At 44.5% G+C, this 67254-nt stretch overlaps 1 protein-coding gene across 1 annotated transcript; it reads left to right on the plus strand.

Annotated features, from left to right (window-relative positions):
* The first annotated feature begins 20322 nt into the window (after positions 1-20322).
* Positions 20323-60728, plus strand: LOC120846795 (snake venom 5'-nucleotidase-like). Its single transcript, XM_040218672.1, has 9 exons — positions 20323-20553; positions 35469-35606; positions 40539-40764; positions 48939-49124; positions 49198-49398; positions 50746-51006; positions 59381-59533; positions 59682-59873; positions 60613-60728. The coding sequence occupies exons 1-9, from the start codon at positions 20332-20334 to the stop codon at positions 60726-60728; spliced, it is 1695 nt and encodes a 564-aa protein (XP_040074606.1). The 5' UTR covers positions 20323-20331.
* Positions 60729-67254: the final 6526 nt, after the last annotated feature.

The following is a 67254-nucleotide window of genomic DNA, read 5'->3' on the forward strand; positions in this document are numbered from 1 at the left end:
ACCATAGCCACCGACGAAAGAAAAAAATGCAGGGCCTAGCGACCCCCGAGCACAATTTCAGGGACGACAAGATGGTCAATGTTTGGGCGAGCTAGTGCGTATTCAGACGCTGTCTGTCACATTTCTTCTGTTCCCTGTGATTTAATTTCAAGTTTCATCCAAGTCTCGGTGTTCGCAGATCGTGGTCTTATTAGGGAGCTTTAAGAAAGCGTGCGCAAAAGCTTTGCGTGTTCAAAGAATAGCATCGTCGTCACTGGGCACGCGTCGTAGGCTAACCGTGTTTTGCGCCTTGCGTGCGCCATTTTAATGTACGCTCTTTTCGGGAAATTCCGTGCGCACGAAAATAGTTTTCGCGTTTCTCCAAAAAGAATCCGTGATGCGGGAGAAGTTGGCCACAGCCGAGAGAAGCACGTTTCAAAAATGGCGGTTTCCGGAACCACGATTGCTGCCGGTTTGGCGGTCGATGTGAGCGAGACATCGGTGGCATCATCGCGCCTGTGATTTTTAATACAGGACGACATTGCACGCCTGCGGAAGGGACACGCCACAAACGGTTCGTAAGACCCAATAAGTTGGACGAAAATAACCCGCAACTTCCTGCTTGCGATGCGCGAAGGTGTCTCGGCGCGAAGGAAGGGAGCTTGAAGGTCACCCAATACACGAGTCCACTCTTGCCCAGGGCTACGCCAGCCAACACAGCCGGTTGACCTGCCGCGACGCATTCTCGTATTTGCAAAAATGTAAAATGCTGCACTGGACCAAAATTGTTTTTCCTCCTCAAGTTACAGCGTTTCGTGCGTGAAATAATATTTGTTGCTGTATCTTGGTGGCTTGGCAAACGCGAGATGCTTGGATTTTTTTCTCGCGGGGCATAAAGGGTATTTTGAAATTCTGTTGCGTAACCTGCTCTGACGCCAGCGTTAAATTTAAAGCTAGCATGTGCTGAAATTGCGTACGTTTTTCTCAAACGCTTTATTATTGCTCCCCAGCGAATGAAACAGCGGCCTTAGCCAACACAAGCGCTAAGAAACAAAGCAAGAAGCGTGGTCATCAAGTACCATGGCCTGCCTTTAAGCTTGCAATCACTATACGTGTATGTAAGAGATCCTGTTCAGGCAACGTCGACCGCGAGGCTCTATATCATCTATATCATATATTTTAACGTAATAGCGTTTAGGAGCTCGTGTCGGAGAAAATCTGTCGTCGGCGTTGGCTTCGGTTGGACAGGAAAATTCTGTTTGGTCGATAGGGTTACAACGTCCCACCGCCACGTGACCTCACGCGGGAATTTCAAGGAACCCACAGCGCACACGAGAAACGTGACGTCACGCGTGGATTGAAAGGTGATCAAAACATGATACGTAACACGAACTAAAGGTCTCCGCATGTCTCAAATTGTTTTCACTTTCTAAAGTCATTCATCTGCCTGGAAGACAAAAATTTTGAAAACGTTTAGGTAAAAGCGGGATTCGAACACGCTACCGACCAGGCCACACAGACACGCTTGCCAAGGCATGGGAACGAGCGCCGGCATATATACTTAGCTATCGCGATCCACTCTTAAGAGGATGGTGAACCGAACATTTCAGTATCGGTAATAGGCGGTGCACTATCTTTTCATCAGTCAGCAGCCCCTGCAGTGCGCGAGCGCACGCAACGAAAATAACGTCATCATATCTCCCATTCACCCTTAATAAGCGTGAATGGGGAATAAGATGACGTCCATATCGTTGCGTGTGCTCGCGCACACCGGTGGCTGCTGACTCATGGAAAGATAGTGCGCCGCTTATTGTAGACACTGAAATGTTCATTTCATTTAAAGGCGAAGCTTAAGCGTTCTCCTTCAATTCTAATCACGTGATGGCAATTAAGGTGTCGCAAAATCTAGCAAAACACGACGCAGATAACATACATGTACCAAAAACTAAATTGTAGCGGAATAAAAATTACCTACGTCGCATCACGAACTAACAAAGTACGAAGAGAAAACAAATCTACATATCAACGCCTACAAAAACTCAAAGGCACCTGTCCGAATGTATTTGACCCTCATATTTTGTGACCGGTGCTTTCTCTTTTTTTATGCTAACGCACGGGATGAGATCCGCTTATTCTAGGAGTACTGTTAAGGCGGTTGATGAGTTGCGGCTCATAACTCCAGAATGACGTAGTGTCGGCGCAGATGCGGAGTGTCGCTTGCGATGTGTCCCCGGTAGCAACAATGGGCCAATCGAAGCCCACTCGCAGACGGTGTCGCGCAGGGGGGAGAAGGAGGGAAAGGGAACGCGGCGCAAAGCGGAGGCTGCCATATTAAAACCGCTTACGTTGCCAGCATACACTGTAAAAAATTTCCGTAATTTTACAAACAATTTGTCGTAATTCTGACGGACAGTGTGTCCGTTTCTTACTTAACGGACATAAAACCCGTTTTTCGTTAGGTTGAATAAAATAGTACAGTTGTGTGCCAAAGAGTACCATAGTAGAGGATAAAAGCGTTAGAAGTGCTTTTATCGTCTAATCCTGCTAAGAGCAATTCCTTATAGTAAAGAGGCCAAAGACTATACCAAGAAACCCGTAGTACCCTGCAAAAGGAACAAATAAAAGTGGGGGAAACACAAAATAGAAATCAAGTAAAAGTCTGCAATTCACGTTAAAGCACATAGGCACTGCTCTACCTCAGTGGGAGTGAAGGTAGCGAGTTTCCTGTCTACAGATGTTTTCGAGTTTGTGATGATTGTTAGGGGGGTTCTGCGTGAGTGCAAATAAAGGGATTGCCAGAACAGTGAAGACCACACCAAGAAGGAAGGCTGTTGCTCTACAGTACGAAAACGTTCAAAGGCACCAGCACAATTCTTGCAAACAACTCCCTTCAGTGCTGTCTCGTGAACTTGCAGTTCCACAACGCTGTTTAGGAGGCATAATAAGACAACCCACTGGAAGGCCACACTTGAGATCAACTCTGGTCGTCCAGTGAAGGGCCAGAATTCTAGCCAGTGTCAAAGCAGTGAGTGATCCGGAGTGAGCTTGGCTGCCAAAGAATAGTGTATAGTTGCCCTTCGATGAACACTTTCACCTGATCTTACAAGATCAACCTCACAGGAGTCTCATATGGAGCTGCGATACTCTAGGTGTGGCAGGACCAGGGCCGTGAAAGGCATGGGCGTACCAACCGGGGGGTCAAGGGGGGCGCTTGTCCCCCAGTTCCTAGAGTGGGGGGGGGGGGGGGGGGGGGGGGGGGGGCAAGTCATGTGTTTGCCCCCTCCCCCTAAAACAGTCACCACTGGGCAGGGCAAACACTGGCTGGCAGCGCCCAAGGGATACCAAGGGCACCGCTCCTCGGTCCCGGGGGGGGGAGGAGGGAAGGGGAAGGGGGTTTAGATTGCCCCCCCCCCCCCCCCCCCCCACTCAAAACCAAGTTGGTACGCCACTGGTGAAAGGCACGTAAGTCTGCTATGGCCTGGTCTACTGGACACGCTAAGTACAAAACCCAGTGTTCCGCACGTTTTGAACAAAACTGTCGTCAGGCTGTGCGAAGAAGCATAACTGGCTGTTTATAGTAGACCTTGTCGATGTTGTTCTGCAAACCCTGGTGGTTTCTTGGGCCACCTGATAAGCGGCACCAGTATCAGGTCGTCCGTAACAGCAGTGGAGTTGATTGCAGGGATCATGATTAATAAACATGTTGAGAACAAGTGGACTGAGCACACTGTACCGTCGAACTGTCGAGTATTTGGGGCCACTGGAAATGGTTCCATGGTATACACTGCACTCCGAGCGACTCAACTTGAAGACGTCTAGTATGCACACATTTAATTAAATCGTGTTAATGAGCACCAGTGGCTCGCTGGGCAGGTCATAGGACTCAGCTTTCACGGAAGCCAGGTAGCATGCACAGTATAGCAGCCCCTTGCCATGCTTGTGAGAGGTTCCAGCTCCAGGTCGTGGCGTCGCCAAAAGGGTAGTAGAAAAGGTACCACGACCAGCACACCCCTACAGTTCTTAGCACGATCCTTTCTGTAAGCAGTGTGCTCCACTGTAGCAATTGTCAAGGTGACTGCCATAAACCGAATCCTGCATCCACGCTTTACATGCCGCTAGAACTGTTCAGGGATGCGTCTCATGGAGTGAGTAAAGGTGCAGCAGCTTATTCGGGACCAAGTGCCCTGCTTGAGAACCACACTTCGAGTTGAGGCAACGCAAACCAGGGAGTACAGGGATGGGGTTCGTCTGGGCGGGCCAGGGTGGTGGAACACGGGGGGCAGCGTCGCTGGTTGCCCGGGCAGGCCAGAGTGCGGTGTCCGTACTCGACACAGCTGTTGCAATGATGGGCTCGAGGTTTGTGGGGACGGCAGCGAAATTCAAGGCGGCGGTAGTACACTGTGTAAGGGACATGGGTTCCGATGAAGGTGATGATGGCTGAACCTGTTGTGCCTACTCGCCTTGCTTGAAGGATGTCACCTTGATAAGACTCCAGATCATTGATGATCTCGTCGGGGGTAGGTAGGAGTGGACGGGAGGGGAAATGTTCTGTAAGGTGATATTGGTGATGCGAAGTAGCCAGTTGACGATCGCTTCGTGATGGGTGCGGAGGACGGTTATTTTGCCAGAGGTGGAGCGACACGTCGGTACATGTATGAGCAAGGAGCTGTGCGGCTTGCAAGAACGCCGGCAAACTGTCAAGAGGCAGCGCAGCTGCGCCAGCAGGACGGACTGGGAGATGCACTATAACTACGTGAAGTTCGGGGTCAAAGTCGGCCGGAAGACGAGATTTGTGGGGCTTTCCAGGGGTGATCCATTTCCCACCTTGGTCGTCTCGCTCTAGAGAGATTTTCATGTCCTGTCTCAGGATGGACGCAGAGATATTGGTGAGCTGCGAAGCGGCGATGTCGGCTGTAGCCATATTCGAAGCAGAAACGGGCGTGCCGCTCGCAGAACGAGACTCGAGCGAACCGATCTCTCGGCGGACGTGCTGCGGCGGGCCGACGGAGCGCGGCGATGTTTATACCAGGATCACGTACAGTCGCGTACAGTTCTCTGGGCTTTGCGGAGCCCGGAGAAGACGTCCGCTCTCGTCGGAGGTTTGCAGCAGTCTCCGGACACTGAAGGTAAGGGCGTTCACATCGCAGAGTTCACTATTGAAGGGGGGCTACTGAGGTTTTAAGAGCCACTGATCGTAGCAATCGCATTCCAAGGACACCGCGTTGTCGTAGATTGTTTTTCACCGGCTACGTCCTGTAGGGCTGAGGCCAGGGCTGGGGGATCCATCGCCGGAAACGCGGAGGAACCAAGCAACGACGTGAGGCTTGCCGAGTCGGTTCGTGGGTGCCGACGACATTGGAGCAACGCTTCCAAGAAGACTGGATATTCTTTCCGGCGAGGACACAATACTTAGACAGCATGCTTGGGGCTGATGAGGATCGCAAGTGGTGGATAACAGGACAACCAATGCACAGCAAATAAGTCGAGCACGGTACACGGCACAATAGTGGTCGCCGCCATGTCAAATTGAAACGAAGCTGACAAAGCCAAGCTCCAGTTTAGTACACATTGCGCTTCGACATGTTTTATTACAAATAATTTTATAAATCTTAAAACAATTTTTTTATATCTTAAAGTTTTAATTTAAGTCGAATAAAACAAGCAAATTCACGTTGCGTCAAATAAACTTGGTCGGAACTCGGAACCAACGAGCATCGCCGCATCTCCATCGCCATCGTAACAAAACGCAAAAACTTTCAAAAACGAAGCGAGTTTCAAAACTTTCGCAACTTTCGGGCGCTTTCAGACTTCAGGAACAAACATCGAAGAACGTTCTTGGAAAAAGGAAGTGTCCTAGGTGCCGGCGTGCCCATAAAACCAGCTGTGGATATGAGTCTAATTGGTGAGTGCTCGCTCACTCGTTTTACTTTTTGAGTCCTTTCTGTTCGGAGCGTTTATAACGTGATCCTTTTGTGTGCAGTCGGCGTGAAAGCGAACGTGTGCGGTTCCTTGTCGCACAGGTGCTTTCCGCATTGGATGACCCTCGAGCTTTTGCCAAGGAAGCCACGGAACCGACCAGTCACTGCACGGGCACTCAGATTGCGGGAACGCAACCAAAGGCAAAGGTCCCACCGGAGGCAAGGGGGGCCAAGCGAGACACTTGGTGAGTGTATCAGGGAGCTTGATTTCTGCAAATCGGGTGGCGGCTTGGTACCAGACAGCTAGGCGGTGTGTTTTGCGGAACCCATGACTGCTAAAGGTACCCGTTAGTGTGATGGCGCTTGTATTCGCTTCCACTGTGCGAGGTTAGATTCAAGTTCGATTTTCGTCTTCGGAAACTACTCGAAACATTGCGTGACGTGCGCCTTTAGAAGTAAGGTCTGTATTGATGATGTTGCTTGCGAAGAGTATAAACGAGTTCTCTCTCGACTGGGGCACTGACTTCTTATAAAAAATATTCTGTGTATGGTGCACTTATTTACTAACCCTCTGGCAGTACTTCACTGTAAAGGTTAGGAGAGGAAAAAAAAAAAAAAAACGCGCATTGACTAGTGTCAAAAGAAACAGAAAAAAAAAGTGTTTTAAACTACTTCCTCCTCAGCTCATAAGCAAAGGGAGAAATCACGTGGTCGTATTTCACTGGAACCCAAAGTTATCCCAGCAGTCTGAGAGTCAGCAAGGGCAAAGCCTTGAATAAAATGCATGCTTCACATTTTGGCAAGTGCCAACAACTATAAAGTATAAAACGCATGTAAGCAATTTAGCGAGCAACAAGAAAAGTGATGGCGACTCTTTTTGCTATCGCTCGATCAGCTGCACGACGAGGCAAGCCACATGAAAGCGACGGGAGCAAGCGACCGAGGCGATGAGCAAAGCTTTCTAGAGATCCAAAAACCGAGCAATGAGAGCCCTCCGTCGCTCATTGCCGTCGCTCGCTAAATCGCGTACATACGGTTCAGCTTGAATTGTATGAACGCGAGAGACACATGCAACTCACTTCCAAATGCCTTTCATTTCAGGGCTACGCTGCCATTTGCGTCCAAGTGCTGCACGGGCCTCGTGCACTGGCACTTTGACACCACTTAAGAAACTAACACAAACATATCCAGGGGTTTTAGGTTGGGTTAGCCATCCTACAGAAAGGTGCTGCTCAGTTAATAGACGATTCGCTATTTTCCCGAGCGCCCCGGCCCGCCCGCGAGGAATTGTGGGAGAGATTGTCCTCGCCTGGCCGCTCTGCCTTGAGATCGCATTGCCTTGTCGCTTGCCTTCTCTTAATCCTGTTTTTCGATTCCATTACATATTTTTATCTATTCCAGTGTATTTTTTATCGCTTCTAAGGGTTTCTATTCTCTTCTGTGCACAATATTTCTTGTATATATATAGTATTTGTGTCTTTATTTTGCCTTTTTCGATGGGAGTGCCGACGGACAACACGCCGCTTCGCGCGTCGTTTCCCGGTATGAGTACTACCATTGCTACAGATTCCTATCGCACTGTTAGCTGTTTGTGTTGGTTCAATTAGACCCGCGTACAGTCGAGAGGAGCCGTTTATGAACAGCCGCGCACATGTCATAGGGATAGGCACAGCTCTGAATCAACTATCGTGATGCGAGAGCCGAGCGCGCTGTGATTTGGCCACCTACGCTCGCTCCATTTACTCGCACTGTAGCGTATGCCTTTCGACTGCCGCTTACTTAACTAAGATACAGCGCACCGCCGTATCTTAGGGGGGCAGGGCAGAGCCCGAGGGTAAGGCCCTGCCCTGCCCCCCTCTCCCCCCCGCGGATCTCACCAGGGGGGCACGAGCCTCGATACCCCCCCGAAGTCTACGCCTATGCTTAGAAGCAATAAAATATACATTGGAATAGATAAGGACAGGTAATGGAATCGAAAAACAGAGGATTAAGAGGAGGCAAGCGACAAGGCAATGCAATCTCAAGGCAGAGCGGCTAGGCGAGGGACAGTCTCGCACAAATCTTCGTGCTTGGGGGATTTTCCAAAAGGGCTATTTATAACAAGTTCAAAATGAACAGCACTCTTCATTGATGGCTGATTCACACGACGAACTGATCCACAGACGGATTGATCATGTCCGCGGTTCGTCCGTCTCCCAAGCGCATCCACACGAAGGAGCAGACACGCAAATGACAGCCAGGACAAGCCGAACATGTTTGTGACCACACTGTGGCACTGTTGTCCAAGATCGAAATCGACATTTGCTGCTTTGAACAAGAACTGTGCGCCACTGTTACGTGCGGAGTGAGACATAACACCATGATAGGCTTAGTGCGAATTGCCACTAGCCTTACTAAACCAAACCATGGCAGAGACACAAGCATGGTCCTGCTCGAGGAGACTTTGGCGTGGAGGCGGTGAAGTCCTGGGCCCGCTAAGTGGCATTTGGAGATGCCTCCACTCACTTTGCACTTGTGCCTTCAGTACACCACAGCCACAAGAAAGGTCTTGCTGGGTGAAAGATTGATTGGAGATTCAAAGTGATTGCGGCGTGGTAGACGCGTCTTTACAGAAGCTTTTCGACACAGATGAGTACCAGATTCTGCGTCGTGTCAGTTGGGCAAAGTTCCTCATGCCAACCTTTTTGGTATGAGAAATGAAATGAAAGAATATTTTGTTGCAATAGTTTGGGTCATTTTTCTTTAAAAGTCTTACTTGCAACTTTCAGGAAAGCACAAGCATTACAGACCAGCTGCCCTCACAATCAAGACCCCCCCCTCCCTCTTCCTGGTAGTTGCTGTCGGTGAGTAACCTGATAGCCTTGGGCTTTTCCGCTTTTCTAATAGAAATTAGCGGTTCTTGTACATGTGCAAAAGTGAAAAGTATGCTACTGCCATGTTTGTCAGTTTTGTAACTCTTTATTCCCTCAGACCGCAAATTTGCCTTCAGCTTGGTTCACATGCACAGCACATTCATGGCATCTTGTATCCAAAAATATCTTTTGTGGGTTGGATGTGTGTTGGGGGGGGGGGGGGCATTACTTTGCTGGTTGAGTTGGTAGGCAGGAGATTGCGAGAAACAAAAGGGTAGATAAAATACAACCGTCACTTTTACTATGAAAACCTTTTAATACAGGACTGGTGAAAAAATGAGAACATGAAAAGGTATGACGTCCCGTCCTCCCCTTACTCTTTACTTTCTGTAACCTAGTCTGGTAATTTAGGATCATATACTACTACATAAGATTCAACAACGTGGAAGGTGTTGGTGCACCTTAACCCATTTTGGACGAGCCTCGTTCGTTTACCTAGGGTTGTTCTTAAACCGTTTAGGATGGGTGTAACTCATCCGCGCACTATACCTTGCCCCTTGGCTCTTTTTGGACATCCCAGGCTTGTTCCGAGCATAGTTTGCGGTGCTGCTCAGAGATGGCAGCATGTATTTTTTTTATTGTACACATTTTTAAGGATGGCAACTGATTGTGGAGACATGTGCAGCTTGGGCTGTACGTGCAATAAATATAGAAAAAACAACTTAGGATCAAAAACTGAAGAAAAAAGAAACGATTAAGGTAAACAGTGTGCGACATTATTATGCAGTTTCCTCGTTCCTTCGACAATGTCTAATTGGATACGAGACACACTTTTATGACGTGCAGGCAACGTCAACAAAAATGTTTGGCGTGAAATGACACGCCAAAAATACAATATAAGATAGCTATACTGCTAGGACCCATTGTATGTTCCTGTAACCCTGCTAGATTTGTTTTGAGAATGGCGCAATAGTTTCGTGGATAAATCCACTTAAATGTGAATCCCTCGGAGGGGCAGATCCAAGCAGAACTGGAGGCTGGCTTTGTAGCCAGCCTCCAGCGCGATGTCTCCTTGCACGCACTGACAGATTTGGCTATTTTGGCGTCTCGAGCTTCAGTTTTCTCGTTTACCTTCCACGTTTCGAGCATGCGGTTTGTGATGATTACGTCTACGACATCGCTCGCCTTGTCAGAGTGTTCGACATTGATTGCAGCAGCGATGAGTATGATTGCTATCAAGAGATGTTGAAAGCTGTTCATTTTGACTGCGACCCGCTGGCGACAAACTCCAGTGACGGCGAGTTACGGACGAACTCGTTGTGGTCACTGTCGCCCGGGAATATCTCGCAGGCGCATGCAGGGTGGAAGGTCAACGGGCCGGCGGCGAGAGCGAGAAAAGCATTTGGGTTACCGAGTTGCGCGAGCGGTTTTGATTGTACCGCGGCGAGGAGAGCTTGGGCGATCGTGGGGGCCCCTAGAATGAAAGAGCGTTCATCGTCACATGCTTTATGGGCACCATGATGTGACTAACTTGGGCAGTGTTGCCTGGTCGCCAGATGAAAATTATACAAATTCGTAAATTGAATAGTGCAATTACCAGAGCTCTAAAATTGCGTAACTTGGTGTATATACTACGTAGTCTATGAGCAATCCATTTCAAGAATAATAGATCCGTTTAATTTTCGTGTTATAACCCCTTTAAGTCACCGCAGACTCCGCTGTCCACTTATTGCCGATTCACATGAACTTATCCGCAGATAAATTGATCAAGTGACAAGACGTCCACGGAACATCAGTCCTCCAAGCACATCCATACGGAGGAGACGAGCAGATGACAGCGAGGACAAACTGAACCTATTCCCGGCCCTGCATTTCCGCAAAATGCCAACATCGCACTGTGGCACAGTTTTCCAAGGTCAGAAGTGATGTTTGCGACTACGATCACTGTGCTATTATGAAAAAGTATTGTGTGCTGCTGTTATATACCGAGCAAGACAAAGCATCATGACAGGCTTAGCGTGAAGCGCTACTAGCTTTACTAACCAAATGACACAAGTATCGTCCCGCTCTAGGAGGCTTCAGCGTCTAAGTGATGAAGTCCTGGTGTTGCGGAGGGGCATTTGGAAATACCTTCACGCACTGCTTGCTTGTGCACCACTCTTCAGCACACTACAGCCGTAAGAAAGGTCTTGGCTGGGTTGAAAACTGGGTGAACATGCAGGGAAGCTTGCAGCTTGCTAGGCAAGTTTTGAAAGAAGCTTCTTGAAACCGCCCCGGAGGAGCACCAGAACCTGCGGCTTGTCAGCTGGGCAAAGTTCTTGCAGCTTTTTTCACGAGTGGAAAATAAGAATGGTTCGACAAAATGAAACAGCGAATGGACAAAATACAGTGCACTATCTTTGTTTGGCTCATTCGAAAACCAAAAATATTGCTGTGCTGTTGGTTCTCTACCGTAAACGCTTTTACTGTTACTCATCTGCTAAAAATCTGGGCATGGAAGGGCACTTTGCCCTTAAGTCTGGGTGTCTGCTGACGAGGTGCAAATCGGAGGAATAGCCGACATGGCGGTAACGTGACAAACGGTCCACGGATGAAAATTGCGATTCAATCCATCGCGTGAATCTGCCATTATTTGACAATTGTCCTAATATGATTAATTGTTCCCTATTAAAAAAGAACAATTGTTCTCTGAAACAATGTAATGAAAGGAAGTTTTTATAAACAATGCCTGCTCCTTTGACAACGGAATAGTATGAGCCTTGGTATAACAGGAACTTTCCGTAGATCAGACATACATTTATTCCATGCTCAAAGTAAAGACATGAGTTTGTCTTGGCAATGCCAACCTCCTGTGTATGATCTGTAAAAAGTCCTTAATGACCGTGGTCAAGGGAGAGGAGTTTCTGCTTTCAAGAACAGGATGGGGTGAAAGAAAAAGTGTCTCGATGAACAATGAATGCTCCAACTTATCCACTCAGCCAAGTTTCTGCAACATGAACTAGGCTCTAAGAGAAAGACATAGGATAAGACTTCGAAATCTTTAGTATTTGCCAAGAGATGAAATTAATTAGATGCACAAAAAAGTAGACGGAGGAGGATGGCAAGAAAATTTTGGGGCTTGTGTTCTTACACTTGAATTGTTTGTGCAGGAACCATTACTGAAGCAGCACTTCATTCCTGAGGCAATAATTTATTGCTAGTCAAAGCCTGTTTCCAGAAATGCACATCAGGTGAGCGGCTTTTTTTTCTTCTTTTAAACATGAGGTGCTCTTTAACATTGCCCTCCAATCCCAAACCACGGCTAGGAGATTCTTTTCGGCTTCTGGTTGGCCAAGAGATCTTGTCAAGCCCTCTATTTGAGTCCCGGTGTTAGGCATCTGCATTGCCCTAACTTCGTTTCCGCTTTCTTCTCTGTTCTAAACTCCCAAACTTAATTCAAGCAACAAGCATCGATGGCGGCAGTCCCTCAGTCATCGAGACACCATTGCTTGGTTTTAGGGTACACGAATAACGACAGAAAGCGTTGAATACAGTCTGAGGACCTATGTATCATGCACGGAATCCGGCAAGGTGAGTGCGACTGTTTCTACATGACCCCAATCTCCGGTGGCAGTGGTTTGCTTCTGTAAACTGAAAAGACTTTTCTCCAACGCTATCCTCTCGACCGTGCTCGTAACATTTTGTGAATGGAGCGCACACCGAACTTAACGCTGGACCGTCGATGAACATGGGGTACGCTCGCAAGGTGCGTGCAAGTTTTCTGGAGATAATGGCTGTTTCAGGTTGTAACATTTTCTAACTGAATTTATCTTAATATTGATATTTCAAAGTGTTGACAATGACTCAATTTTATCAACAACGCTGAGTTGAAGGCTCATTTCTGCCGCCGGGTGTGGCTGAAAATTGTCGAAAAGCTTGTTCTATTGGTCTTCCTGAATCACGATCACCTGAGCAATACCAGAGAGCCATGAACCTATGTTGACCGTCACAATGCGACTAGATACTTATTTTAAAAATTAGTACATAATGTAGCCGGGAAGAAGCCTTCAATTTCTGTGGCTGAAAGTTGAAATATGCTCATGCATCAATTTCGAATCGTTGAATCATTGACCGACTCGCTCCGACAAAAGGCCCATCTCGACTTTGCTGTTTTCAGTTCTCGACAAAAGACACACTCGTTGGCACGGGATCCTCAAATAAAACGTTTATAAACACCGATGCATGAGCATGTTTCTATGTTTATAAACAGTGATGCATGAGCATGTTTCAACTTTAAGCAACAGAAATTGAAGGTTTCTTTCCAGCTACATTATGTACTAATTTTGAAAATAAGAAGAATCTAGTCGCATTGTGACGGTCAGCATGGGCTCATGGCTCTCTGGTATTGCGCAGGAGATTGGGATTCAGGCAAAGCAATAGAACTAACTTTTTGACAATCGCCAGCCACACTTGGCGACGAAAATCAGCCTTCAACTAAGTGCTGTAGATAATAAAATTGAGTCAATGTCACCACTTCGAAATATCTATATTAAAATAAATTCAGTTCCAAAATGTTACAAGCTGAAAGCAAATATCAGGAGAAAACTTGCAGACACCTTGCGAGCGCACCCCGTGTTCATCGACGGTACAGCGTTAAATGTCATGCCCACTCCATTCACAAAATGTTCCGAGCACAGTCGAGAGGATGGCATTGGGGAAAAGTCTTTTCGATTTAGGGACGCAAGCCACTACTGCCGGAAATGGGGTCATGTGGAAAGCGATGGAGCTTAAAGACACTGCAGTCGCACTCGCCTTGCCGGATTTCGTGCAAGCTACACAGGCTCTCGGACAGTATTCGACGCTTTCTGTCGTTATTCGTGCACCGTATAACTGAGCAATGGTGTCTTGATGACCGGGGGATTGTTGCCATCCAAGCCCGTGGCTCTAATTAAGTTTGGGAGTTTAAAACGGAGAACAAAACAAGAACGAAGTTCGGGCAATGCTTACACCGAACACTGGCAAAGCCTCTCGTCTGGGGCTTTCACTGTCTTTAACGCTCCAGCAAGGGGGAAAGCACCGATAGCCCTTTCCCCTTTTATCTCTCGCACTCTTTTAGTAAAACAGTTTATACACGGTTCTGCTCTGCTTTAACCCCGTTAAACAAACTTCTTACCAAGCACCGGTGCACTGCGGAAAAGCAACACCAGCGGAAGCAAGCTCCACGGGTGTTGCTTCTCCGCAGTGCACCGGTGCTCCGAAAGAAGTGCGCTCAATGGTGCTGCGAGAACAAAAAGTATGAATTACACGAAAACATCGTTCGAGTTAAGCGGCTTATAAATACATTGAAAACTTAGCGGGTCAACCAAAGTTTTGAAATTTGTTTGACTTAACCAGAAGTATTAAATATCCGAGTTTGAATTATCGCGAGCCTACTGTATATACTAAGGGAGATCTGGCTCAATCCAATATGCTTAACATCACTGAATAGTTGTGCAATTTTAATTGGCTAGTTTTATTTCTCAAGCACTTGATATGTTCGGTATTCAAATCAATGCAAATTTTTACTTTGGTTCAATTTATGGGGGGTTTATTTTATATGTCATGTTTAGTAGGAGCTAGGCTAGTTTGTAAGCACGTTGCTCACTTACTTTAACCATGCATGTCATATACAATTTGTTGCGATTGTGTTTGAATGCAAATCCTCTTCTGCTCTTTATTTCAAGCTGCCCTTACATGCACCATGAAGATACCGAGGAGGTCTTCAATTGAATGACAACTTCAAGCACAAGCATGGAGGGGCATCTAAATGGCCAGCACAAGGACAACTATAATGTAAATTTTCTCCAAAGTTAAAGCAAGGCATGCCTTCTTCCAATAAAGGTATTGTGGCGAAACTTCTTAATTGGTTCGTTTGTTGAGCTGTCATCTATAGGAACAGCTGAGCTCACACAAACAAAATCCTGGCAGTGAGAAGTACCGGTTGTGTGCTCTTTCTCTTTTGCAAAACATGAACTTTTTGGCTGAGGATGAAAGATTATTCAAGTTCATATCTACAATGACGGAGCTATGAACTCTCCATACCAATCTACCCCAAAAGCTTCATGTGACTTAGGCTTGCTTGAATATGGAAGCTTTTTGCACTAAATAATGAAACACTTGACACTTACGTCTTTTTGAACTGGACTCTCCGTAAAAACAAGGCATATAATTTTGTAGAATGGCGAAATTTCTGTAGCCCACATTACGGACAGCTATCCGTAGGAAATGTGAAAGCTGTCCGCTCTAAATACCGAAGGACTATACCTTTCCGAATTATATAAGGCCAAAGCTACGAGTCATCTGCACCAGTCCTGCACCTCTGATAAGTCAGGTGACACCCCTGGCAGATCTAGAGCTCTGCCAGGTGAGTCGCCTGATGTATCGGAGGTGCAGGTGGTACGGATGGCTCGAGGCTTTGGCCATATAATTCGGAAACGTATAGTCCTTCGGTATTTAGTGCGGACAGCTTTCACATTTCCTACGGATAGCTGTCCGTAATGTGGGCTACAGTCGTTCCGTCATTCTACGAAATTATATGCCTTGTTTTTACGGACGGTCCCGTTTCTAGATTACGGCAAACCATACCGGCAATATTGAACCGGCAACTTTTACCCGTAAAATGGAAAACGGATAACTGTCTGTAAAGTGAACTACGGACGTTTCGTCATTTTACGGAATTATATGCCTTGGTTTTACAGACAGTCCCGTTTCTAGATTACGGCAAACCATACCGGCAATATTGAACCGGCAACTTTTGCCCGTAAAATGGGGTGAAAATTTTTTACAGTGTAGGTTTCGCAGTGGAGAAGGTGCTGCCATATACGGCGGACGAAGTTTTACTTTCTTTTTCGTTTTGGAAAGAATGTATTGTTGTGTTATATAAGTCCTCCTGCATACAAACAACGAAGTTTAATTATATTTGTCTTGTTTACTCGGCTTGAAACCCTAAAAACAGGTTTCGGCAACTTATTGCTTCCATCATTTTGGAGTACGCAAGGCAGTTATTTCGCTGTTCTGGTTTCGGTTACGAAAGCATGGCAAAACGCTCGTAGTTCCCGCCCTCAGTACACTTGGACACCTTCCACACTTTGACACCGGATAACTAGATTGTGGCGACGCACAATCACCAGCAATTTGGCGCTATAAAACCTCGTCGTCGTCTGCTTCAGGGAAGCACGGCCGCCCGCTACACAGTCACGCGGGACAGAGGAACGTCCGTCGACCGACGCCGCCGAGGCAATAAAACCGCCGTTCCTTTTCTATGTTGGGATTCGCTCGTCACCACGACGCAGCATCCCACAAGATGAACAAGGATTTAGATTTGCTTCAGAGGTCACTTTCGCCGCTTCCTCACCGTCGAGCAGCCGGATCAGCTGACGGCAAGCCGCGGATGAAAGGCTTCAGCATCAACAGCCTAGAGCCACTACAACAGCCCAAGTGCACTCACGATGCGGGCGACGCGGGCTTCTGTCAATCCAGGGGCAGACCCAAGGGGGAGGCGGGAGGCGACGGGGGCGGCCGCCTACCCTCCAAACAGTCGACCCCCCCCCCCCCCCCCCCACCCCCTTCTTGGAGGGCGATTTGACATGGGTGGATTCCCCGAAATAAAACCAACTCCCGTCCTGCCAGGTGGTAGGAAGCTCGGTACTCAAGGACAAGGGTTCGAAATAGGGTAGGCCGCACCCTAGCAGGCGCACACACTTGGAGAACCACTCCGTCGCTTAGACTGAAGTCCGCGGCGGCGGTTTCAAAGCACGGCAGAAGTTAGAACCAAGAGTCGGCGCAGCGGCGCACATCTAGGGGCCGTCGGCGCAGTGTGGTTCTGCGGCGGTTAAAACAAAAGGCGCAACCGGAGTCCTGTTTATCTTGCTTTAGAGTTTAGATTTTCCCTCCCCCCTCGCCCCCCCCCCCCCCAAAAAAAAAAAGAAGAAAAAAAAAAAGAAAAAAACGCAGTTCTGGATCCGCCCCTGGGTCAACCGGTAGCCCAGCACAAACCGCGTGAACGTTCCAGCTCTTCGTCATGACACGCTGTTGCAGAAAGCAGGGTAAAATACAACTACACGTACCACCGAATCAAATGCACTGTTATCGTAAATATTGGCTTGTGATTGCGCCTTTGTAGATCATCTTATTCGTTTTGCTGGAGAGACGCAACCGACGGGCATACCAAAATCGTTTGCGTATTCCGCATACTTCGCAAAAGCACTTACCCAGTAACCTTGCGAAAATCGCGAAACACGGAGTCCGCACCGCCCTGACTTACCAGTCTTTTATTTGCTTTAGAGCAGTTTGTACCTGCTAGTAGGTATGTCAGGTGAAACTGCAACTTGAAACTAGGGGCAATGCCAGAGAGAAAAGTGAAGAAGTTGAGAAAGCATGCTCGCTCTCTCCAATTTCTGAACTTTCAAGTGATTGTACCATAATAAATTCACCAACACCTTTTTCCAAAATAAAGAAAAAACGCTACGTTCACTATGTAAAAAATGGTCTCAGTTCATGCATCCGTAGGCAGGTAGGAAACGTTGCCCTAATTTATTCACACCGCATGACGAGTGCAACAAATTCACACGAGATTTACAAGAAAATATCAGTGGTGACTTATGTTTCCCTGAAATTCTGCATGACCAGTCGTTTGCAGGGCCGAATCATCTACTCGGGCGGTGTGCGTCGCTGTGCAAACGCCAACACGAAGCATAACAACGGCAGGTCTAGGTCAAGAATTCGTAGTCCATTGTTCAATTAAAACGACGTAATTTTGTTGAAAACGCCCGCAGCTTTTTACTCACGGTATGCGTCGAGAATCTTCCACATTTTGAAACGGAACGAAGGAAGATTTACTTTTAAAAGCGCTCGCTGCGTCCTCCCGGACCAGTTGGACCGGATCAGCTGACGACGACGACGGAACTGAACCCGTTGAATTTTAACGCCACAATAACCAATTTGCGCTTCGTGTTAGTATGGGATTCTACCTCCAAGCACCGCACGACACACCACGAACGTTTCAACTCTTTGTCGCATCGCCGTGTTGCACCAAACCTATCTCTATGCACCAAACAGAACAAGATCGCCGAAGTCAACGGAGCGCTGTCGTGAACCTTGGCTTGTGGTTGCGCACTCGTGGACCCTGTGACTCCCTTCGCTTTTAAAGCACACCCGACGGTTACGAATGATACTTTCCGTCTTCCGGGACCATCACAGGGGCACTTCTCCGATCACGTCTTCGCTACATGTGCTCGTAAACCGCGTCAAACGTGGTCAAACCGAAGCAGCCGAAGCCGCCAAAGCGATACCGGCGCCATGTTGAACGTGCGTTGTTGCTAGATTTTCTCCGACCAAACAAAAACAACGAAAGCAAACCGGCTCTAGCTCCCAGCGTACATCGGCGTTGCGCCGTGGCCAGATTTTCTCCGTCAGCTCTAACTTAAAGACGACCTACAGATGCAGCAACACTGGTCTCAAGTTTTAACATGGCGGCCCCCACGGAGCGCCGTAAATTCTGAGGAGGGTGCATTGGAAGCGGCGGCACCTTCCCCCCCCTGGTGTCGCGTCGCCCGTAGTCAAAGCAGACCACTGAGGGCGAACGCGTTCTCATCTAAAACGCCATTAGACAAAAAAAAAAGGCGCTGCGTGGCAGGCATTTAACGGGAGCTCCCGTGGCGCGATCAGAGTTACAGTACTTGCGTAACTCGAAATATTTAGTCCTTTAATTTAGGGGTGTGCAATGATCTTGCTTTCACTCGGGCCGAAAGTGACAGAATAAATATTCACAAAATGACTATCCTAGAAATACTGTTTTTTTTTACATGTGAAAATCCCTAAGCACTTACACAAATTTATATATATATATATATATGTATACATATATATATGTATATATATATATATTATATACATATATGTATACATATATATATGTATATATATATATACATATATGTATGTGTGTGTGTGTTATCGGTGTCTTCTCACGAAGCAATCCATAAGATGAAGGCTCCAGTACTCTGTGAGGGCAATAAATCAAATATTCTTATATTCTAAAAAAAAAAAAAAAACTACGCTCTTGCAATTTCTTATTGCTGCGTGAATCTGTTCTGAAAATGATTTTAGATTCAGTTTCTTCTCTATGTGCTACGCCAGTGGTTCTCAAAGGGGGGTCCGCGGACCCTTCGGGGTCCCCGAAGGCATTCTAGAGGTTCGCGAAGCCCTGCTTCGTCAGTACTGCCGGGCAATAAAAGTTGCCTTTCTTCAGATCGAGAAGCAATGTTTCAGTTTCGGGCGAGTTTTCTCGTGTGTATATCAATAAGAGAACTCTACTTTACACTAGGCATTAGCAATATTCATTCATTAAATCACTGATATATTTAACCTATACCTCTCCCTTTTCCTCACCGCAAACGGCTTCATCCATCATCTCCGCCGATCCACAAGGAGTCCGCGAAACATCAATGGTTAAGAACCACTGTGCTACGCAAATACTGAACGTTCCTCCCTCTATGCTTCGACGGGTATATATATACATATATATATATATACACATATTTAATAGAAAATATTTCGCTAATGGCGACGATTTGCATTATTGCCGGTTAAGTCTCAATATACAAAAGGGGTTTATTTATTTTTAAATGAAAGTGATTCTTTAATTCTTAATATATTCTAAACCGCGTCCTCTGCTTGCGCCAGTGAGCCTTTGTCCAGAACACAATATCTAATCGTACTACCGAACCTTCAATTCGCAACTCCTCATAAAACTTCGGCAAAACTTCAGTAGGGGGTCAGAAAGTTTCGCCACGTGAGCTACTCAACTGGAGGGGGCATTTTTGTTTGGCCATTCCACCATGCGTGAGCCACCCCAAATTCGTGATTACAATTAGTTTTCAATGAACAAGGTCTCGTGCACCGACATTTTGCTACGCCTGAAATTGTGATCACTCTATTAAAACAGTGATTCTTGATTGATCTCTAGCAAGAAAACTTAAAAATTAGCTTTTTGCCGCTTGTTTTTGAACAAAACTAAGTATTTCCAAGGGGAGAGGAGCCAGCCGATTAAAAGTATACCTGTTTACGGTTCCTCTACTAGGTAGCGCTAGTCACGGCGCTTAAGCTTAACAGTGACGAGTACATTGAAAGTAAATTTGAGAAAAGAAAAATAGGAAGAATTATAATATGTTCGAGATAACTGCAGATCCATGCAAGATTTATCGGCTGATTGTAATTCACCTAGAATCTTAATTGCGATCGCCTGGATCATAATTCAAAAGAGTTCAATTGTAGTTACCTAGCGGGAAAGCGCATTTTTTCTCCTCGCGTCCCGGTATAAATCAGCAATGAATTGCAGACTGATACTCCAACTGTGCTTACGCATCGCCATTTATGTTCGTGAGCACGCGGCGTCTTGGCGAAACCGATCGCTCCACTGATTGCGAAAGAGCCTCGACCTTTAGGATTTTTTTATACGATTTCTTTTGGTAGAGCAGCAAAAACAGCATCTGCGCTTGCACAGGCTCACTCATAAAATGCCGCGAACATTTTCGCTTTTTCTCCCGGCACAGGAAACACCTGCGATGCTCGCCATACCAAACAAATGGCGGTTGTTCGCAATCCTTCTGGCGTCCAATGTGACCGTCTTGTTAGGCTTGGACAGCAAGGCGTTTACACTCACAATTCTGCACACCAACGACGTCCACTCGCACATTGAAGAGACCACCAAGTATGGGGGAGTATGCTCGGAAAAGGACAAGAACGACTCAAAATGCGTCGGAGGAGTTGCAAGGATCGTGACCAAGGTATGGTAAAATTCAACCTTTCAACAGTTACTCTGAGTGCAAAGACTTTTATTTGCTCTAAATTGATATTTACCTTACACCATCTCTGTTCACTATAGAGCTCTCTCCGTAGCTATATCGCAAACTTAATTCTGTCAATGAAAACAAAATATTGCCGCGCGCAGGGCCGAGCAAGCAGCGCCCGGTCACGGCATTCTAGAAGGTGCGTTTATTCTTACTTGGGGCGAAACTGTTATCATTTCGCCCTAGTTTCTTGTTTTCGAAAGTGCGTGTTTATTCTCACCCAGAACGCTCGATGCTCGAACCTTCTTGACCGGATTTTCGATATACCGAGGCAAACTAGACAAGGAGCGGCCCGCGACCTTGTCGAGACAGGATTCTCCAGCCATTTCCCGTGTCCTACAAACATTCGCCGTCCGTCGAGGTATTTTCTACGAAGATAATTTTGAGAACAGCAACTCAACATGGCACCTGGTAACCCCTAGAAGTCTTTGAGATCTTCCAAGCCTTCCACAACGACCCGACGTCTGGTAACCTTGGCTACAGCAAGACTTTCGCAGGGATCCGAGAGAACTATCTGGGCCAGGCTTCCGAAGGCTGTCCGCCTCTGCACACATTCTTGCCACAAGTGCCAGCGACGGAAGAAACCGCCAACGAAACCGGCAGGCCTCCTGCAGCCGATCGATCCCCCACTGCACCGTTCCAGTATATTGGAATGAATCTTTTAGGACATCTCCCACCGTCGACGCAAGGAAACCGTTGGATAATCGTGGCAACTGATTATCTCACCCGGTATGCCGAGACAAAAGCAGTCCCGTCGGGAACTGCTGTGGAAGTAGCCAAGTTCTTCGTTGTGTCTAGTGTCCCCCGACACGGCGCTCCACAAATCCTGATTGCTGACCGAGGCTCATCATTCATGACAAAACTGACACAAGAGATACTCCGACTGAACAACACCGACCACCGTCAAAAAAAGTGAAAGTAGAGCGCAGCTCTTAGGGAGGAGGAGGGAAGGGTACTGGGGGGTGAAGTGACCTGAGGGAGGGGGGGTCACGTGACCTTGGGGGGTCACGTGACGATGCCGATGATGTCATCAGTGACGTCACTGATGACGTCATCAGTGACGATGACGATGCGGACTCCGATGACGTCATCAGCGATGATGACGATGACGGTGCGGATGTCGGTGACGTCATCAGTGACGTCACTGATGACGTCATCCGTGATGATGACGATGACGATGCGGATGCCGGTGACGTCATCAGTGATGATGACGATGACGATGCGGATGCCGGTGAGGTCATCAGTGACGTCACTGATGACGTCATCAGTGATGATGACGATGACGATGCGGATGCCGGTGACGTCATCAGTGACGATGACGTCATCGGGTAGGTCACATGACCTCGGCGGGGAGGTCACGTGACCTTGGGGGTCACGTGACCCTGCGGGAGGGGCCACGTGACCTCTGGGGGTCACGTGAACTTGGGGTGACCTGGGGGGTCACGTGACCTTGGGATGACCTTGGTTACGCCGACGCCGACGCCGACGGCGACGCCGACGCCGCTCACGCCGGGAACGGGCCCCTAAGAGCTGCGCTCTAAAACGGCATACCACCCGCAGACCAACGGGCTGACGGAGCGATTAAACAAGACCATCGCCGACATGATGTCGATGTACGTGGAGGTGGAACACAAGACGTGGGATGAGGTGTTGACCTACGTCACGTTTGCGTACAAAGCGGCGGTTGAAAAAACCACTGAGATCACACCTTTTGAGCTGGTCCACGGCAGAAAGGTGACGACGACTCTCGACTCTATGCTGCCCAATGACCCGACGGATGATGGCACCGACGACGCCAAGCTGGTCACTCAAAAGGAAGAAAAGGAACGACAGTTAGCACGCCTTCGGATAAAGGAACCACAACGTGTCGACGCTGGCCGGTACAACCTTCGCCGCCGCGACATGGAGTTCCAACCCGAAGACAGGGTGTGGGTGTGGACGATGATTCGCTGCCGCGGCCTGAGCGATAAACTGTTAAAAAGTTACTTTGGACCCTACAAGGTCATTTGCCGCCTTGGGGACTTTAACTACCAGGTGCTTCCCGATGGAGCCCGACCATCAGGATGCCACCAGCCACGATCCCGAAGTGGTCCACTTAGTTCTACTCAAGCCGTCCTATGCGCGTTAGGATTGTGAAGCTCATGTTTATTTCGTCTCACCGTAATTTTTATTAGCCATTTTTGTTTTCTTTCGCGTTTTATCGGGACGATGCGCTTTTAAAGGAGAGAGAGAGTGGGGGGGGGGGGGAATAATTCGGCGCCCAGGGCCGAGCAAGCATAGCCCGGTCACGCTATTCTATAAGATTCACATTTATCCTTGCTCAGGGCTTTAACTTTTATCATTCTGCCTTAGGTCTTTGTTCTTGGAAGTGCCTGTTCATTCTCACCCCGAACGCTCCAAGCTCGAACGTTCTCGGCCTAGTTTTCGCGATGCCGACGCAAAGTAGATAAGGAGCGGCCCGCGACTTTGTGGAGCCATCAATTTGTGCGCGAAGTACAGGATCGATTACTCGACAAGGTCGCGGGTTTTCGCCGGTCGCCACCCCCGGGACCCTTTTCTGCCGCGGTTTCCGTTCACCTTCACCCCACCCCCCCCCCCCCCCCCCCCCCCCCCCATCGCCTCTACGCAGATCCCGCCGTGAGAGCCTGTCACCCCTCGCCTCTCGTCGGGAATACTAAGCGCGGCAACCCCTGACGGTGGAGTTGCCGAAGACGACCGTCGTTAACATCCTCCAAGAACGCCGGAGGGCCCCCATCCTAGCGACGACAAAAATAGGAACGACGATTCAGCAACGGTGCCCCACAACCTCGCCATTCTCATCGACGGCCACAACGCGCCTTCACTTGTGGACACCGGAGCAGGTTACTCAGTTGTGAGTGGGAAGCTCTCTCGCCAACTTCGGAAATTCGGGATGCCCTGGGACGGCCCACAAATACGCATCGCCGGAGGACACCTTATCACGCCTGTTGGGAGGTGCACTGCTCTCGTCGAAATTCACGGGGAGACCTGTCCAGTCAAATTCGCCGTCCTTCTGGACCGTGCGACCGACGTCATCTTTTGCATGGACTTCCTATGTGAGTACAGTACCGTGATCGACGTTGGAGAAAACAGGCTGACGCTGCGAAAGCCCGTCCTCACACTGGAGGGATCCAAAACGACGCAAGCCGCCGTTCGAGTCATTGCGGACCTCGTGAACCTGCCACAGCGGTCGAACGTTCTTATGCCCGTCGTGACCAATGCAGTTCCCTGCGAGGAAGTCCCTCTAGAAGGCAACGTCCGACTGGTTTTCGGAAGAGGAATAGGCGTCGCAAGGGGAGTAACCAAGCTGCAGGATGGATGTACTCTGGTCCTTGTGACGAACTTTCGACAGGAGGCGCAGCATTTCACGAAAGGTGCCGCTGTAGGCTACGTCGAAAAACTCCGGAGCGCCGCCGAAATCGCCGCATTCTGCTATGAGCCCTCGCCATCTCAGCCGTGCAGTACGCCGCCGCCGCTGTTCGACATAAACTCAGCTCAGTTCCATGGAACGACGACAGCTCGGGGACCTCCTCGCCGAATACAGTGACTGCTTTGCGAGGACGTGGGAAGTGCGCCAAACGACAATTGCGAAAGATCGCATCGTTAGCAATGACGATGCGCTCTCCCTCTGCATCGACCGCCGTAGAAAACATCATTCATCATTCAGGACGAAACCCTTAGATTCTGCGTAAACTACCGGTGGCTCAACGCGGTGTCGAAGAAAAACACGTATCCGCTCCCCCGCAACGACGACACAGTGGACCGGCTGCGCCGCTGCCGATACTCACCGGACCTAGCATGTACCAAAATGTTATATGTTCTTTTTTTTCTTTTTTTTAGGGGGGGGGGGGGGATTACGTTTGAAGTACTTTTTGACGGAATGAAGCTCTGTACAGATGATGAGCTGAAAGCGGTGAAGCATTCTTGGAATTGAAATCGGCAGCAAGTTTTTCCTTCGCGACATCTACTTCTTGGTGAAGCGTTGGAGCACAGGTGTTGAACGTGAGGAGGGGTCAGGGGTTTTATGTTCAATTCTGAAGAATTGTGTTTAACTCTGTCTACAATCTTAGGCAGTTCAAAAATAAATTGCAGTTTCTTTTTGATTCCTCGTATATATGTACCTTCGTTCGCCCCTGACATGCTTGCAATTGACTAGTTGTGTGGGTTGACGGGTAACGGTCAACCTGCGAACATACAGGGTTGAAGGTGAACATTTGAGAGAAGTGTCTCTGGTTGGGGAGCAACAATAATAATAAATAAAATATACACCAACCAAATCCTCGTATAAAGGAAAAACTCTACGTTTCGAGACCAGCTCGGTCTCTTCTTCAGGGGTTGACTGCGCCTATGGCCGTTGAGAAGCAGCAATCTGTTTTCTTATTCTTCTACGGCAGTGTCTATCGTTTTGCATCGGTGAGGTGGCAAAGTCCGTTCACGTAGCCGGTCAGTAGAGTGCCGAGGGATCTATTTATGTTTTCTGGCGTTGTTTGTATGTGCCAAGATTCAATAAAAAGTCTATGTCTGGGATTGGTCTCAACAGCCAGGATGCTGGTGTTGGCAAAGTCAATTTTGTGGTCCTTGACCGTGGAGCATGAAAAGGACTATACCTTACCTTTCCTCGATGTGCTCGTCAGAAGACAAAATGAAGAGCTCCAGTTTTCTGTCTAAAGAAAACCGACACCATAATGGACGCTATTTCCATTTCCATTCCAATCACCCAGCCTGTCACAAGGCATCGGTGGTCACAACACTCTTATCTAGGTCAAAAAATATCTGCTCATCCGAAGCTGACCGAAAAAAGAGGAACACACCATCTTCGCCGACCTACAACATAACGGTTTTACAAGCAGCTTTATCCGCCGCATTGCGCGTGATCAAGCCCGAGATCGCCGACACCTGCAACTCCCAGCAAGTACACAGACCCGTCGTACCTCACGCATCAGCGTTCCTTACATAAAAGGTACAAGCGAGGCGCTGGCACGTGTACTGGCCAAAGAAGGGATCCAGGTGGCCCACAAGCCGATGTCTACGCTTGGAAGACTCATGCCCCATCCAAAGGATCGCCAGCCTAAGGAAAAAGCACAAGGCGTCTTTTATAAAATTCCATGCGCGGACTGTCCGGTCACATACATCGGGGAAACGAAGAACTTTCGGGAGAGAATCCGCCAGCATATGAACGATGTTCTAAAGTTTGACCATGAACGAAGCGCCGTAGCCGAGCACTGCGACGTCAAGGACCGCAAAATTTACTTTGCCAACACCAGCATCCTGGCTGTTGAGACCAATCCCAGACATAGACTTTTTGTTGAATCTTGGCACATACAAACAACGCCAGAAACATAAATAGATCCCTCGGCACTCTGCCGACCGGCTACATGAATGGACTTCGCCACCTCACCGATGCAAAACGATAGACACTGCCGTAAAAGAAGAAGAAAACAGATTGCTGCTCCTCAACGGCCATAGCCGCAGTCAACCCCTGAAGAAGAGAGCGAGCTGGTCTCGAAACGTAGGGTTTTGTCCTTATACGAGGATTTGGTTGGTGTATATTTTATTTATTATAACATACAGGGTGTTTCTGCGAAAGCTGTCAAAACTCCCCGAAAATATTTTGTTCAATATCTCAAGAAACTTGGACGAGGTCAAGGATCGCAAAAAACATACAAATTAGCATGATTACTGAATAAATTTAGCTATTGTTTAATTACTGAAAATAAACATATGATTCTACTGATAACCTAGGTATCATCAAAACCACTAAATTAACTTTTTTTTAGAAGTATTTAAGGCAGGGGCAGCATTTTACGGAGCTCTAGAAAAACAATTCTCAGTTTGGACATGTTTCTAGGTTTGGGTTTCCTATTGTAGTGCATCCCTGCGCCCGCGGTCCCGCTACCCAGTCAGGGGGATGAAGCTCTCGGCTACTTCCGTCCGGCCGCGTATGTTTATGACGTTCGTCCGGTCTGGCGAACTGCTTCCGATTGCCGCGGTCCCAGCGGGTGTTGGCACTTGTTATTTTATTTTGAATAAATATGATTCATATATTTAATGAAGTGAAATAAAGGTGAACTTGTTTTTAAATCGTTCACGGCTTTGACGGTTGTTATCATAACTTTCTCTTTCACTCTTTCAACGTGTCTGGGCGCGCTCTCTCTCTCTCCGAACCCGCGCCTCGCGCCTCGAGATGCGCTGGCCGCTGCCGCCGGGAAGTCGGCAAAGTCCGTGGACCGTTCGTTAGAACGGGCCAGACACAGGCGCGAGAGATACGAGACCGCGAGCTGTTTCGCTTCTGGGAGTTCGTAGCGGAGCGAGATTCGTGCCATGTTCGTGCGTGCGCGGCTTTCTTTTCTTTTTGCGTAGGAACTCGTTGTTTTTGTAATGTGGTCGAGCATGGATTTTCGTCATCACCACATCACCTGCTGTGCCAAGTGGGAAAATAATTACTGCCGAAAGCCGGGACAACAATGGTTTCGAGGTTTCGAGTTCCAATGGACGTGACGTGAGGTACGCTCTTTTGGTCTTCTCTTGCTTAAGTTTCCAATTAAATGTTCGCAACAGAACCTAACTGTCGCAGTGGTAGTGAGTATTAATTGTTTGATTTTTCCAATAGCTGCGATGGTTTCAAATCACAAAACCAAATTTTATCACCGTTTAGTATTCCCCTTGTTAATTCGCCGCGAGAAATATGTCATTGTGAAATATCTGGCGACTTCTATCTAATGTCAAGATTGAGCACATATGCTCACTTCAAGAGGTGGTAAACTTTTTGCAGTGAGCTATTTATTTGGGATTGTTGTCAGCGATTCACGCGTCTCTTCGCGAGGAGTGAAAACGAGCCTAAACATTTTTCGATGAACTGAGGATGAGCAATGGAGCGATCCGTACTGGTTTCCCGTTTCGTTTAACAGTGACGCACTCGTAAATTTAAGTGATGATATTAAAAACTAATACAGGTTCTCGATGAAGACTCGACGCCAAAGACTGAGCTTCTGTATTTTTAATCTCATTGCTTAGGTTCCTTTAGTTACAAACACCGTCGTCGGTCTTTACTTACGCTTACTTTTATAATAAAATTCGAAATTATTGTCAATTTTGCGTGGAGGCATTTAACCCAAGGAGAAGAAAAACGGAGGAGGCACGAGTATTCAATATCGCTGTATTGAACTTGAAGTACCGTTTTTTGAAAGGAGGTAGATAATGCCCGCTGTTTTCATATGACCATGTCAGGCACGTAAAGGCAAATCAAGTGAGTAATTCAACTTTTATTTTTTTTTCAAGGCTCCACGCCTGTGGCTGAACGGCGCAAGGCTTGTGAGTATACGCCAAGGAGCTCGAAAAGGATCACGAGGCTATAGAGAGTTTATGTAAATTTAGCAAAGTGTTTTTGCAAGGACGCATATCGTCTCTTTCGTCGCACGTAATCTTAACGTTTTATCCTGTTTTGTTGTTCATTTCTGTGATTCTTGTGTGCAAAATAGTGAGAAATTTCTTCTGTATTTTCTACTGTCTGTTGAATAAAAATGGGGGCAAAAGAACAAGCATTGCATATTTTTTGTGTATGTGTCACTTTTGTTGCTTTGCTAGGTTTCTGCTGCTTTGCTGCTGGTCTCGCGTTTCAGTGCTGGCTTGTGTGCGTTTCAACGCACATTAACCAGCATTTGAATGAATGAATGAATGAATGAATGAATGAATGAATGAATGAATGAATGAATGAATGTTTATTTTTTCCCGAGTCAACCGAAATGGAGACGGGGACTAAAGGCTCGATGACTGACAAAGGTGTCTGTCCCCAAAGCAGCGCTTTCCAGCAGCACACAGTTTACAAAGTTAACGCTCAGTAATAAACATTATATTCATTTCTTGAATATACCAGAGAAACATCTAGTTATTATATACAAATTCAAATAATAAGGGGTTCTCACTGCCCACCATGAGTGTCGTGAGATCCCTTTAAATTTACTAAAATTGTTATTAAAATCTATGTTATCTTTAATGTTATTCAGAGCTTTACTGACTTGATATTACATTGTTTGTGTTCCATAATTTCTACGGGTCTGAGGGGGCCGCCTATATGCGTGTCGAAGAGCGTATGCATGCGTTACGTCACTTTTAAAAAAAATGTGGAGCAGTGTGCAGGTCTTGTATTTTACCCTTATAATTTTCAAGTAAGCGCAACATTTTTTTCTGCAGTGTGAGCAACGAGTTATAGTTTGTGGTCGACGTCGTGCCCCACACTAGAAGACAATAACAAAGCCTTGAGTAAAGGATCGAATAATATAAGGTTTTCTTTAGCCATGTTGGTATAAGGATCCCTATTTTACATAGACATCCGAACGACCGTGAAAGCTCAAAACTTAATTTATTCACGTGTGTGTTCCAATTTAGCTCTTGATTAAACGAAACTCCCAAAAAAATTTTTGTTCCTGGACTTGTTCTATAATTTCATCTTTAAATGCATAACTAAGTTGGTGCTGTCGCGTTTGTTTTTAGGTGCAAATAGTATATACTTCGTTTTTTTCTGATTTAAATTTAGCTTGTTAACTTGAAGCCATGTAGCTAGGTAGGCAAGATAGCTATTTGTCAATAGTTCTAATGGCTTTGGATGAGTCTGCAAAAGATACTCTGGTGTCATCCGCATACACAATAAGCTCATGAGGTCCCGTGATTGCTGTAATATCGTTTTTATATAGAAGAAACAAGGGGACCTAAGATCGAACCTTGTGGGACTCTGCATTTGATTTCCATTGTACTTGAGACAATGCTATTCATTTTAACAAATTGAAATCGATTTTCAAGATAATTGTTTTAGAGAGCCAGAGCTATTCCACGTATTCCATCTGTATGTAGTTTTCTGAAGAGTTTGTCGCGTTGTAAAGTGTCAAACGCTTTACTTAGGCCTAAAAAAATTCCCAGCGTATATAGTTTATTCTCAATATTCTATATTAATTTGACCTTTGCCTCTACGAGTGCTTGCTCCGTGGATTTACCCTTCTGAAATCAATATTATGATTTGTTAATCACATGATACTTTGATAGAAATTGGTCTATTCCGCTTCTTCTTTCTTCTATTCTCAAATAGTTTAGAGAATATAGGCAAGACCGAAATTGGTCGAAAATTGTGTAGGTATTTTCCGCCCCCTTTGTAGACAGGTGTAACTTAAACAATTTTAAGTTGCTCAGGAAATGTACCCGTTTCTAACATGCAATTTGTGATGTGCGATAAGACGTCGCAAATATCTTGGGAAACGTAATTAATAGGAACTGGTTTAATGTCGTCAATGCCAGCAGCTACATTATTTTTTATTTTTGTTATTAGTAGTTCTGTTTCGTGTGGGGTGACTGGTGATAGCATTATCGAGTTTGTTAAGGAAGTCGTGCTAGGTGTGTCGTAATATGCTTGCGTATCTGCAGTACACTCGTCAACTTTTACAAAGTGCTCGTTCATTGCGTTAGATAAGTCCAACCCGCTCACACGCTTGCCATCGACAATCACAGATTGCATTTCTGTAGCGCGATTGCTACTGTTTGTGAGGCTATTTACCGCTTCCCATACTTTTCTGGGCTCATTCTGGACGCGAACAAATAGGCGTTGACAATAATCTTGTTTTGTATTCTTCAAATTAGTTGTTAGCTTATTTCTGTACTTTTTGTAGGCTGCTAAAAGATATTGATCTCTGCTTTTAAGAAAATCATGGTATTTCTTATTTTTTTCTTTAATCCGAGCGTATAACTTATTGGTCATCCAAGGTTTGCGCAATCTACCTTTTCTTTTGTTCATCAATTTAAGTGGGAAGGTAGTGTCATAACATATTTGAAGTTTTTGAGAAAAGCTGGCGTACGCGATATTTGGGTCGTGTTCAAGATACTCACTGTTCCAATCGATGGCAGTGATTAGGTCACGAAACTTTATCAAGACATCTTCGTCTATTTTTCTGTAACTGTAACTGCTACGTTGAGTTAGTTTTTTTTAAAGGAATGGTGCAAAACAGAAAATAGGTAAATGGTCACTTAAGTCGTGCGTAAAAATGAGAGAAGATAACTCATGAGTGTTTAAATTAGTTATACATACGTCGAGACAAGTAGCGGTATCTGAGGTCACCCTGGTGGGCAGTGTTACCGTATTAATACATCTGAAGGTGCACAAGACATTTTGTAATTCCAACGGATGCTTTTCTTCTTTATGTAAATTGATATTGATATACCCCATTATCCCCCATTATAAAAAAAATGGCTTAGCTGTTGAGCCAAGAAACCCAAGCAAGTCCTCAGAGTAAGATATAAACACAGATTTATCTCCAGTCGGTGGTCTATAAACAACACAAACAATAACACTTCCGGCGTCCACAACAAGAGACTCGACGTCTTTCGAGATAGCGGAAAACTCGTCTAACACATGGAAAAAAATGTCTTCTCTTAAATAAATCGCAACCCCGCCTCCCCTTTTATTTTTCCTGTCCAGGCTGGTGCATTTATATCCACTGAAATGAGGGGGCTCAGATTTTTCAGGGATCTACGTTTCCGTACAAAGCAAAGCATCAAGATTTATACATAATGATTAAAAAAACATGTTTAGATTGTCTTGTTTATTGTTTATGCTCCTGGTAATAAAATGTACCAAGGAAAAATGTGAATTATAACTTTGATATATTTGATTGAAAAATGAATCGTCGTAGTATCTGCAATCTACTGGGAGTGACAGTCATTTTTGTCAAAACTTAGTTGGCCTCCGAGTTGTGTACAAATTGTCAAGGTCATCGCTGCACTTGATGTGAACAGCGCGTGCTCCTTTAGTTTTTCGGGCAAGAATCTTTCCGTTTGTATGCCATACATAAGCGTAGTTCTTCGCATTGGCGCGTTCTTTAGCTGCCCGAAGAAGCTCCCGATTACGCCGAGTCAGGTTCTCTTGAATGAACAATCGCGGGGCACTGTTCTTTAGCTAATTTTTTTTATTAAGCCATGCATCTCTAGTCTGTTGCCTTGCGAAATCAATAATCACTCCGGGCACATGTCATTGTCTAGCGGGTAGCCTATATGAACCGATACAATATCGGACTCGGTGAGATGAGGTAAATCTAGTTTGTTAGCAACCTCATTCAACGAAGCAATCGGATTCTCGTCCTGCGCCGCAGGGATCCCATGAACCTCTAGATTGAGACGCCTGCTCCGAAATTCGAGTTCATTAACCTCCTGCAGGAGCTGATCCTGTACGTTTACTTGTATCATCCTTCTCTTCCAGTTCTGTTACTCTCTTTCTAAGTTCTTTGATTTTGGTCTTTTGAGTATTGAGGTTCTGTTTGATTTCCTCGAAGCTTTTAGACATGAACTGGATGGAGAGCTCCATACTGTCTACCTTCTCTTTCAGAAGGGGGAGGCTTTCCAACTTCTGGTTGATAGATACGAGAAGATTTCTCATATCGAGTTCAGGCTGATGTTTTTCACCTCCACCAGCCTGCAATCCGCCACTCCTGCAGGTTGAGCACCGCCAGCCCTTTTTAGCGGCCTCGGTTTTCCCAGCGAAAGATTTCTTGTTTACTCCGGCATATTTAACGAAATGGTACTTGTACTCACACTCGGAGCATTCTACGGACGTCTCTGTATCGCTGGCTGGCAACTGACATGAGGAACATATTTCAGCCATTTCTGATAGATTGCAGAAACACAAGTTTAGACACTAACACACCAATAGTGGCAGCAGCGGCAGCAGCACCACAAGTTAGGCCAAGGTAATGAAATATAGTTGTTACCGATCTGTAATAGGCGTAGTACGTGGTTAGCGAGGTTCGCTGGGAGCTGCCGCTGCCGCAAAATTATCGCCGCTTGGAAACCCGCCGCTTAACTTGGTTCAGCGTGCACGATAAGCGCTTGCGCTGGGAGAGTCCCCGAGGTTCCAATGTAGGGTAGAAGGCCAGAGTGGTTAGCGATGTTCGCTGGGTGCTGCCGCTGCCGCAAAATGATCGCCGCTTGGGAACCCGCCGCTTATCTTGGTTCAGCGTGCACGATCAGCGCTTGCGCTGAGAGAGTCCCCGAGGCTCCAATGTAGGGTAGAAGGCCAGAGGTGATTCCACAGATGCGATGACAAACGTATGCTGACGATCGCAGCTAAACGCGAAAACCGGGCCCGAACAAAAAGCTGCAATATTTTTTTTTATTCTAGGTGGCACGAGCTATCACCCATCCATCCAGGTACAATGGCGCTGCCGTGCGGTTTCGGTTTTGGTTCGCTGTGCCGCCATGTTGATATTAGTACAGCCCACCAGATACCAGGGGATTCAAATGGCGCTGCGGACTCCCAGGGTTTACCAATTCGCGTTCCATGGGCGGTATAGAAAGTTGCACTCCACTGGCCCAGTGACCGAGATTTGCAACACCCGTGCGATCCATCCTACGAGGGAGGCGAAGCGGTGGCTTCGAGCCGCTGTCACGTGCACTCCGATAAGAAACCCAAATGTAGAAACGTGTCCAATCTGTAAATTTTTTTTTTTTTTTAGAAAGCCGTAAAATTCTGCCCTTGTTTTATATATTTCTAAAAAAGTTAAATTAGCGGTTTTGATGATACTTAGCAAGGTTCCCAGTAAAACCATGTGTTTATTTTCAGTAATTAAACAACAGGTTAATTTTAGTTAATGGTCTCGAAATTATTATGTTTTTGCAGTGCTTCAGGCCCGCCAAAACTGCTAGTTTGTTCTCGCAAAGAGTTTCGCTTTACATCAAACAACATATTCCTATAGCAATTTGCGGAAACTTGCAGGAAACACCTTGTATCTCGCAACTATTTTAAAACTTGAAAAGCTCATGCGCCATTTAGAATCTTTCACGTTCTCACTTCCACAGCTTAAATAATTTTAGAACTTAGGAGGCGTTTATGACCTCCACTTTGACCTTGTGAATTTTCTCTTCAGAAAGTGATTCAGATGTCGAAAGTTGCGCCCTAAACGGGAACGGGGTAACCAGAAAGCCCGGGCCCGGCGCGTGGGCCAGGCCAGGTCGGGTAGTTAGCTATATTTTCGGGCCCAAGCGGGGCCCGGGCACGGGTCCGAGTTGTGCTTTATCTCCCACTCTAATGGCACCTGCAGCCGGGAGTGGGTCGGGCCGGGTCGTTTTAGGTAGGCATTCCATCGGGCGAGGTCCGGATCGGCTAGGAGTCAGCGAGCCCGGGTCAGAAAGGGCCTCGAAAGTTGGGCCCGTGCAGTGCTCTAGTCGGAAGTACGTCGGTTCTGGGATGGTCTATAGATTGTGATGCAAGTGCTTGACTTTCACACTCCAATTTATTTAGTGTATGGGCTACTATATGTAAGAAGCGTAGGGCACGGAGTGTAGGACCCCTTAAATATACCAGAATCGGCGAGGCTTCTGTTTATATAGAGCAGTTTGTTTCAGTTTCGCTACACTGATTCGGGATGGTTAGTTTAATGACGACACGCTCTGCCATAAATATACGAATGTGATATTGAAGACCGTCTTTAAGGTGCTTGAAATATTTGAGGCAGTAGGGTTAGTTTTGAGTTCTTTGTGGGCACATCAACATGGTGCATTACTCATTTGATCAGTGAACAGCATTCTACTAGATGAGCTCATCAACAAATGCACATGGCCATCCTAAATATTATCGACTTAGCAGCATTGCAGAAGAGCTAAATTAAGAATATTCCGTGTTTTTAGCGCTTAGAAGTGATTTTTATTTAGGATGTTTAAGTACAATTCATTATAAATATAGATTCGGTACATCAAAGTATTACAATTTATTTTGTGAACCGAATGAAATTTCAAAATACATAATGAAAATAATATTTCTACTAAAATCATGGTTCTTACTTAAAGTTGTCGCATCTGAAACTAGTCGGCGGAACTCAAACATTTCATTATCAGATTTATTTTCTTCTGAAAATAAAACAAAAAAATACTATGAGAGCGCAATAGCTATAAACAAGGGATTCTTTCGGCCGTAGTTGCGCAATGTGCCAATATCATTGCAGAGAAAAAGTGGGAATTGTGTAATCGGTAGAGGTAAAATATATTTAAAGCACTCATGCATCTTTCCCACTACCATTTTTTTTCTTTTGTGAGTAATCTGTTGAAGTTTAGTTGAATGGTAAAGGCATCGGCCTCCCCGATCCCTAACAACGATCGTTTTCTAACAAGTTCTAACAATTACACAGGGTGTAATTAGAGTATGCAGGATTCTCATTACACAAGGTGCTTGTTTATTTAAGATATTAGATTTTAAGCTGTGAATGATACAAGATTAGTCTTCAGGTTATGTTTATTATGATCGACGGACGTAAGACGGGAGAAGAACCGTATAATTTTTTTGACTATATAACGTTTTATAAATAGGATTTATATACCTTGTTGCAATTGCATTTCTAAAAGTGGCCAATATTAGATGTTCAACAAATGTTATATATATTTGAGAAAATCTACGGGCTTTGCGATGATCAGAGATTTGTTACCGAATGTTTGTCATTTGGTTTCTACATTAGATCAAGAACGAGCCCAGCACGCCCTTTCCCGTAAACATGATATACTTGTGACGGGTACCTCCCTGTTATCGTGGCGTTTCCTCGAAATACTCTCCAGAAAAAAAAATACCTCGGTTACCATTTTGTCACTTTTCTACGCATCATTGTGAGCACGGTCCGCCAAGCTGGATAAAAACCAACCACGACAATATTAACTTAACTGCACCCGTGCAGTTAGAACATTTTTTGCCAACTTAAAACCCGTAGCCTGTATATACTACCCTGTATATACTTTTACTAATAAAAATATCCTTGCTTCAGTATTACGTTCATACTTTCAGGTGAATAACTATGATTTTGTTATTATCTATATAGGTCAAAGAACTGAAGGCACAGCATTCAGGTGCTTTATTCATGAACGGAGGAGATTTTTACCAGGGGACGCCCTACTACACAATTCTGAAACACAGAATGGTTTCAACGATAATGACCGCAATGAAGTATGATCAGGTGGTAAGCAGAAATAACTGTGTTTTCTTTTTCATTTCACACAACGATAAACTTGTTGATTTTTACGTTCAGGAACACTTCGGGGGTAGTTTTGAGGAATGTTTACACTAACACAGTTTCACTGAAAGCTCACAAATATATTGTAAAAAATGGCTACTCTTGAGCCGTATTGCGTGATCGTTTAGTATGCCTAGTTTTAGCTTCAGGCATGAGTGGCTGAGATTTCAAAATAGTATTTATCAAAATTGCGTTTATTCCAAATTGGCAATTTCGATGATTGCGCTTACTTAAGTCCTGTATGAAGGTAATCTCATAAATAGTAACTTGAGACCTAAGCGCATCGAAAATTACAATGAGCCGGGAACTATATTGTCCAACCGAAAAATTGTTATAAAAGTGTTATTTAGCCGTTTAAAGCGTCGAACCATACTACTACCTAGCAGTTCGTATAGCGTCCGTTTATTAATTGCGTAAGACAGTGGTTCTCAGCCACTGATGTTCGGACCCTTTGAGAATCCGCGGAGAGGATGGAGACCCCGTCCTTGGCATGGAGAAGGGAAGGTATAGGTCAATTATGAGAGTTATTTAATAAATAGATTTACCTATGTGCTAGTGTGAAGTAGATTTCTCTTATTGACATATACACGAAAAAACTCAGACCAAATTCGGAACGTTTCTTCTCAATCTAAGCAAAGACAACTTTTATTGAAGGGGTCTACTGATGAGGTTGGGCTTCGTGGACCCCCAGAATGCCTTCGCGGACCCCAAAGGGTCCGCGGAGGGTTGTTATGTTCTGTGAACCGTACTTCCTTTTTTACCCGCCGTTGCTTCTCGAGAACTTTGTTTTTAACGCGGAAATATTTGGGACACATAGGAAAATATATAGCAGTTTACCTCCTGGTCAATATGAGACTGGATCGTGTGGGGATACAAACACCAATTTCTAAGAAAAAATCCCTATTACAGCATGAAGATATTTGGAAACAGTAACTGCTTCACATTCTTTTGTATATTTGTTAAGTGCTAAAACTAATCTTCAAATGCTGCCGTGGGTGACGATTGAAAATTTGTGAGCTGTTCTAATAAATAATGCATATATTTGTTTCTATTATAACAGTCCTCATCTAAATATGATAAAAACAGAACTTGAGCTCTTTACAAGTACCTTTTTTTACCCACGATATAAGTTCATTTCTATTACAGCAAAACTTAGCTAAACACAGACAAAAAAAAAAAAAAAAACCCTCGAGCTTTTTGCAATTATAATTTTTGTGCCTCGCATAAAATATTGATTTTAATTTTAAACTTTCTTTCAGTCATTTGATTATATATTTATTTTGGCCAAAAGACAACTAGAATTAATATCATAACTAATATTTAAACACGTGTATAAGTTGGTTTTATCAGGACCCCCCAAATGAGTGCTCCTACGTTTCACAATATGTCCGAATGCAGCCGACGCCCCCTCCAATGAAGCCAACGAAGCAACGAAAAAGCTTACATTTTTACCGCGTTGGTCGTTCTTGTGCACTTCCTTAGCCTCCTATGTACTGACAAAGCCTGGCAGATCGCCACGAGAAGCGGCAGCCGAAACGGAAAAGGTGGAGCGGCAGACAACGGATGAGAGTAGAGCCACGTGACTGGCGCCCCGCTGCTGCGAGACGCCGAAACACACTTCTCCCGAGCAAACAAGTGTGTTTCGGGTACTCAGGGCTGCAAAAGCTGTCAGCTGACGTTCAGGTTCCCCGAGAAATGGCTCTTTGATGCTCTGTGCTACCAGATACTCGCACTCCAAATCTGCGACAGTGCAGTCTAAGGCTCCGTCGTCGAACTGCGAGGCTTTGGGAGTAGAGGAGGCTATGGCGCTTCCTATGACCGACTAAACCAATCAATTTAAGAAGAAACACAGGATCACGGCTCATTGCACGTGTGTGTCCGGTTTAGCTTCTTGTAGCAAACGCACAAAAACAGTGAGCGCCGTGACGAAGCATTTTTGTCGCTCCTGGACCGACTCGATCGCATCGTAGCGTCGGCGGAACTCAGACTTGGTGTGAAATGGAGTATAGACGCTGCGAACGGCCATACCGTCAAACTTACGAGCAAAGCGGGATGTCAGCCATGTTGCTCATCGTGAAAAGTTTCTAAATTGCGCATGGTACGACTTTTACATGTCATTGAAGACATCATATACCTGCTATAAATAGTGCCTCACAATTTTCTGCCGCTTCCCTTTTACGCGTATGTATTGTAGGGCCCTTTTTGCTATGTAAATAAATGACAAATTGACGGGACTATGTAGGTCTGAACACAAAGACAGAAACGTTAAGCTAGATTTTCTGAGCTCATCACTCTGATGCAATGTAACTACAGATAAAGCAACTCTACCCTATAAGTTACCAGAGACATGACAGCAACACAACACCCAGTACAAAAATCATCACTCTTGTTACATCACTGAAGTAAAGAGTTCAATGTCAGCGCCTTCTTTTCAAGATTGGCGAAAACAAACGTTGCTCCGCATTCGTCCAAATTTTTGTTGAGCGTTGGTTTTCGGGTGGATCTTCTGTTGCAGTTCTTAGGCTACAGCCAACTATAATATATAACCATACAAAACCAACCAAGAGCACAGGAAAGAAGTACCCGAAAAAAGTGTAGACAGAGAACAAAACAATATTCAAGTAAACACATGTCTGGCTCGGTCTTTACAGAACATCTGCTGTCAATGCAAGTGGACTAATCAACTTGCTTATTCGTTGCTATTGTATATTTTTACTTGTTTATTCTAGTTTAGGCTTTGACCCTGCTTTTCAACGTTTTACAAATTTAATGGTCGCAGGTTTTTCCATGACCTGGCATAGACCCTTTTCAAACTCAGTCTGGCCACTTTGGTCGCTATCACCATCTGAAAAATGGCATATGTGCTATACTAATGGCGACCTTCCGTTTACTGATGAAGGAAGAAGTTGAAGATGATCCTAAGCAGATTATCCCAGGCCTATACATTTTAGACTTTAGTGCGACTTGACGCAGGAATTGAATGCAAAAGCGTTCAATGTAAGCGTCATTTTCTAATTCGGGTCCAGTCGATCTGTTCGTAGCACACACTAGGCTTCAAAGCCCATTGATGTATAGAGCTTTATCAAGGCGTCTTTGTGGGTTGACGCTTCATTCTGACTGGTTGCACCTTTTTCAGTCGAGTAGATTGTTGGGCTAGTTGGTTTTGGAATTTGGAATACATTTTAGCGCTCAAAAACAGGGACAAAAAGGCGAGAAACAGACAGCACAGTGCGCTACATCTTTTTTTGCCATCGAAACTGAAAGAAATTGAAGAACTACAGTGAAGCGCAGATCATCATTGAACATTGACTTGCCAAAGTGGCGGTGCCCCATCACACACTGCAGACCTCAGGTTCATTGCCACGATTAGTACGGTAAAAGTTAAGCTGCCATTTGAGTCACCAGATGGCACTGAATTCCGGAAAGGGGGGAAAGGGTCTATCTATTGCAGGAGTGGCCAGGCTGGCCCGGCCTAAGAGCTGTGGGGGGGGGGGGGGGGGGGGGCAAACTTTTCTCCAGAGCAATAAACGAAGCTTGAAACTACTTTCAATCTATCCGAGTCAAAAGCAGTCCAACTGTACGTAAGGTAGCAGTAAGACAAGACTACCAAACCGCAACCTGTCTTTCGATTTAAAACGCGTTCCATTTCTCTCTTCTTTTTTTTTTTTTTTGGCGGGGGGGGGGGGGGGTTGTTGGGGAGGGAGCCGTGAGCCGCACTTTAATACGCGAAGAGCGGCATGCGGCTGGCGAGCCGCAGCTTGGCCACCCCTGGTCTATTGTGTAAGGTTGTTAAATTGCGCTCTGTGGTCACGCAGAATCTGTTGGATGTATGTTCCTTGTATCCGCTGTTATCTTTTTGCGAGAAAGTTTGGTAACCTTTGGGGAGGGCGGGCGTTAGAAAAAAATATAATGATGCGAAGTAATATCAATAGCTGTGCCCTTTTTCGTCCATTTTTTTCCTGTATCGTGTTTCTTGTTCTAGAGCATATAAGCTCGTCGTGAAAGTCAAGTACGAGGTGTGGCAATTAAATAGCGAGACTCATCTTTAGAAGCATTACAAAATGATTACACAACTGCAGTGTATTTTGTGTTTCACCCTCCCCTGTTGCTACCCCCGTTCCATGCAAACCTTCCTTGCTGAAGCCAGTGTAGTTGGTCATCAAGTGAATCAGTTCCTGTGCTCCGTCAGATTTGTCTTGACAGTGGCAACAAAGTCAAAAATCGTTACTTTTAACCCAGACTTGAGCTTGGGGAATAGGGAAAGGTCAGATAGGGCCTGGTATGATGAGTACAGCTCATGATCCAACACTTTGATGCTATGCTGCGCAGAGAACGACATGGCCTGAAATGTGGAGGAACAATTGATGAATCCTTCATCAAGTTAACGCCCCAGCAGGCAAATCCTTGTAATTCATGTCGTTCCTGGCTCAGCATAGCATCACCGTGTTGGAGCATTCGCTGTACTCACTTGACCTAACCTTAATGATATATTCCTATTCTCCAAGATCAAGTATTGGTTAAAAGGAACACGATTTGATTCTCTTGACGCTGTGGAGACAAAAGGGACGTAGCTCATGAAGGGCTTATCACTTGATGACCTACATCACCGATTTCAGAAAAGGAGCATTCGCATGGAGCTTTCTAGGGACCTGAAAGGGGAGTATATAAAAAGAAAAAAAAACATTCCAATTGCGTATTTTTTTACTATTGCTTTATAGATGAGTATTGTTACTTTGTAGTCACGCCTCGCGTTTCACTTCAGTCATTATGGACAAGAACTAGGTGCTAGATGTAATCGTTTAACACATTTTTCAGGAATATTCTAATGATCATAAAAAACTATAGTTTTTATTATATAGAAAATACAACTATTTTCAGTGTCTAGGAAATCACGAGTTCGACGATGGACCCGAAGGACTGGCCCCCTTTCTAGACAGAATGAACGCTGCGAATATAAGTGTTGTCGGCACCAATACTGATTTCAACAAAGAACCGGCTCTTAAGGATAAGCCGATCAAGAAAAGTGTTACAGTAACTGTGAACGGAAGAACAATTGGAATCGTTGGGGCTGTACTTCCCCAAACAAAAGAACTTTCAAATCCAGGTAGGAAGTTAATTAAAATTACTCTGCAGTGAATACCTGAATGTTATAAGGGCACCACCTTTCGATAAGGTCGCGTTATTTTGGGACGTTTTATCTTTAAAGCTTTAAAATATTCCGGTCCTCTATCCTCTGTGATATTCTTTTGTGTTATTAAATTTTGTGCAACCGAGCTCAAATGAGTGATATGACTATGTAGCATAAGAAAATTAAAGGAAATAAATTGTAGCTTCTTATTTATGACTCTAAACTACTTCTAACACTTTATGCTAGAAGCTCCTATAGACCAACACGCGGCCCCGACGTCACGTAGCTGCGGTGGCGCTGTCGACGGCACGGGGCATGCGCAGACGCTTCACTTCACGCGAATCCGGTTTCTGCCCACGCGCCCACTTGGTGTAGGCAAACGTGGGCTCGTTTGTAAACAGCGTGTCGGTCTATAGAGTACTGAATCTAATACGGTAATAAACACTATTTTTTTCAATTTTGCTCAGGTGTTCTATTTTTTTTGTGAATATCGTATGCAATTTACCTCGTAGGTTTTTGTTCAAAAAGTCGAGTTGTGAGAATATACCGAAAGAACAAGCTGCTTAGCAAGGCCCACAAACAAGGAAACAAATGAAAAAATCATGTCAGCTCTCTAAAGACGGCGCATTGCGGGCGACTGTTCCGAATACGCACGATCAGGTAGATTACCTCGACTTGATTGATAAAATCTCCATACAGGTTGGCATAAATTTGGCGATAGAAAAACATAAGATAGAAAAGCACAAATGAACCATCTTGCCGGTACTTCGAAAGTTCTCTTACGACTGTCAATAGTCATGAATAAACCAACCACATTCATGATCCATCTATGGCAATCGAAGAGAACGCAATATATTTCCACTAACCACCACCCAGATTTTGTAAAACTTTCGAAACTGAATGTTACATAATTTATGTAATTTCAGCTATATCATCATAAGTATACAAAAAACCTAAGACTGATACCTGGCGTGTGTATTTTTCTGTTATGTCGGCCAGCTTCGTTTTAGTATTGACGCTACTCGTTATTTAAATCGCATGACGATCACTGCACCAACTTGTCTTTTGGTGATTTTGAAGTGGTAAAAAAACAAAATTTTAGCACTTTTTTTATTTTTGTATAGAATACCGAGCTCCATAGCCTCAGAAACACCCTTTTTTGTTGTAATAAAGCTCACGAAAAGATTTTAAAATAAATTAAATGATCCACAGATTTAATGTAGTGGATGCGTCTTAACCTTCTTTTCAGTATTCTGACCTCACTAGTTTCACAAATGCAGCGCTGAGCCGCAGGAGTTGGGCGTAATAGTATATGCGAGTCAGACCTCTTCGGGAGCACGAGCGATTGGCGAAAAATGCCAACGTCGAGTATGCCACGCTGGGTCGCGCCGGCATATTTGGCCGAGTTGTCGCTACCATATTTACGAAAGCTGACGGCCGGTTAGCCGTCTCCTTCAAACATTTAGTTTGCTTTGTTTAAGCATCAAATGTTCAGGAACATTCGGCGTGTTTATGGCGAGACGAAGTGTGGTGCATTTCGCCGGTATGCAAAATAACGAGGAACTGCTGAAGCGGTTCTCCTCGCTCGTCCGCTGTCCCACTTTAAAAGTAAACGCTTGCGGGACAGTAATGTTTGCAGTAAGGACTTGAAGCGGCCCCTGGTGGGCCAAGAGAAAAGAAAGTAAAAGACTCGCGCAACAGGCAAGCTCAGCTAAATGTGAACAGAAAGGACATTGAAACACCACGAGCTCAGCTCCGAACACGGCCGCAAGCCCCATCCTGTTAGCTTGGTGCAAATAATGTCAATAGGTAAGTTGAATGTTAATGACCCCTTCAAATGGGTGATCCAGGCGTGATAGGCTTTTGCCACTGTTGCTTGTGACCCTGGTATTCTAAAGACGTAGCGGTACCGCCCAGCTTGTTAGGCTACGGACTTTCGTGGGAGTCACCAGCAAGCGGCACTGATGTGGGTTACGGGTGTAGGGTGTTCGCAGCTAGGTTTGGCGGGGTTGGCGAGTATGGGGTCTCTGCAGCCAGGGCCAAGGCTATGACCATGAAAGAAATGACAGAGGAAACGGCTGCGCACCATGCACTCTAAGAAAAAAGGGAGCGCCACTTAGTCCCTCGGGGGACCAAATGCGCTGCCACCACCATTAGTCCCCTAGGGGAGCAACTGTAACGGGAGCAACTGTTGCGCCCCGTCAGTTAGTCCCTCGCACTAGCACCGTTGGGACGAACTGTTACACCGTTTCAAATGCACCTCGAGGACTAACTGTTAGGCCCTTGCACTTGGTCCCCTGGGACCAACTGTTACACCGTTTAAATTGAACCCCGAGGACGAACTGTTAGGCCCTTGCACTTGGACCCCTGGGACTAACTGTTACACCGTTTCAAATGAACCCAAGGACCAACTGTTAGGCCCTTGCACTTGGACCTCTGGGTCTAAACGTTGCGCCCTTGGATTTAGACCTCTGGGACTAAAGGTTTATCCTTTACATTTGGTCCCGAGCCACAAATCTCCGAAATGAAATTGTGGAGTTCAGGTTAAACGTAGCTTTATTGCCTCGTAGATACACATCGCATTCAAGGATGACTGAAGTCGAAGTTCCTGGGCGGTAGAATCCACGATAATGCCAAATTCCGAAGAGTGCACTTGCGTCGACGATGGCTTGGACACTGGGACGTCTGTCCAAGCCGGTCGTGGTCCCAGCACCGTTTATTGGGGCACCGGCAGCTTCTAGCCTGTTTGCGAGGAATTTGGGTTATTAGTAACAGGGCAGCGTAAATACCCAATCGCTTGACAAATATATGATATATAAGTTATAACACATGCATAATAAATTAACAAATAGACTGCATAAGTGATACAATGGTTCACATCCAACATGCGATCTGTTGACAGCAGACCAGCGCAATATTAGATTTTAGTAGACCGTTCGCTGCGAATTACAGACCCGGCGCGTGCGTGCTCGAACTATGCTTCAAAGTGACGGCACGATCTCCCGCCATCAACGCGAAAGTCTAGTGTACAATCAAATAAATATCTCCATTAATGCCGGCTCTCACACGCAGCGAAGCGCTGATATAGCGCTGCTCACGTGTCATGAGCTACTTTTCGTCTGCCATGAGCAAGAGTTTTGTCGGTGCGATACACAGCTGGTGACCGATCCCATCAGCACGCGGTTAGCGCAAGGTCAGCGCTATGCCTGTAGCGCTCCGCTGCATGTGTGGACAGGCGTTTATGGTCAAGCGATCCTGCTTGACCATTTGTGCGTCTGCGAAACATACACACACAAAAAAAGAATAAGTCATAGGTAGAACTGGCGTTTCGCTCGATACGATTGAATATGAGGTCTCTGTGCTGCATAAAAAAATCAGCAACCACGGTGCCAAAAAGAATAAAGCACGACGCGCGCTTTGCAAGCTAGAGAACGCGCTCAAAATAAAACACTTTCTAAAGCCGCAGTTAATAATCACACCATAAACAGAAGTACTTCGACATACCTTAATCGAGTTCCATTGACTTGTGACTTCAGAACAGATCAAGTGCAGTGCTTCAGTACCGCGAATCCAAACCGGATCCCGCCATGAACGGAGACGACACAAGGCGACCAGCCTCCGACGAAGGCTGTATTTCGACTTTCAACTTACTAAAAACAGGTTCTTTTCAAACAAAGACACTTCCCATTTTCCCGACGGACCCCATCTGCCCAACCCCCCCCCCCCCCCCCCCCCCCCCCCCGTGTACAAGGAGCAAAGAATGCGGGGTAGGGGATTGGGGGGAGGGGGCAGTGCGCGCAGAAGATAATCTCTTTTCCCGCTCCCACTACTCACGACACAAGGACACCGAAGAGCTCCAAGGCCGGGAGAAGGTCGCCACTTTCAACACGCCGGTCGAGTGACGTACAAGCAAACCCTTTTTTTTTCTTTCTTTTCTCTCTCTCTCTCTCTTAAGAATTTTCAGCTTTCTCAAGTGGCTTTTTTTTTTTAGTTTGCATTTGTTTTGTACTAGTAGGGTGCTGCCAGGTGTGACGTTCCGGGCGTGATTCGTTCTTCGTTGTTCATCTGGATTGTTTTGGAAACAGCGACGACGATGGCATGAAGGCGTCTGGATACTGCCCCTGAATGTGCGCTTTAAGTGGAACGTGCCGTGCATCAAGTGTGTCGTTGTGGATTTTGAGTTCGACATTGGACTACCCAGAAAGGTTTGTCACGCAGAGACGGAGGCGCGTTCCCACCGGCTTTGCGATCTAGTCGCGCGATAACTTTCATCGCAAAAGCGACCATCGCGGGCAACAAGCGACGCGATTTGAGCAGTCGCTTCTAGACCCGACTTTTTTGCGATGCGATCTAGTCGCGGAGCGGCTGAGCCAATCAACGGCGTTCGGAGCGAGAGTTTTCGAGAAACGACTCGCCAACGAAGGCGTTGGACTCGCTCATCGCACACGCCGGTGTGACCATCTAATTTTTTTTTGCGATGCGATCTAGTCGCATCGCGCTACTGCTTATATCGCCGGTGGGAATGCTCAGTTTTAGCGATTGAAGTGACCATTTATTGTGACTGCAAGATTCCGGTGTTAAAAGCGTGGCTTTTACAAACTGTTAAGTTTAATTTTAAAAGGAAAAGAGTGTTAGTATTTGGAGGTGTTGCGTTTGGATAAATGCACATTTTTTGCGCGAAGGCAAATTACGTAAATGGGACTTGTGGAATGTCAACAGATTCTTTTTGACGAGATAGTTGGGTGAAGTCGAGTCAACACATTCGTTCACTCGCATTCACACAACACGTGAAGCTCTACCATGTAATGTCTTAACTTTCGTGGCACATTAAACAAATTCGCCGGTCTCGTCCGAGTTTTGTCAACACTTTCAGCCGTGCTGGGCTGAGTCTCGCCGATCCCCAAGACAAGCGAAATAGCATCCGTCCTCCTCGCGAACATTCCGTTTGCCTTCGGGGACTAAATCATACAGATGCACCCTGTCTGAGGGGGACTAATGGATGCTTTTGCTCGCGCACGCCTATCGGTTGGTCCCAGTCGAGCGCAGTTAGTCCCCAGCTTTTGCGCACGGTACCTAGCTTGAGCCAGATGGTCCTTTCGGGGAGCAACTGGGAGTTCAGAGGACCAAATGCTGCCGTTAGTCCCTTGAGGCCAACTTTTTTCTTAGAGTGTGTGGATCAGCCGGTTTAGAATACCGGCAACAGTAAATACAGATAGAGTGAGACAATTCGAAAGTCCCCTCTTTCGCATGTTGTCGTCTTTCCTTAATACGAAACACATGAAGCCCACAGCACACCACCCTTGATTTAAGGGCCTCGTGGAAAGATTCCACAGAAAAATGTAGGCTGCAATTTGGGCACGTGACACATCAAGGCTGTGGGCCGAAATCCTGCCAGTTGTGCTTTTGGGGATCCGAACAGCAGTACCACACGAGATCAAGTGCAGTTCCGCCGAACAAACGGCACTACACTTCGGCTGCTTGAAGAATTTTTTCACATAAATGAAGAACACCGCCTCATCGACTACGAAAACTACGCCAGGCGATTAAAATCCTTCCTCCAAAACCTAAACGTTGCACAGAATAATTCAGTCCCGCAACGTCCTAGTAAGCTCAGATATTCACCGTTGTAGACAAGTTTTACTAAGAAACGGCACAGTCAGACATCCGCTACACTGCCCCTATGACGGGCGCTACGAAGTTTTCGAGCGTAATGACAAACATGTCACTCTCTCGATCAATGGCCGGAAGAAAATTATATCCCTCGGCCGCATCAAACCCGCGTATGATTCCTGATGACTTAAAAGAACCCTCCAAAAATTATTTTACCACTAAGCCAAGAGACACCCTCGTCCCTAACAGTTCCTCTCCAAGGGAGAAGGGGGGGGGGGGTGGAACATGTACTAGTCTTTAGAGAGCCAAAAGAGAATAAAACTTGAACGGTTCGTGTGACCGGTACGGTCAGCGAGACACGAGCCGGATGCATGTGCTTTTGTAAATAATGTAAACACATCAGTTGAAGGTTCATTACCCCTTCAGGCGTCTACTATAAAATGTGTGCAAAGGCGTTGGCGTACTTAAACTCACCAATCAGCACGGTTTGCCCAAATACACAAATCGCTCGTCTGGGATCTCGCTGCAAATGGACTGGCGCAGGTGTCGTTCACTGAGGTCGTCATTGTGGTCGTAATATTTGTGTATATGTGGTGTTCTGCACATAGCCGCAGGTATCGTGCAGGATGTGCACTCCGCCAACGTGGTGGTGACGACGAGGCAAACCGGACGATGGGTTCCATTGAACGGCACGATCGTGCGGTTCAGTTCGTGTGTACTTTGTCTAAGCTAGATGTTAACACGTTAACTCTACCATGTGACAAGCCTCTTAACTGACCGTGCCTTTGTTCTTCCTAAAGCCTACCCTGGTGAAAACGTCATTTGTATGAGAAATTTCTCGTGTCCAATAAACACATAAGAATCCATGCAAGATATATAAGAACATATAAGAACCATATAAGAACTATATAAGAATTATTGGAGAACTATATAAGACGTATAAGAACCACATAAGAAATAAATAAGAAACTTCTCCCAAGTTTCTTATATGGTGCTTCTATGTTCTTATATACCTTATATACTTCTTATAGAGTTCTTATATGGTTCTTATATGGTTCTTATATGTTCTTATTTATATATCCTGTATGTTTCATATGTGTTTATGGGACACAAAAATTTCTCATACAAATAAGAATTTCCAATAGGGTATGATGTCACGAGCGTGAAACGTGTCCCAGAACGCATTCCGCTTTTCAATGAGTAACTTTGAAACGCTCACAAAACTCAATCATTCATAATAAAAATATAGCCGTCCACTCAATACACAAGCATACAATTACCATGTACACATATTATCGGTCCTCTTTGGCATACTGCTTAAAGTTTTGCGTCTAATATAGGTTTGGGTTTTGTATCAGTTGAAACGTCACTTATCTCGCAGTTATGATGATATATTCTACTCGATTCTGGTTTTCTATCCTGTTAGCATTTGCGACAGTAACTCATCACCGGGAAGCATTCTCGATGAAGGCCTACCTAGTTTAATAAACAAGTTGTAGGTTAGAGCGTGGGCAGGTACTTCTTACCGAAAACAAAACCAGAAGCAAAACGTTTTTTTTAGAAACCACTTGTGGAATAACACATATGCTGGATATCCTAAGAATAGCTGTGAATTTGTTGCCACAGAAAGTAGTCTCCAATTTTGTGTTTGCACCTATCACTGGATGAGTTCAAAAGCTATATACACAAACAAGTATCGCTGAATGACGAGGCGAGAAAGGTGCACTCTCTAATGCACTAAACCGCGATTTAACACCGAGATTGACGTGGGAATTTGAAACATTATACGCAGGGTCTATTCGCAGATGTTTTCTCTTTTAATGTCTCCCTTATATAATGCGATTGTTCGTATACATAGCTCATATGACCCAAAAATAATACGTGTTCAACGTTTTCTTATCAGTAAGACGTCTAATCGCAATGCTCTAAAAAAATATTTTCAAGTAGCTTTCGTTTATTGACCTGATATTTTAAACGCCACATTTGATTCGATTGAGATTGTTGTCAAATGTAGCGCCAAGATAAGCCTAAAGTTTCGCTCATATAGCAGCATTTAATTGCATTGCCGGGACTCATATCGACATATACCTGCAAGCTACAATGGCATCCGAGAGGAAGGTCACATTTTGGCATGTTAACTTGCTATTGAATATTGGCAAAAACGGTCATGTACGAACAGGCCTGAACTCGACCTCATAACTAGGACACTAGCGCTCCAGCCACTACCGTTCATTTGGCCCCGAATTTCTCACGTCTGTACAAAGGTGAGATACAATGGGGCGTAACTTTATAAAAATCTAGCATATCTTGCACAGACGAAATTGTATAATGCTTCAAACTAACATGGCATCTTTCCTTCCGTTACATATTGTATAAATACTTCTAAGCTTAGACAGCTGAACTCATCAGTTCCTATAGTGGCATGTGAATATTGAGGATCACCATATACCATCTATTGTCATGTAATCACTATACTTTATCGCACAAGACGTGATCGTTTTATATCCTAATAATTGTTTTATTCATTTGTTACACCACAGGTAATGTCGAATTTTACGACGAAATTACGAGCTTTCAAGCAGAAATAAAAAATCTCAAGAATCAAGGCGTGGACATCATCGTGGGAATTACTCACTGTGGATATCTACGAGACCTGAAAATAATGAAAGAAGTAGATGGTCTCGACGTTATTGTTGGCGGACACACGAATACTTTTCTTTATCACGGTAATTTGCACGATCGGCTCCTATATTCTAAGAGTGTGCCCAAGCATTCTTACTTTTATATATTTATTTCCAGGCACTGGTTATCCCAAAGAAAATACTCCTGAGGGTGACTATCCAACAATTGTGAATAAAAACGACGGTTCTACAGGGCTCGTAGTTCAAGGCTACTGCTATGGAAAATACCTCGGATTTTTACAGGTAAAGTTTGACGAGACTGGAAAGGTTATTAATGGTACCGGAAACCCTATTCTTCTAAATTCATCAGTACCGGAAGGTAAGTCGAGTAAAATTTCTCAGGTATAGACACATAGCCATGCTTCTGATTTGTTGAAAAGACACTGTAGGGTCGAATAAATTTATAATATTAAAGTTACTGGAAAAATTTAAGTGAGAATGACAGACAGTGTTTTCAACGTTTCTAATGCCCTCTTAGTTCTGACGCAATCGCCATATTCTTGTTTCTATTCCCTCAAATAAATTAAAAATATCAACATATGTTAACAGTGCTTAAAAATTTAGTATAAAGTACATACATTTTCAAGTGAAAGTTAAAAAAAAATTACTGCCAGGAAAAAAAACACGTTTTTTTCTGTGTTCAGAGTAACCTTTCCTAAGAAGGTATCCTTTGCCCCTACTAATTCTAATCAAACACAAATCCTGTCATATTCACAAGAAGCGCTCTAGCTGACGAGAATGCTACGAGCTTGAACAATATATCTATATATATCAGCAAAAGTAGTTTTTTGCCAAGAAAATAAATAAATTTCGTTTTATTTGAATCAGATTTATTCGATTTAAATTATATTATCATATTAATCTGCTTTAAATGACTATAGCTAAAAGGTAGTGGTTCTTCATCACAGACTAAATTTTAAACATGGTAGATTGATCGATCCACCCGTCCAATCACTCACTTTAGAAAATATAGTTGTAAATTTCAAGTAGTATAATTATGAGCTTGTTATTGATGTAAACCCAGTCAAACTTGATAAAAAAAACTCCTTGATCTTTTTGTCTCCAGTAAGCTAAAAAGACTTTTTTTTGCGTTCTGATTTGGTTATTATGAGACATTAACTTTCATTTGTTTTTCTTTCAAGTTTTGATTTACTTGTTATTGGACGTTTTTCAAATGTCGAACGAAGTTGAAGCTAGAAACAAAAATTATCCGAGCTGCGAAGAACATGCCTTTTACACGCGTCCAGCCTGATACAGATATTTCTTGCTTGGAGACACTTCGATTTAAACGCAAAACAAATGCGCATAAAAATCATCAAATGATAGACACACGGTAGTTAAAAGCTATTCTTGGAATCATTTTTTCGGAAAGGTTTTAATTAAAATATATTAGTTAAACGTGTCGGACCTGAATTACGATTTCAATTATGACCTAAATTATAAGTTAGATCTACTTGGTTTTTATTCTCTGCCCTGATTCATGTGATTTCGTGTAAAAAGTAGAAAGTGAAACGAGAAAAATGCATATAGGTACTTGTATGCACGTATCTTTATTCCGATACCGAACTGCAAGAAACTATGGTGGCTATTTCTTAAAAAAATAAAATAAATAAAGCTAGACGTTGTTACGGATGCTCGCTACATTCATATTTTCAATGGTTTTCAGATCCCGATATGATTAAAGTAATTGCACCGTTCAAGGAAAACGTCACTAAAGTAATGCAGCAACCAGTTGGTTACACCAAGGTGTTGCTCGAGCAACAGGATAATATATGCCGAATCCGGGAGTGCAACCTCGGAAATATGATGGCAGATGCGTACTTCGCCTACTACGCGGATATGAACACGTCTTCACCCGAATACTGGTCCGAAGTAAACGCGGCAGTAATAAACGGGGGAACCATTAGAGCTCCACTTGAGCAAGGAGGTAAGTAGAAATACTTGTGCGGTTGATTCCAAGTGATAATAACCATTCTGGCCTGGAACGCAGATGGCCGTTTCTTTTCAATCACAAATAAAACAAAACATAGCAATACGGATTCCGCAGAGATGTAATACTACTAATCTACCAGGTTTAGTTAAAAACACGAACCTTGTCAATTTATTTAACAATTACCTATATGTGTTTTATAACGTTCAAAGCAATACTATGTTATGAAAAGTTGTCTAAATATGGAATTCACCGAGTGTTATTCGGAGCGTTTCGATTACAAACGACTTTTATTTAGAAACCTAGCGGCGAGATGCCACACAAAGCATCTCGGGTAATGGTTAACCATGAAGTTTCAGTTTCGATAGGCCGACCGCACTTCATAACATGATGTTATAACCAGATACAATCTCTCCGTCTTCGAATATGCTACTCTCCTTAAATTTATAATAGTTTCGGTGTTTCCGACCGATATGAATGGAATGCTGGGTTTTTTCAAAGGGGCATTTGGCATGATTTAGTCGGTGCGTATGTAAACAGCTGGTCGTGAGGTAAACATAGGGCGACGATATCACAGGCCTGCTACAGGTTCTAGCTTTGCGCTCAATTAAACAACTGGTGCACCCTAATAAAATGAGGTCGATTTGAGCGTCACAAAGTTTTTCCTTAGCCAGAGGTCCGCTTCTTTTCGCCCCCTCCCAAACAAGATAACAAATCGTTCGGTTTGCCAGAGCTTTGCATGTAGTATAGGAGACCACGGTCTTCATCGCAGCCTATCTCAGCGCTTGGAAGAGCTTCGATCGTAATCACTATATACTTCGGAAGGAAGATATTTTTTGACATGACGAAGACTTTGCCACTCCTTTTGTGCACCAGCAAGGGCAATTAGTATTGCGTTTCACTGATTGGCATACGCCAGCGACCGGCACGGCTGCGAGGGCAATGAGTGCGCCATGCCGGTCGCTGGCACAGGAAAACCAACGAACAGCAAAGAACTCGCACTTACTGCTGCGCGAAATGAACGGCCCTGGATTTCTGATGTCAGCCAATAGTTCTCTTCGAACGTTTTTATTGATTGGGAGTGGCGTTTTAGCAAACGCTCATATCGGCTGCGACCGAGACTGTGCGGGAGCGGGAAGCAGCGTTTCCGTACTCCTCGCTAAGCCTAGGTAGGCCATTACGGCCGTTGGAGGTTCGTGTCTCAACGGTCGTGTCTCAACGGCGGCACTAAAATCTCCCCGGTAAACTCACAGGGTGTGGTGGACAAACATATAACAATTGTGTATTTACGAACGCTCGGCGAAGCGCTCGTTAGTGTCTTTTTGTTTTATTTTTAGGTTGTGTTTTTATGCACGTTTGGTTTCTTCTTGTACGTTCTGGTGAACGCGGTCGTCGACAAGAGATGTCGAGATCGATAGATTTCAGGAAGCGATTCCAAGCGCTCTGGTGTGTGTCATTCCATGCGAAAGGAGACGCAGCGATTTCTTTATGTCTGGGATTTGTGCGAAAAATTTAATTTGGATGAAGAATCCTCCGAAATTTAAGAAACTTCTTTTTATATTTAATTTATTTTTTCTATCACGCTCGAAATTTTTGGAATTTGTATAAAACCCGTGTAGTTAAGAAAAACATTGCGAAAAACGGTTGGGTACCCCACACGTTCAGGTGGTTGCCTAATTACTTAATAACATGCCCCATCTTACAGTAAAATACAAACATGGAAAGACGCCATTATGAGTCCAAACAGGAGCTCCAAAAACAAGAGACAACTTGGATTTGGGTGTTAGTAACCATACCTTTTTTTTTTGTTCTCATAGAACTAATGATTAAATTTCACGCTTTAAACATTTAAAACCTCGTTTGGTTGTGTTTAATTAAATAACAAATTATCCAGTTTATGGAGAGAGAGAGAGAGAGAGAAAAGAGAGAAATTTTATTTACAATGAGAACCGGTCTTATTAAGAGAACCTGCCTTATTGAGAGCCGGTTATTGATAGAATAATATGGAGAACCGGCATTATTGAGAGCCAGACAAATGAATGTGGGTATCGCTGCCCACAAATTTCTAAATTGCCAAATGTTCAATCAACCTCATCTCTCCAAGATATACAAAAATTTAAAAAAAAACTTTTTTTTCTTGTTGCTGAGAAGTTATTTTTTAAAGATGAGCCTCCCCGAACATGCCTCCAGGCTGGAGTTCGCCAGTGAAGCGTCAACGGCGTGAGACTCCGCCGCAAGGTCTTCGACGCTGTCCTGAAAACACGCTTCATTCAGTTAAAGTGGAGGTTATACTGATTTCCATGCGCCCGTATCCTCTGTAAGTTACGTAATAATACTGGCGTCTTAAATGGACTCTACTTCTTCCGAGGAAACTGCCGACGGACGCAGGCCTGCATCGTCTGCTTCAGAGTTTGGAATGCATACTGCGCATCTGCCTCGTCTGTTGTATGTCCAGATATAAAGAAAAAACAATTCAGACCGGATAGCTCTTCCCCAAAGCGAAATGGTGACGGCGATGTCGCTTAACTATTTAACTTAAATATATTTTGATAGAACATATAGCGCTAAGAAAAACGGTGTTCTCATGAAAACAGAATTCTCCTTTTTGCAACGGACGCCTCGCACCCATGAGATCACGTACATGAGTAGTGTTTCAGACTCTAGGATACACTGGAGGACACGAAAACATGTCTTGAATTCTTAACCCACTGACTTTTTAAGAGAAAGTAAGTTTGATAAAAAGTGAGAGTTACACGGGTGCCGTCTTCCCTATCTGAGCTTTAGGCTCGCCGGACACTAGATGAGGTAATAACGGTCAGGGTAAGTCGGTATATTAAATAATTTATTGATTAACTTTTTAAATAATGGTTTCATGGCTGATGTTGCAATTCCAGTATTGACGCCAGCTATTATAAGAGGTTTGGCCGATTTATAGAATTTGCGAATTGGTAATATTTTCTTAGACATTCATCAATCAGTTTTCGCGTGTTTGCTCCCACTTTTAATATTGCGTGAACCAAAAAAAAAAAAAAAAATTGCAACAGGCCCAGCCCACAATGACGCTTATAAGAGTGACGCACTCGTTTGCATGATGTCGTCACTATGTCGGCACCGCGTCTTTGGCAGATGCGCGAACGAACTTCAATCTATCTTAGTTTTGTCAAAATACATTTAAATTTAATGGGGAAGCGGCCGACGCGCAGTATGGATTCCAATACTCGGGAAGCAGACGATGAAGGCCTGCACTCGTCGGCAGTTGATGGGGCAGTTGAGTGTATTTAAGACGCTTTACTTCGTTTCACCTTAGTCCCGAGCGCGGCCGATGTTATAAGAAGAAGGGCCGATCAAACAGCGTAAAATCGCAACGTCATGGCGTGCTCTCTGCGCTTCATAGGACTAGCCGATGGAGGAGCAGTGCACAGAGAGACGGCGAATAGCGGCTGGTCCTATCAACTGCGGAGAGCACGCCATGACGTTGTGGCTCTTTGGGTGTTTGATTGGCCCTTCGGCTCATAAAATTGGCCGCGCTCGGACCTAAGCTGGAACGAGGTATAGTTTTATTACGTAAGGTAGAGCATATACGGATGACTGGATGTCAGGATAGTGTCCGCTTCAACTGAATAAAGAGTGTTTACAGGAGGGAGTGGAAGTCCTAGCGGCGGTGTCGCACATACTTGACGCCTCGTTGGCGAACTCCGGCGTGCGTCGCCAACGAGGTGGGCGCTTGGAAGCATGATCGCAGAAAGTCTAGTTAAAAAGAAAAAAAAAATTATCAGCAACAACAAGACATTTTTTTTTAATATGTTGTGAGCAGAGGTGGATTAAACTTTTAGCTAATTCGAAAGTTGCGGGCACCAATGCCCACGTTGCTTTTTCAGGCTCTTAATAAGGCCGTTTCTGCATAAACTGGAGTGTGTTCTTTAATTAAAACGCAACAAAGTGAGGCTTTAAATATTTACCACGTGAAATTCAATAATTTGTTCTATGAGAACAGAGGAAAAGTGTACCCTAGATAACACCCAGCTTCAAGTTGACTAAAACAAATAAAGAAATATTTTAAAGTCTTCCTTTTGTAGCTCCTGGTTGGACTCAAAATGGCGTCTTTCAATGCTTTATTTTACAGTAAGATAGGGCATGCTATTAAGTAATTAGGCGCCCACCCAAATGTGTATGGTACCCAACCGTTATTTTTTTTTTCAGAATATTATTCCTATTTACGCGGGTTTCATGCAAATTCAAGAAAGTTAGTGTATGATGTAAAAAAAAAATCATAATCCTTTTTTGTTAAATTTAAGAGGTTTGTTTATTTCAATTAATTTTTTTTGTACATACCTCAGGCATGAAACATTTGCCGCGTCTCCTTTGGTATCGAATGACCCGTGTGAAAGTTGGGCATGCACCGAGAGAAAGACTATATATGAACTGGGCTGGCGCTGATCTGGCATTGAAGCTAGTTCAAAATCCAAAACAATATACGCTCATGTTGAGCGAATGCTTTCATGGGCGTCTCGTATGTCTGCAAGACGCCCGTGAAGCACACGCAAAAAATTTGAAATCCCTCTTTCATTTACCTATAATCTTAACCGCTTCCACAATATGGCTATCAAATTCAAAACCATGCCACTCCAATTCGTGGTCAACAGTGTCCTAGAATGCTACGTGTGCCATGTAGTGTGCAGGGTGCCCAAAAAAGGCCAATAATTCTGATTTCATTAGCAATACGTGATGAAAACTACTCAAAGCAACAAAGGCAAAGTGGAAAAAGAAAACGAGAAAACGAAGCTGTATTTAGTCCTATAGTTGTCTTATCAATAATACTTTAGTTGATAGTACAGCTTTGTCCTGTTGTCCATGTTTCTTTAATTCGTTTTCGTCGCTTGAGCTGCTTACATTATGTAAAACATCTACCAGCTCGCCCGATTCGCTGCTTTAGTACAGTCAAATATGAAGCCCAGCGATAATGTCGAGTCACCGATAACGTTGATAATATAAACTAAATCTGCTCTCAAATTTTTATGACGTGAATGCCACGCTCACAGTCCACGCTTGTTCTTTTAATCTGTACGTCATCTCTGTGTGGATTCACTCTGGTCTTTTTCATGGGTTATAGTTAAAGGTCCGTGTTTTCGGATAAAACTTGAAATATTCGAAAAAAAACTCACCAGTAAATTTTCTAACGATTCGGATTCATCGGAAAAACTACAAATTAGAGAGTAAAGAAAAGAAAGAACAGTGTTTTACAAATAAACTTTATACGAGCATAGCGTCAGTGTCCTAGGATAATGCCACTTCAGTTTCCTTTGAAATCTCGACCTACTGAAAAAAGGTGTTCGCCTTTTAGCTTGTCAAGGTTACTTGGGAGAACGGGTCATAGTACCCGGATCTCATTTATTCGTTTTTTTTTTAATTATAACAATTGGGAGAACAGTAAAATAAACTTTTAATTTCAGAAAATTGTGCATCTCAATAAAACCCCAATTTTCAGAGACAAATAATCTCCGAAAAACACCCTCCGAATTTCGAGAAAAATGAACTCCGAAAACAGTGAACTTAGTCATAATGATTGCATTTTGCGGGCAGTGGTAAAGTTGATGCCCCCTGATTCCTAATAAAACAAAGACCTATCTACAGGGTTCGATCGATAAAGGAAACCCCGGCTTTTTAGCCTGCACAAATAAACTGCCCTTCGCAGAAATCTGAAAGGTTGGCAGAATGTGACACAAAACATTTAAGCCACAATGAGAAAATTTGAGAGCGTGAATTAAGTTTAAAGTTAAGAGAAAACAAGAGCTGGTATCTACGAGCATACGACGACCCAGGAGAAAAGTGAAACAATCGCGTCTGCCTTGCGTCGCATCGCATAGATGGCGTCACCGCTCCGCCAGTGTCAGAGCCACTGGTTTTGTTTTTGGTGTCAAAACGGAATCGTTGTTAAATATTTCGTGGTGGTTTACGTACACACTGCTTTTCATTTTAACGAAAACAAAAAAAAAAAAAAAAAAAAAAATTAAAATGTCGGCATTTATACTTGTATCTCCTCAAATACAAAACATTTATCAAAATATTTATTCTAGCAGGTGTCGTTTGCTTTGCTTGTTCTTCAGGAGCTCGGACACCGGCCTCCCTCCCTTTGATCGCTTTTAGATTCCGTCGTGTTTCGCTGGACTCTTGTGCTTCGCACGACATCCGCATGTTGCTTTTGAATGAGTTGCCTCATGAAGCACAACAATCCAGCGAAACAGGACAGAAGCTAAAAGCGAACCACGGGAGGGCCGGTGTCCGGGTTCCCGAAGAGCAAGCGAAGCAGACGACGTCTGCTAGAATAATTATTTTGAAAAATGTTCTAGAACTGAGCAAATGCACAGAAGTATCAAAGTTCGCGTTTTATTTTTTTTATTTACGGTGAAATAAAAAGCAGTGTGTAAGTAAAAGACCAGAAAATATTGAATAACGATTCCGTTTTGCTGCCAAAACCAAAACCAGTGTCTCTAACACTGACGGTGTGGTGGTGCCATCTAGGCGATGCGACTAAAAGACGACACCATTCTTCCCCTTCTCTCCGTAGTCGTCGTCTGCGCGTAGAAACTATAGTCCTTACGTTCTTGTAACTTTTGATCCACGTAAGTTCATGCTCTCAAACATCCTCACTCTGGCCTAATTTTTTTTTTGGTCACATTCTGGCAAAGTAGTTTATTAATGCAGGCTATAGACGCTTTACACACGCGCCAAATTACAGCCGCCATTGCTGACCTTCTCTTGTCTTACTGAAATGCGGAGCAACTGAAACGGTAGTTGACGATTCTCTACAAAGGCCGATGCTTTAGAAAAGGACACAGTTGAATCTAATGTGGCAATAACCCGGCCTGCTATGGTAAAGATGAAGTGAAATAAACGAAATAAGAGGAACCAAAAACTGAAGGTCAGTTATGGCGGCGTCCATGCACAGCTGCTGCAAAGCGTTTATATAGCCGGGTTTACCTTTCTCGATCAAACCTTGCACGCCGCCTACAAGTGGTACAAATGCGTTTTCTATCGGGAGCCCAAGTTTGTCTGCGTCTTTTGCAGGGCTTCAAGGTAGCTTGCTTTAAACTCTACCCGCTAGCCTTCAAGCAGAGCCAATCAGAGCTCGGCGTTCTGACATCACCACAACCCCCGCCAAAAGAAGCAGACGAACTTGCGCTCCTCATAGTGAATGACAGCTTTAGGAACGCATCGCGTGACTTGTTTTATTCGCGGTTCTGCCCTCTTGATTCTCCATTCTGCCTTGTCATTGCCTAATGCCGCAGTTTCAGTGGCTATGGCGCGACAATTAGATGCTCGGGACGGGCCACAACCTGCGTTTCTCTAGAAAAAAAAAAAAAAAAAAAAAACCGGAAAAAGAAAAAAAGTTTGTTTTTTAACAGTCTGGTTAAGACTCGCGTGTCGAAAAACTAATTTTGCGCTTTCTTTTTCGTAACTTTTTTAGGGCAGTATTGACGGCGCGAGACGTGATTGAGTCGGCAGTCACCTCCTTTCCATTTGCTTTTTCTGTCGGTATTTAGGGCTGATGGAGGAGTGGTGGATCGGCTTCGCCTTGACGACCGAGATGGTCATGCCGAAATGACCCGTGACGTCACGGACTTCGCGCGCAGAATTTCAAATATTTCTCTCGAACTCAAAATTACTCTAAAGTTTATTTACTGACACGCGTGTCCCACCCTGAGTGCTTAAAAAAATTCTTTTTTTTTTCAGGGGTCCTTTAAGCTTTTAGTGACAAAGAAAGCATTGCATATGACAGCATTGTGTTTACCGAACTGTTGAACATATGTTTTAATCCCGTGATATCTGTTCGCGGTACTCCTTCAAAGCCCTTTACAACGGAAGGGAGCCATTGCATTGTATTAGCAGCCAATTACTCCAAGGGAAAGAAAGAAAAACTTTGGTGCTTTGCAAAGAGAAAAAAATCCAAAACGCCAAATCTATGCCACGTCAAAGAGATAATGAAGCCTAAAGTGAACAAACGCGTAGTCTGAATAACATGGCGCATACAGATGCGCCATGAAATTCGGGTACCCAAGGAGGAATTTTAAATTTTTAAACCATCACTTGAGCGTGCACAAGCCTCAAAGTTATCGTAGCCAGAATCTTTCAGAAGGTTGAGAATATTCGCTTGATATGTTTTGTAAAGTATAACTTTTCTTTAACGTTCCACTTTTCTCTTGTAGGTTTCATGTGGATATAGCGATAGTGAAGTACAGGATTAACAAAAGCTATACCTTTCATTGAATATGACTGTGATTTTCGAATCCTTCGGTGTTTGCGTATATAAGGCCACTCTTACTGATTGTAGAAATGCTTGCATGTCATTCAGAGACATTATTTATTATTACAGAGATAACAATGGGCGCAATACTCACGACTGCACCATTTGGTCAAACTATTATCAATGTCACGCTGAATGGAACCACATTACGAAATATGTTCGAACATTCGGTTGCAAACTTCAGCTATCTAAACAAGAAGGGAGAATTTCTTCAAGTTTCTGGTAAGCTCCTATATTTAATGGGTAAAAAAGCCTCGAAAACCATAAAGGAATCACCGATACAACTAGAAGTTTTAGGCTATTCTTTTGCTTTTATATGTTAAAGGAGAGAGCAATGAACAATTGCAAACTAATCCTTTCATTCCCGCAGGCATCCGCGTTGAGTACAACTTGTCGCTGCCATCATCATGCCGGGTCATATCCCTAAAAATACTCTGTCGAAAATGCAAGGTGCCTCTCTACGAAAACGTAGTTGACGAAGAAATTTACACAATCGTTACGACAGACTTTGTAGCCAGAGGTGGAGATGGATTTGCCAAAGCAAAAAACTACGGAGAATCAGGTAGAAAGTTGTGGTACTTTGATTGATTTTAATTAACTTGACTGTATCATATTGTTGTAGAAAATCTTCACCAAAAATAACGTCTATCGTCACCGAAACGGAGTACGTGACTTTCAGTGTTCACGCTTTGCGTTTTGCGTCTAGTTCTTCGGCGTTCTCATTGGCTAAGATTTTAATCTCATTGCCTGCGGAGAGAATGAGAGTACAAAGATCGGACCTGGCGGACTAAAAGTTGTCGGGTCGAATTTTTAACTACAGCTATAAACAACTTACGCAGGTCCCACGTGCGTATTTGTGCATAAAGATGTGCACACTGATGGGCACTTTGGAGCAATACGCCATGAGGTTTATAAGTGGCTCATGATTGGACTGGCCGGCCCGTAGCTTAGAACTCTAGTTCGTCGTAGGGCGAGGCGAACTGCATTACATTTCCCGGCACATTCAGAAAACGAGTAACCTAAAAATGATAGCACCTACTGATATCGTAGAAAGCGTTGTTTTTTCGTGCTGGCTTCCTTCCGCAGACAGCGTAGAAATTACCCGCCAGAAAATCGGTGGAAATGAGATGCCTTGATGTTTTCACAGTAAGAGTACACGTAAAAAAAGAAACGAAAAACATTGACCTCTTGCAAAATAATCTGTTAGATTGGGTTTTATTCGGACATTGTTATATTTTAGCATATTGTCTTGTAGAATGGTAACTGGCACGATCACCAAAACAAATTATTTTCTTTTTCAGGTCCAGTTGATTTTGATATCCTTGTAGAGTATATTCGTAAAATGTCACCAATCAAGACACCTGTCGAGGGACGAATAATCATCCACGGGAACGTCACTGAATCAGTCATACAGTAAAATATGCCATTCAGAAAAAACAAAAAAAAAAACAAATTAAGTATTCTCTAGAAGCAACCAAGTATGCGCTCTGGAGTATGCATCAGACACGTTGACATGTCGCCGGTTGGGTTACACGTGAATTGAGCAATAAATTAGTTAACTACTGAGTACAATTAATGTCTTCCCTACCGAAAATTCCGGTATAACTTTTCGCTATCCGGATTATGGAACCGGAAATCTATCTGGATTCTATCTGGACTCTATCTGGAATTTAGGTTTTCAGAAATTATTCCTTTGTTCTCAATCTGGATTTCGGGTTTCCAGTAACAAATTTCCGGTTCCATATTCCGGATAGGGAAAGTTATACCAGATTTTTTGGTAGGGTTTACGTAGTCTCTGCTCCTGCGACCAACCCGCACCAGCTCTTAAAATTAATTCCGTTTAAACGTCAAGTTCGAAATTCACCTTGTTCTTTTTGTGTGGTTTAGCGCGCTACTAACTAAATTACAAAAACGAAAGAGGGACCTAGTAGACAATACAGTATTGTCTTCTAAGCCCGTTTCGTCTCCATAATTCATATATTTCTGCCTTAAATAGTTAATTTTAATATTCTCGTGTGCAAACATGTTCCACGCTATTACTGCCTTACCCTGTACGAGCCAAAATTGTCATTGTAATATATATTAGCACAGCAAAAATCCTACCATACTCCGTTTCACTTTAAAGGCTCACGACCAGACTCGAGATTCTGCAAGGCAGAAGATCCTTCTCACCATGGCGGAGAAGGAAACAAGCAACGGTGGACAGTGTAGAAAGAGAAGAGGAGGAAGCGAGGGAAATGGGGAAAGCGCGAGCTGGTTGTCGGACTTTAAGCGTGACCGGCGTCGATAGATACAGGAACAAGCATGTTGCTCGGAATGATGGTTGAACTGCAGAAAAGCGCGTGCTTGGCATGGACGCTGAAAGCAGAGAGCTATGTCTTGTAGCATCTGCTACGTTCACCTTTACAAGAAAACAAATTTCTGTACCCCAAGTTCGTTGCTCCAAAAGCGATCATTCAGAATTAGTACCGTTCATTGCCCTACCGTGATTTATCTGCATCGGGCGATGGTAGCAAAGAACATATCAAAATTTTCCGCAAGAGACACTCAAGTTTCTTGGAAGTTACACGCGCTTTAACTTGAGTAGAAAGGAACCCTCCACTCGGTTTCACATTAAATCAGTCCGAAGCCACCACTGCTATCCGATGGGTTCAGTCAAGCCGCGCCAAAAGTGTATTCTGACGGCGCTTGCCGTCTGAGTGAGTTTGCTATCCCTGGATTATCCAGTACCACGCAGTGAGTGCGGCACTGTACCGAACACACACTTCTTTGTGTGATTTCCTTGCTGGAGGTGTCCAGCATTTTGATATTGAACAGTTTTGCTTGTTTTCCCACACATATTATTGATTTTTATTTGATTATTGCTTGCACCCTGCCCGAATCTGGCCATTCAGCGCACGGGTCGCAGCGCCTCTCCGAGATGGCGCTCGGCGCGGCACTGAATTGTTTGTAGTGATCAGTTTTCAGAAAAAAAATAGTCAAAGTATTCAAACATCACATTTGACAAAAGTGGAATTAATTGAATGTCATATAATTTGAAGAGGGAGTAGCAGATAAGTAAGTTTTAGCTGATGATGGTGTGAACAGCCACAAAGATGGTCACATTAACGAAAAACACTTTCAGTACGATGACGTGTCACCGCATGCCTGGCGTGACTAATTGAGAGTGGGTCTACAATTTGATGCCACATTATGGCGGAGGCCGGAGGTGTCGTTGGCAGGCTTTATGGCACAAAAGAAACTGAGGACCATCTAGCAACAAACTAACAAAGAAATCGAGCTACTATGATCCTAATGCTACGACGCAGTCCTTCACAAATGGGTAAAACAAATTACAGTGTATGAGGCCAGTACTAGTAATAAAAACCAGAACTCTTTCAAAAGGGAGAATGGTATGGTTATAGAAGTTCACGAAATCGGCCTATCATCGTCAAAGATTGATTTTTGGTTCGTTTGTTGGAACTGTTACAAGATATGTTTTTTTTTTATAATTTTCGCTGAGTAACTTAGTTTTGAGCTACTTACGGAAAATTACATAAACGTATTTCGACACTATACCCGAGCGGGCTCTTAAGGAGCCCCAAAAAAGAAAAAAAAGAAGTTTTTTAATCAATCTGGTTGAGACACGCGTGTCAAAAAATAAATTTTACGCGAAAACAAATTTAGAGCAATATTGACAACGAAAGATTTATTTGAAATTCTGCGCGCGAAGTCCATGACGTCACTGGTCATTCCGGAATGACCATCTTGGTCGTGAAAGCGAAGCCGCTCCACCTCTTCTCCACGCGCCCGAAATGCCGACAGAGAAAACAAAGAGAAAGGAGGTGACTGCCGACTAAATCGCGTCTCGCGCCGTCAATATTGCTGTAAAAAGAATTTTTTTTTTCGCGTAAAATTTATTTTTTGATACACGTGTCTCAACCATACTATTTATAAAAAATGCTTTGCAGGAGTTCTTTAATACCTTGGCAGACATCTCGTCTGGGCCGAATGCCTTATCTTCATTAAAGAGTTTAAATAATTTATTATTCCCTCCATTGTGATTATGACGCAAGGCATGGCATTTTCTACCCTATCTGCGAGAATTTGCAGATTTTGATAGCCACTGATTTAGAAAAAATATATATTGACAGAAAATATGCATTAAAACAGATGGCTTTAATGGCATTGTCCACTATGACTGCACCACTATTTGTAATGCTCGGGGCGACTGTTCTTTCTTTCCGTGTTTTCTTAAGATAACTCCAGAATGCTTTGGAGTTGGTGCTGATAGCTTTTGCCAATCCACAAAAATAATCCTCCTGGGCCGTACTTATATGTTGCTTTCATGAACTAAATCTAGTTCTTGAAGACGCCTCTCAAGATTTTCAGAAGGATTCTTTTTATATTTGGTATACACTCCGTGCGAGGCGACCGGCGCGCCGCCGCGCGCCCGTTAGCGAAGTTAGGGAGTGAGAACCCCTGCGAGACGAAACCAGGACGCATACATTGGCATACTGAAGTTGGAACATGGTTGCGCTGGGTTGACCGCATAAATTGCTGCATTCTTAAGGGCTCCAATAGTTATACGTCGTATCTCGTGGGGAAAAGTTTCACAGTTTTTCAACTCGCTGATGTTTTGTGGGACAGCGACAACGATGAACCAGAGCCATACGACGCGAGAAATTCGGTCTCCCGATCGTGTCGGCCACTGTATCGGCACGGCTGACATATTCTACGCTACGGATTTGCGTTCTGTGTTTGTTTTTGTACCAGTAACGCCTACATATGTTAGCGCCAATGGGACGAATTTAAATTCCATCCCACGCTGGCGGGTATGCAGTGCCAATTTTACTGGAGGAATGCCCTCCAAAGACGTTTCGTCCCCATCGTACGTGTCGATGATATTTCTGGACCAGTATGGCATGCAGTCTCGTCTTCATAAAGAAAGATTCGGACGGTACAAAAAGTGAGAAATGTCAAAAAGCAAAAAGCTAAGCAAAATGCAATGAGTCTTCGGATCACTCTAGAGTCGGCGTTTGAGTATGGCAGTTTATGTCGTGTGCTTTCTTTTTCGATCAGCCTTTTTTTGGACGTGGAAATTCCGGCACCTCGAGTTCTGTAGCTGACAAATTTATTTTCTTGGCTTTGGAACAACCTTTCATAAAGGTATACGAACCGAAAGTACTGTTCACTGGACACTTTCTACCTGTAAAGGGTCCGCCTCCCACGACGGGTGGTACTCTCTTGACAGCCTTTGGCAGTCAAAGTGGGTTTACATTCAGCGACGCCACGCAAAACCATTTTCCATCTGTTTCACTGTGCCATCTCTGTTCAATAATAATTGGGTTGTGTGTGTGTTTATACAGCCTAGAACTTGGTCTGCCTCACAGGGGCGACGAGTCTCCCAGCTGTAGATGAGAAATTTAGCCAGTGCGGTACAGCCGCTAGCCTGGGGTCTTTAACGTGCATCACGCAGTAGTGATACACGACCGCACGCCGGTACGATTCTCATACAGATCGAAACGGGCAGGGGTGGGGCTCGAACCCAGGATCCCTGGGTTCTGCAGCGCGAGCTTACACGACATCTTGGGTTCAATACTGAATATCTCGCACAACTTTATTATTTTTTTCCTCCGAAACATAACTTTCAACTATCTATCTCAATGAAACTTGGCACACACTTTCCTTTAGTGAACATCTCACCCGCCTCCAAATATCATCGCCCAAACATTCCTATTTTTCTAGCCACAAGAGAAACAAATTTCCAACTAAGATAGAGGTGGACATACTGAACGAAACATTTATTCGTTTGTATCATTTAACTCCTTCACCTGTTGTCTCAATGAAACATGACACACACTGTGCTTTAGTGAGAATCTCACTCACTTGCAAATATCATCGTTTCAGCGGTCCTACTTTTACAGCGACGAGCGAAACAAACTTCCTACTGAGACCAGGTTGAATTTAGCGAACAACGTTAGGAAACTCTTGAAGAAAACAGATGACAGGGAAGACGCTGAAACTCACAACTCAATGTATCTTAGAAAGAGAAGAAGAAAGAAAATGACATGGAATATGACCACGCTCGTGGATTTCATCCATGATGCGGGGCTCACCGCCTATCCATAACCCCCCTCAACCCCTCAACCCCTTCCCTTGGCCATAGATCCAGGCTTGTAAGCCACCGATCTCAGCCCCATTCTCCCTCCCCCAAAGGCCAATAAACGCTTTCTGAACTGAACTGATACAAGCATGTGCCAATGGCTAGCGATCTTCGGAGCGCGAGGCGATAACTTTATACTGTGGGAGCGAGGGCCGGCCACCACCACCAGAGGCCGCTACGACCACCCAAAGAACGTCTGGGCCGCGCAAACGTCCGGCCCCGCAAGTGCATAAAAGAGGGGGACACGCCCACAGTGACGGGAGACGGTCCGGCGACACAGGGACGTGTAGGTCGAATGCCCGGCATTATTATACTTTATTAATAACAACCCTTTGAAGTTACTTTAATAAATGTAGTTTCTCGTTTTTGGAAACCCCGGCTCCGTGTTGTTCCTCCCGGATGGGCATGCAGCAAGGCAACCCTACCACAATACCTTTAACTACTTAAAAATGATACATCTTTTTGTGATAAAGCCACGCATGGCTGACTCACGCAGCGCTCCCCCAAGCCCTGTATAATAAGCGCCTCATACACTTCTCTCGTAAGTTTTTTTTTATATCTACCTATAATATTAATGTTAGCCAGGTTGGACCACATGAACAATTTCGACAGTGTAAAGGCAAGTGACAACCTACGTTGGATCTAATACCCGTGCCACACGGGCATGGCAAATGCCATTCAGGAAGAATCTCATTTGGGCGCCGAATGACATTACGTTTCAAGCCCGTGCTACACGTACATTTCGAATGTCATTTTGCGCCATGATGATGATAGCGCCTGCTCTCTGAAGGAAACTAATTGTAAAGTTTTTTTGTAAGCTAAATACGTTTGTTCAAGGTTATGATCTCTAAAAAGGGTATATAGGTAGTTTTAAAGAAATTTTGCTGTCAATCACTTTATGTTTTTTTTTTTCGTTTCTGCTGTAATTCATTTGTTGGTGACGCTCTAGTTTCTCCAGCTGGAATAAGCCAAAGCCAAAGACAAAAGCTGACCAAAGCGAAAGGAAATGGCGCATGTACAGTCTCGAGTGTCGGTCCTTGCACCGGAGAACGGTAAACGGGTGCGACGGTTAATGAGCGCGCTCATTTATTAGAGAGTTTTAGGGAACCGTTTTTGCACATCCGATACGGTACGATGGGCCCTCCGGTACGAACTGCGCATGCGCCTGTCTTCTGCGATTTTACCGTAATGCGCTGGCCGAACCGTAAGGCACGACCGGCACGGCCAATGGCCGACATGGACAGTCTCGCTTGGTGAGCAAAACGGCTATTTCGCTGGCGGAGAGAGCGTGCCGTGGCTCCAAATATGAAGAAAATAACTCGTGGCAGTGCCTGGCAGGAGCGCCATGTGTGACAGCAAATCAATAAAGTTTGAGTCAGCAAATAAGAAGAAGAATAAAGACCAAAACGCAATTCGACTTCTTTAATTGAAATAAATTAGTGTTTAGTGTGGCCAAAAGTCGTTTGCTCGGTAGCTCAGTGGATTGGAGCGCCGATTTGTTGAACTGGTAGTGGAGCGACAGTGGAGAGTCGAATCCCACTGGCCCACACATCTTTTTTTTTTTTACATTTTTTTTTTTTTTTTACAAACATGGGATGTGCATTTCGAGCACTCATCACCCGTTTTTTACAGCTGCTGTTATGACTGAGGATTTTCTGTAGTGGCAACAGTGTGAGCAACAGCCTTCTGCATCATGGCTCTGGAGTCTGGATACCTTTTAGTTTAAACATGCTGCATGAATTAAATATTTCTGTACAAATGCTAATCACATATATCCTATAAAACGAGCCCTTTGAAT

This window comes from Ixodes scapularis, unplaced genomic scaffold (genome assembly GCF_016920785.2).
Source record: "Ixodes scapularis isolate PalLabHiFi unplaced genomic scaffold, ASM1692078v2 PGA_scaffold11__112_contigs__length_91849675, whole genome shotgun sequence".
NCBI lineage: Eukaryota > Metazoa > Arthropoda > Arachnida > Ixodida > Ixodidae > Ixodes > Ixodes scapularis.

Coding starts and splice junctions, on each gene's coding strand:
- LOC120846795 (XM_040218672.1), top strand. CDS start 20,332: ATGCTCGCCATACCAAACAAATGGCGGTTGTTCGCAATCCTTCTGGCG. Junction 49,125..49,197: donor GAATACTTTTCTTTATCACG/GTAATTTGCACG, acceptor ATTTATTTCCAG/GCACTGGTTATCCCAAAGAA. Junction 59,874..60,612: donor AAAAAACTACGGAGAATCAG/GTAGAAAGTTGT, acceptor TTTCTTTTTCAG/GTCCAGTTGATTTTGATATC.